A 72,089-nucleotide genomic window follows, 5' to 3' on the forward strand; every position below is an offset into this window, starting at 1 on the left:
TGGAGTGGTGTGTTTGGACAATGATTTCTGGAGAACAGCGTGCCTGTAGTTACTTGGCTCATTCCTGGGTAGGATATGTTATCAGGCTGTTTTAGATTAGCAAAGAGTAATTTCATTGTTTCTTACTGACACGAAGTCCTAACTTCATTTCACTTGGTGAGCTGTAGACTTTCTCTAAACACGTGTTCTAATCCACAAGGAGACTGGAAAAATGCACAAGGTTATGGGAGGCACTCAACTGGGCAGAGGATGGCCAAAAGATCTTGAGGGGAGGGGACTCAGAATCAAATAGAATCTAAGATACTAGCTCAGTGGCTTATCGCTCAAGGCTTTCTGCAGTCAAGAGTCCAACCTATTTCATCTGAAATAGCTTCAAGATGTTTCAGGGTCATTGGATTCCTTTGGGCAGCGTCTTCCAACTTGACCACACACACCACACACTCAGCAGCTTTAAAGCTGGACACTCACTTTCCTTCCTATTAAAAACCTACACAGTCCTCGTATAGAAATGGAAATCCTTTCTCTTCGTGCCAACGAAGCTCTCCCTCTCTCACAGGACCACAGACTCCCTTCCTTTGTCACATGTCTTGTATTGTCATCCAAAGGACTGTTCCCTCAAATAGTACACTTAGCATGCCACATGGTTGAGAATTTTCATAGTGTATCTTTTTCAGTCCATTTATTTTGTAAAACATAACAAAGCAATGTCCACTTGTGCTCACATTTGTCTGTAGTAAGCACATCTGTAGTAAGCACTCAGTAAACAATTTTGAAACTGCAAACATTATAACACTGACAATGAGATTATTTCAAAAGTGCTTTCCTTAGACAGGTGTAGTTAGACAGTACTACTACTTGGGGGAGGGGGGGACGGTGCAGCAGCGGAGCTCAATTCTTAAATTAATTCAAACCCTAACTACAGAATACAAGTAGTACTACTATTTCTACAACTTGTGGTTGAGGAACTACTTTTTTGGTGTAAATTACAACTCAAAAAAAACCACCTCATAAACCCAAATCAATAATTTTGTATGGCTTCCATTGTGTTTGTTTAAGCAAGTTGGAAAGCTGCCCACTAGAACAATGAGAATACTATGGAGCCTCAAGACTGTTAGCTCATCTAAGGCAGCACTGATCTGACTTCTCGCGAGTGTTCCCACACCTGCACCTGAAAAACGGGGACTGTCTCCTCTCTAGAGTTCCATATAGCCCAAGCAAAAGTCACTTCTAAGTGCAAAAGTATTCTTATGCTTTACATGAGTCATAAAACTGTGGCCCTTACGAGCCAAAGAAGACCCTCTGAATAATATTGAAATTGAAAAGAGAAAATGCATCCAATTTCTCATACTACTGACCCACACTTAACTCTGACTTTTACGACAGACAACTGAGTGAGATGGTATTGACTTTTTCATATCCTTAGAAGAAATCTTCATAATAAGTTATGGAAGAGAATACAGCATGATATAAGCAATATCATTTAGTATTTATATTTTCCAATTTCTGCACAGATCAAATATTATAAACCCAAGATTTATAATCAAGAACTAATATAAAAAATATATCCCTGCATATAGTGCTGAATAAGTATCTCCATTCTAAAATAAATATAAGTCATAGTGGAATACATCCATTTTAAAATATATTTGCTTAGTTTAGGGGCTTTCCATAGTTGAGATATTTTTTTAAAAAATAAGTTTACCGCCTTTCATTATTCTGATGATCTAAGTTTACCTCTTTATGAGTCTAGGAGCCCTTGCTGAATTGTGACTATACAAACTTAAATCACATAATCCTTTCTCAAGAACACAGAAATGTCGAGGGTAGGGAAAATATTATATTAATAACACAGCAGTCTGCTGTGCCTTGCCCACACCCATAGTAAGGAGTCTAGTGAACATGAGGCTACAGACTGCATTAAAGGAGAGTTAGACACTACTGGAAACTTCTAAAGGAAAGGAAACCAAGGATTAATACATGACCGGCTATTGCTCAATTATATCACAGGAGAAAGCAAATTTGCATGTTTCCAAAGTAAACTTCTGGAGTCACTGTTACCTGCCCCCTTCTGTCACACACACAGATGAGGAGAGAGGGCAGTACTCCTGCCAGCCGGAAGCTGGAAGAAAGCCAGATTATCTCATGCCGGAGGATACAAAGAGCCCAAGGCCAACAGAGTGATCAAGTCCAGGTGAGTTAGGAGGAACACAAGTAGCTGCGTGGCCATCTCTATAGAGTTTTCTTGCATCTACCTAAACTTTATTGAATCCTGCCTACAAAAGACATATTAATTTATATTATATTAGGTCATTTTTTTCAAGCCTGAAAAGGATAAGTAAAGACTGGGTCCTATGAAACAACAAAGTCACAATTAATCTTTAGCAAATCAAAATGTAAGTACAGACATTACCTGTTGGTGTAGGGACTGTGAAGAGACAGGAAAAAAGAATGACAAAACACATACCAGGTCCCAGGCATATCACACCAACCCTATTGACTAGGGAAATGCAACAGAGCCCACTTCATTATAGCTCCCTTGAAAATATTCTCTATCTTCTCCTAAAGACATTCAACTTTCAAAGCCCCATTTACAGTAGGATATGTTTGTTTCACAGGAGAAATTCTCTTAAACTTTTGCTAGTTTTGGTCCTTTTTAGCATCTAATGAATTCTTATGAGCACTTCTCAGCAGGGGAAATAATCTTAATTGTATCCATACACCAACCTTTCTTACTTATACAGTGATTGGGACACTAGCTCAAACGGCATGGCCCATGAAAGTCTTCACTTACCAGGAAAGTGGGACAGAGGGGAGGACATCCTATTGGGTCTCTAGGTGAGAGAAGCATGGGAGAATGGGGAAATAGAAGGATCCAGAGGGTCCTAGAAACCTACAAGAAGAACATTATGATGGGCAGATCTGGGCCCAGGGGTCCTGCTCAAATATGGCACCAGCCAAGGACAATATGCGCAGAAAACGTCGAACCCTTACCCAGATCTAGCCAATGGACAGGACATTCTCCACAGTTGAGTGAAGAGTGGGGTCTGACTTTCAAGTGAACTCTGGTGCCCCATATTTGACAATGTCCCCTGGATGGGGAGGCCTGGTGGCACTCAGAGGAAGGATAGCAGGCTACCAAGAAGAGACTTGATACCCTATGAGCATATACAGGGGGAGGAAATCCCCCTCAGTCATAGTCATAGGGAGGGGAGTAAGGGGGAAATGAGAGGGAGGGAGGAATGGGAGGATATAAGGGATGAGATAACAATTTAGATGTAATATAAATAAATTAATAAAATATATTAAAAAAAAAAAAGAAAGACCCGCAAAACTCCAGATAAGATGACCATGAAGCCAGGTCAAGAACTGCAGTCTTATTGGGTGATGGGGATAGAAGAGGAAGCCCATAACTAAACTACTCATTGTGAACAGAATTCCTCATTCTTCTTAAGGACTTTCTTCTTTAGAGTCCCTTAATTTCTCTGCCTTTTCCACTTTCCTTCTGTAACTGTCTCAGCTCTTCATGAAGGCTCAACGTTGGGAAGATTAAAAACTCAGAGACTACTTACAGCACACTTTCCAGAGAAGGTCATTATGCAGCTAAAAGTTCCCCCTAAAAAATAAGGTTCTTTCTATAAGTGGACCTAGAGAATTACTTTAAAATGCATTTTCCACACTATAAAGTGTGTCTTAACAAAACACAATAAACTCAACAGCAATCTGATTGCTGTACTTGTAAAACAGTTGGTGTTTCAGTGCTATGCTCCTAAAAAAATAAAAAATAAAAAGTGTGCTTGGAAGAACGGGTTCTGTTTCAACAGTAAAAGGACATAATTATTTTTCTGCCGCATAACAATTTTTAAATGTTAATGAGTTATGATGCAGGGCTGAACAGCTCCTGTTCAATAATACAGTATAACATTTGGTTGCTTGATTTGCCTTTTTGTTGTTGTTGCTTTGCTTTTTTTTATTACTGTAGACAACTAATGTACAAGGACCTGTGAAAACCACTGGTCTCAGGACACTACAGTAGGACAACTACCTGGGAAAATGTATTCTGTGAGTCATGTCTAAATATACAGAGAGAGTTTCCCCAACATCAGCCCCCAGCATTTTGGATGGTTGTTGTGGCGCTCTCCTGTGCAGTGCTAACACACAGCAGAGGCTTGATGCAGGCACCCTGCATTTACAGCAGAGACAGGACATCTCTATTCATTGGGGAAAAGCCCTTTGGGATGCAAACTTAGATCCAGCTGAGAACCACTGGTATAAAGCATGAGTCTAGTAAAGTAATCATTGGGAAGAGAAGTCTGCATGGTCTCTCTGTGTGATCGTCAGCTGGATGAGGCAGGGACGAGTTCTAAATCAAATGTGCTAATATGGTGAGCATTGCCCACAGCATGACTCTTGCCAAAAGAATGACTACCTTCATATAGAAAATTGTTTTAATCATCAATTATTTCCACTTACTTTTTCAAGGCGTCTCTATAAAGAGACTAGACTGTGCCAAGTACATAATAGAAGCTGTGTCCCCAAGTGAAGAGCTACATCCTTGGGTTCATAACGTCAGATAAGTAAGAGACCATTAAGGTACATAGCAATGCTACTATCTATGATGAAGGAAGCAGAGAAACATCAACTAGAAAAAAAATGCCTAGAAGACATTATATCTACTCTGAGAACTATGGTGAAAAAGAATGAGCACAAAGGAAAAAAGGTGAAGATGGCAAAAAAAAAAAAAAAAAAAGCTGGGACACCATGAGAGGTGCCAGGACAGGTTTGTGATCAAGCAGGGAGCTCCAGGCAGAGCAAGCGGTATAGACAAAATATAGCAAATGAGAGACATATACCCACAAAACTACAACTGGGGAGCAAAGAAGGGATCAAGTGATGAAAGGACAGTTATTTTTTAATAACACATTTTTATTGAAAAATAAAATAATTCATATTACATCTCCTTTTCTATCCCATCCCATGCATCCTCCCAATCCTCCCTCCCTCCCACTTTCACCCCAATCCCCCTTCCCTATGACTGTGGCTGTGGGGGACCTCCTCCCCCTGAATATGGTGCTAGGGTATCAAGTCTCTTCTTGGTAGTCCACTATCCTTCCTCCGAGTGCCATTGGGCCTCCCCAACAAAAGGACATGGCCAAATATGGGGCACCAGAGATCCTGTGAGAGTCAGTCCCCAGTCTCCACTTAACTGTGGAGAATGTTCTGTCCCTTGGCTAGATCTAGGTAGGGTTTGATGATGACTGCACGTTTTGTCCTTGGTTGGTGCCTTAGATCAAGCAGAACCCCTGGGCTCAGATCTACCTATCATAGTGTTCTTCTTGTAGGTTTCTAGGACCCTCTGGATCCACCTACTTCCCTATCCCCTATATTTTTCTCACCTGGAGTCCCAGTAGGATGTTCTCACCTCTATCCCACTTTCTTGGTAGGTGCAGACTTTCATGGGACCTGTCCCTTGGGCTAGTGTCCAGTTATAAGTGAGTATATACCATTTGAGTGAAAGGACAGTTATTAGGGAGGACTTTAAGGTCCAAGGCAAGAAATGATCTCTGAATAGGTTCATGTTGGAAAGTATAACTATTGGACTTGAGGACAATCAGGCAGCTTGTGTTGGGGAGTGAAGTCAGGGCTCATTAGCAACAAAAGAGTGTCAGAAGGATCTAGGAGTGTTGTAGAGATAGGCAAAGACAAAGTCCCAAATCTTCAGGGTAAAGCTAGGGCTGGAAGCTTAGCAAGGCCGCTGGTGTTGTTTACCTGACAGGTTGAAACTCCATCCGTAGCAGCAGACCTACCCACACTTTACTTATGCCACAGAGCTCCTCAGCCTAGTGATTTGGCCAGGAAGTGTTGAGTGTTCTCTACTTCACTTAGTGTATCAATTTAATATTCTTTCTTATGCCAAAAAATCCCTTCCCAAACATCCAGGCACCTGCTGACCCAGACAAATTAATATGTAAAGTTAATCATCTAAAGTGCTGAAAGTGAAGAAAACTTAATCCTGGGAGATAATACAAAGTAAACAAGGCAGAAGAATTCAGAATCGAACACCACAAAAATCCCACTACCAAATACTTTATCAGAGGCCATAGCCTGGCACATAGACAAAATTTACTAAATACCTAGTGAGTGTTTGCTAGTAGTTACATGAGGTGTATGTGTGGAATCAAAGGACTTTTCAAAGGGTGTCTTTGACTTAAAATTTCCAGAAGTAGTTTTGTATGGTCATGGTAACATATCTACCTACAAATAATTTAATCCTTCCTGTTCAATGTACAAAGTGCTTATCATTATTCCAAACTGCAAAGCTCCATTAACCGTCAATGCCAGTGAAAGATGAAACAACAAAGTCAGTCAAGGGGCTAAAGAAAAGGCTTGGCAGTTAAGAATGCTGACTGATCTCGCAGAGGACCCGTATTCTGTTTCCAGACACACATAAGAAGGCTCCTAACTATCAGCGACTTGAGTGCCAGGCAATCTGAAGGCTCCTATGCTCACCCCCGCACACATGCAGATGCACACATACACAAAAGTGAAAATAAAATTATATCTGCTGAGGGTCTGGGCATGTCGCTAAGTGGCTGAGCACTTCTCCAGGAAGCACAAGGCCTTCAAGTCAATCCTCAGCACCAAAAATAAACAAACAAACAAAGGCGTTCAAGGATGATAGACTTTCTGGATGTCAGTCACTGAGCTAATAATGTTTAAAGTGGTCCTACCTTTTGATTTAGTTCCTTTAAAGGTTCTATTGTAAAGTAAGGACTTGGCAATGAATTGTAATAAAAAACTGAAAAAAGCTTATGTTCTATCATTAAAAAAAAGTTCCACCTACCAACTAAAGTTTTTTTGGCAACGCTTTGATGAAATAAGCAATCTCTTAAAACTCTGTTCACCAATCAGAATATAAAATTCTGTTTGATATAATCCTAGCTCCTTAACAGATTATTTCTCGTCCTATCTACGGTAAATGAGACCAAGTTTTAAGCTGGATACCAAAAAAAAAAAAAAGAATGTATTAAAATACACATTTATGGGCATATTTACAAGTAACTTTGTGACTCTATCTCCCCCCACTGAAATCGGACAAACTCCTTACATACCCACTCAGTAAATATTTTAAAAGAAAATCACTAAATGAGTGAAGGCACCTGACTGCAAACAGCAGATGTCTGTCTGTACATGACTGGGACATGCTTGGCTCACAGTGAGTGAAAGTCAACCCCTCAAACACCCTTCCCAGCGAAGCTATGCTTATCCTTGTGATTTCAAAAGAACTCTTACAGCTTGAGTCTGCAAAAGTAGAATTGTTTATTAAGATTTCTTGCTCATGAGCTGCCGCAGCTCAGTTCAACCAGTTTTCAATTCTCCATAAAGCTGTGAAGGGCCTGAAATTCTGGCAGCCTGGTCTTCGGCCTCTCGGATGAGGAGCTGAATATGTATGGGTGCACGGGAAGACTAGGATAGGAGGCCCTTTCATGAGCACGACCCAGCTTAAGGACCCCCTTTGTCAATTCTTACTTTAACTTAACTCCGTTCCCTCTTGTCTGGCCTTCGTAAATAAAGCAGAGGCCATCTGGGCTCCAGTCTTCTTCCGCAACCCTATAACTGGTTTCAGGGAGTTATTTGTTTACTCGTTAGTTCCCAACCCCAATGCCCCGCGAAGATACTTTAACCTTGCGGTCCCTGCAGGGCTTTGCCCATGGACACCATACAGGCCGGGCTTTAGTCCTCTTCCGCTGGAGGCCTTTCCTGATTCAGCGCTGGAACAGAATGCACTGCTGTGTTACTCGTGGCTTTAAAAGACATTAGTTCTTGAGTACTGTCATTCAGACGGGGGGAAAAAAGGTAAATAAGTCTATCATATTTGTTTGAGGGTTCTCTGTTAAAGGAAATGACTAAAAGTCTTCCGGGTCCTTTGCCTAAGAGAGTGCTTTCAGAGAATCTCTGGTGTATTAAGACTGAACTATTTCATTAAATGATGGCTTCATGACCCTAAGCAAGGCTTGGTCACAAACTCAAAGCTGTGTCATTACTTACAGATGTTCTCAGTTGGAGTGAATCACCCATTAGAAGGAACAAGCTCTCTGAATGCTTCCATTCACTTAGTAAAGTTGCTGAGGGGGATCCCTTATCTCAGAGGAGAAAGGGTCTGATGGCAGCCTTCTATTTATATTTTCAAGTATGCCTAACACATATGGCTTATGCAGTTATGACAAGAAGAGGTGACGGTTTCAAGGTCAAAGGTGAGCCTCTGCTATGACTATAAAGCTACTCAGTCCTGTGATATAAATAAGAAACAATCTCTCCTAAGTACTCAATAGTTTTATGTTACTAAAACACTTATTCATAAGCAGGAAGTCTATGTCTTCCTCCTTTAACATGCTATGCTTTGTTTTGTATTTTTACTGTCAGTTCTAATTTCTAGAACCACGTGCTCTTCAAAAAGTAGCTAATAGTAATCGGTTACCCTCAATACAAACATGCCTTCACACTCTTTATTGCATACACACACACACACACACACACACACACACACACACACACACACTTCCCAAATGAAATTACTGTGGCTTTGTTCATTGAATCTAGAAGAGAACAATTTAAAAAACAAAAACAAAAACTTGCAGCCATGATTGCCAGCAAAAGCTTATTCTCAAAACTGCAACAAATAATTTTAAAGCCCTAAATGCTATATAAGTTTGATGATGATTAAAAGAAATATCCCTTAGCAATGCAGTAATCTGTGTGATTATCTTGTTAGTTAAATATGTATTTATAACCAATTGCCACAAATTCCTCCAGATAAATTGCTATTAGCCTGCGTGACTCTTACATCATTTAATATAATTTCTTAAATTAGAAAGAAATAGTTACCCACAAACAATTAAGTAAGGCCCTTGCTTTCCAAATGGATTCAAATATTGAATCCATCTTTTAAATTAGATATTTAAACTCTCTTTATTCTATGTCATAAAATATTAATTATAACCCATACAAAGTACATTTAATTATGGGTAATTGTGAAACTAAATGAGCAAATTGCCTACATAAAAATTTCACACGTTTTTCTAGCATGGACAATATAACATCAGCCTGCAAACTTAAAATTGTAAAATAAAGCATTTTGTCTGTGAGAGACGACATGCAAAGAAAGTCTAGCAAGCTGGAGGACTCTCCAGGGCTAACAGCGATCGACAGCCCTTGAGCAGGAGAGCCAGACTGCCCAGAGTCACTGCCCCAAAGCTCTTAGTCTACTGTCTTGCACTGAGTTCATTCTTGACTTAGCAACACAATCCATGCTGATCTCTGCAGTCACTTATTTGCTAAGCACAATTACCTGAAAACAATGAACAACTTCTATTTTTTAAACATTTTTTATTTTTTACATATCCATTTATATTATTACACGTATATACAATAAACTACCTATAGCAAGAAGAACCATGACACAAATAGGAAATATATAAATGTTACACTCTAGTGTTTCGGTTATTTGTATTTGACAGCCTTGAAGAAAACATTAGGTCTAGATAGATGTTTTAAGTTGATAATGACAAGATGTGAGGGAGATTGATTTACAACAGGCTATATTTTTAACTGAGGCTTGTAAAATCTTCTTTAAATTTGGTACTGAGTAGACATTCCTCTGATTCCTTGAGATAGATTCTCTTTTTTTTTTAACTTTCATTTTCTTTTTGTCTACTACAGTCTCGAGGATACGAGTGCACTTCGTAGGTTGGAAATCAGATCTCCTCTATTGATGGCTTGCCTCTCTCCACGTTACTTGCCATGGGATAAACATGGAGAAGGGACCGGCCTGCTTCACAGATGCCAGCTAAAGCTGGGCACCTATTGTCTTCTCTGTACTCCTAAAATGAGTAATTCTGCTGCCAGTGGGAAGCCAAAGATCCTGAGGAGGGTTCAGGAATACTCTTACCAAATGGCATTATGTTTCCATAACTATTGACCCAATGCTGCTCATAGGATGGACCTGCTTCATTTAGTCAAATGCTTTTAACTTACAAAAGAGAGGCATAATGCTTCATTGCCTTCATTCCTTGCCTTTTCCAGATCTGTCACCTTGTTTCATTCCAAATAAGACATGCACATCCACCTAGCTCCACTTTGTGTCTGTCACTGGGAAATTGACAGAATGTCAAACAAAACGTCGCTACACAAACCTTTTCTTTTCTTTTTTTTTTTTTTTTTTTTTTTTTTTTTTTTTTTGCTACTGACTAGTTAACACATCCCATTAGTATCAAAACATAAACAGTAGCGTTGCTTCAAGTGTTGCTACAACTTTACTATGCATTTACTGTGCATCGGTGTGATTAAAGAAACAGCATTTGGGAGGCAGAGGCAGGCAGATCACTGTAAGTTTGAGGCCAGCCTGGCAAGGCTACACAGAGAAAGCCTGTCTCAAAAACCTAAAAAGAAAAAAAAAACAGATGCATGTTGGAGCTTCATTTAGGTAGACCAAATGAAGACCAACCCCTGAGCAAGGAAGAGAAGAGCAGGCATATTGTACACTCCATCTGACATGCTGTTAGTCACATTTCTGCCTCCATTTCTAAGTCAAGTTGCTTTTCCCAAAGAAAAGAGGCAAGGGTCCCCAGCCTTTGGAAGCATAAAAAGAACTCCTAGGAGTTTCCCAAGAAAGTAAAGATGAGAAAGAGCAACTCCCTTTACTATCAGATGACACGGGTGAGCAAAGACGCATCCAAGCATCTGAGAATTCTGCAGGTTATATCAGGACAGCTGGCAGTGGCTAGGAGGACAGTGACGGCAAAACGATGGAAATTCTACACAAGTTGCTTCAACATTTGAAATTCAAGACTCTCTGAACAGAAACAGCACCATTAATAAATGAATTATTCTTCTCTGAGTCCCAAACTCATCTGTTATCCACTCCACCTGATGATGGAGCACTCAAACCATATTCATAAATCATAACCATAACAACATCTTATTAGGTGGAGTTTGGGTGAGGAGAAACTGTTATAAGTAGGTTGGCACAGGGAAAGAAAAATCCCTACCAGTGACCTTTTTGACTGTCACTCTGTATCAGCAAGCAAAGCCAAATCTATACTTCCACAGGCCCAATACACCTCACAGGGAACTTCCTACAAAGTACATGGACTGAGCCTTTTTGATCCATTCCTTCATTTAACAAGGTATACAATGCCACCATTTTCCTTTTAAAAAATCCTATCTCACCTACTCATTTTTCCACAAACATCTTCCTGATAGAAACACTGGTGTGGAACAACTTAACATGGTCACCAACTGTGACTCTTATAGTAGTCTTCTCTCATAGTAATATCCCTGAACTTTAAAAAAAAAAAAAAAAGTCAGTGTCATAGCTACCATATGGAATAGCCCCCAAAGACTTCATCTGTTCCCGATTTGGCATTACTGGGAGGCTGTAGAACTTCTAAGAGGTGTGACCAAGGGGGAAGTCTTGGGATTAGAAAGTGATTGTCCTTAAAGGGACTGCAGGCTCTCCTCTTCATTTTTCATGGGCAAGCCAAGAACTTCGCCACATTCTTTCTGCCATGACTCGCTGATGTGCCGAGTCCTGAAAAGATAAGCAGACAAGCATGGCCTGAAATCTACCATACTGTGAGCTAAAATACAACTTCTCTTTAGAAAACGTATTGCCTCAGGGTTTCGTTACAGGATTAAAAAGTTAACAAGGTTGGGCAATGGTGTTGAATCTTCATATATCCTTAATGATTTTTCTTATTGTGAATTCTGCCAACTTGTTCAAAACACGTGAAAACAACTACCTGTCTAAAATATACATATAAAATACATTTTTAAAAGATATGAGTGTCTTGTCAATCACGTTTTCAACATTATGGCCTTTGAGAGCCTGGGAACATTCCAAGACAATGAAAACAATATGCAGGGAAATAATATAGACAATTCATTTCTAAATAGCTCAGTTCCAAACAAAACCAAACCTCATGTGACAATGTCTGATTTCCTGCACAACACTGAAAAATCTGTTCACTTTCTTAATCTCAAACTTGACCCAACACCAAGAAGGCACTGATGTCCAAGGAGTTAATTAGGGTAAATTCCAAGGTACGTCCCAGAACTCCTTCTCCAGGCATGGGTTTATGTTGAAAGAATCCAAAATTGTGCAAATGCCCTTCTTCTATTCAATCTGAAAAGTTCTCATTTTGAAGCTACATGGATCTAGCTAATTACGTATCTGGGTTTCTTATATATTTAGGACAAAAAGATTGTTTATGATCTCTAGAGGAATTCAATAAGTACATTTTAGAGTAATCTTACACTCTAGAAGATGTGTTTTGGTAAATGACTCTAAGGCCACAGCAGCAATGATATTTTGTGTTCCACGATTTTCTTTCTTATTATTTTTCATTATATTACTGTAAAATTGAAGTAGATAAGAATCATGACAAAAAAACTATCACAAAATTTATTTTAAGTACTTAATTTCATTTATTTACTTATTTTGTGTATGGGTGATCGTATGCCAGAATGTGTGTGTAAGGCAGAAGACAAATTTGGGAATTCCTTCTCTCCTCCACCCATGTCCCAGGAATTGAACACACATCATGATGTCGGCAGTGAGTGCCTTTACCCGCTGAGCCATCCCCCGACCCTATTTTAGGCATTTTAGAAATATAATAAATAACAATAAATAAACAACAATAGAAATAATAAATAACAATAAGCAAAGCTTTTAAAATACATAATTCAATGAATTTCATTATAAATGGACATACTGTATCATGGGCTCTCAGTTCTATCTTAGCTGTGGAGCTACACACACATACCACACACACACATACACACACACACACACACACACACACACACACACACACACATATACACACACACACATACATACATACACATTCACTACACACACATACACACATACAACAAACACCACAAATATACACATACCACACAATATACACATATAGCACATGCACAAACACAACACATAAACACTACACACATAAAACACACACACACACAAAATCTGGTCCCAGAATGTAAGGAAACATTGGGAAAATGATGTCACTTCTTTTCTCTTGGAAGAAAAGAAGACAGGAAAGGGAGGGAACAGGAAAAGGCAAGAGACATGTAAAAGAGATAAAGAAAAAAAGATGGCTGCATATTTTATATAAAGTAAAGAATTCTTGAGCAATGTGGTATAATAAAATGACCTTATAGGCAAGTGGGTGTGTTTCTCTATGTTTTCTATACATTTGGCATATAAAAGGCTCCCTATTCCAAAATACTGGATCCCAAGATTCAGTTTTTCCATTTAACATATTATCTATCCATGTAGCTATTGAACCACTATATGCAAAGACTCATGACTTAAAAATTATCTTTTAATTCATTAAATAAAGCAGTTGGTCTCTGCTGATAAATTCCATGACAGGCAGATATCCCACCATTAATCTGGATCATCAACCTCGGCAGCATGTGTAAGCAAAGCAGCTCTGTTCTGCCAGGAAAGAATGAGACGGTATTATTTTCAGGAAAATGGATGGAACTGGAGGCCATGGTGCTAAGGGAAACAAGCCAGAGTCAGATAGTGCTGCATGTTTTGTCTCACATGCAGAATATGTGTGGCATGAAAGTGGAAAGGGAGCCCTTGCAGAAGACAAAGGGACAATGGGAGGGAGAGAAGAGTGGAGGGAAATGAAGAGTGAATATGATTAAAACAAATGGCATCATCTATAAAAATGTCCCAGTGTCACTCATTTCTTGTACAATGAATATATAGTAAAGAAAAAAAGAAAGAAAGAAAGAAAGAAAGAAAGAAAGAAAGAAAGAAAAAGAAATAGACTGAAAACTAGCCTGGATCCCTCCATAAAGAGCTACTAAACCCAGAGTGTAATTTAATGCATAAATACCTATTAATTTTACATCCAGAGAATAAATTATTCACATGGTAGTATGAGAAGAAATGGGGCAGTGGGCTATCTAACAAAGAAAGAGGCAATATAAATCCAAAATAAGCAGAACTCCATATTCTGGTGCTCCTCGTGTGCCTCCTGGCTTCCTTGACCAGATGCTCCCTTGGTTCTGGATTTACTAATCCACCATAAAGCCCTTAGCCCCACAATTCTCTATATCCAGTCCTCTGTCTCCAGTGTTGTCTCTGGCAACATTATCCACTCCATTCCCCATTTCAGGCTTAAAAAAAAAACTCTACTTACTCTCTGAAGTACATTTCAATTAACTGCACTTTAAGGAGGATGCAATGTATCTCACACCATCCTTAATGTTTAATAATTTTTTTACCCTCTTGCAAGTTCCCAGAATAACTTCCAGTTCTATTTTTCATGGCGTTTGTTTTTGATTGCATAAAATTATAAAATTTCATTCTGGTTTATCAGCAGTGCTCTTTTGTCTTAGTTTTTAAATTTATTTTTAATTTACGGGTTCACTTTACATCCCCATGGTAGTTCCCTCCCTCCTCTCCTCCTAGTCACTCCCTCTCACCTTCTTCCCCCATCGCCCCTCCCCTTGTCCTCAAAAAAGGACTCCCACCAGCCCATCCCAGCACATCAAGTCCCATTAGGACTGAGCTCCTAGTCATCCACTGAGGCCAATTAGGGCAGCCCTATTAGGCAGAAGTCATCTAAAGCAGGCAATAGACTCTGTCACAGACAACACTGGCTCAATTTACTAGGGGACCCATATGAAGATCAAACTGCCCTTCAGTTACATATGTGTAGGAGGCCAAGGTCCAGTCCATGCAGGCTCTTTGGTTGGTCCTTCTGAATCCGTAAGCCCCCATGCATCTAGGTTAAATGATTCTGTTGGGCTTCTTGCAGTGTTCTTGTCCTCTCTGGATCCTTTGATCTTTCCCTCCCACTCTTCCACAGGACTCAACCCACCCACCCAGCTCCTCCTAATGCTTGGCTGTGAGTCTCGGCATCTGATTCAATCAGCTACTGAGTGGGACCTTTCAAGGATGGTTAAGATAGACTCCTGTCTGTAACATACCAGAGTATTCTCAGTGGTGTCAGGGAGTAGCTCTCTCCTTTGGGGTGGGTCTCAGGCTAGACCAGGCATTGATTGCACAGTCCCTCAGTCTTTATCTTTATCTCTGCACATCTTGTAGGCAGGGTAAGTTTTGGATTGAAGGTTTTGTAGGTGGCTTGGTGTTCCTGTCCCACCACTATACCTCCTATCTGGCTAGAAGGTGGCCTCCTCAGTCTGCTGTTCCCCACTGCTAGGAGGCTCAGCTAGAGACATACCCATATCCTCCTTGTAGCCTACCCTGTCACAAGTCTCCAGCTTCTCTCAGTAATGACCTTGCCTTTGGTTTCTCTTTTCTCTCTTCAATCCTCCACTCCCCACTCTCCCCACAAATGATGCCCCCCCTCTTTTCCCTACCCATACTCTAGTTCCCTCACTATCTAGTCCTATCTAGTTCCCTCACTAATTTATCTTCCTTATCTATTCTATTTCTCCATCTGAGAGACATTCAAGTAAGGCCTCTCTTGGCTGTCCTTGTTACTTAGCTTCTTTGGGTCTGTGATTTGTAGTGTGGTTATCCTATCATATATGGCTTATCTCCTCTTATAAGTGAGAGCATAGTATGTGTGTCTTCTGGGTCTGGGTTTCCTGACTCAGGATGATCCTTTCTAGTTCCATTTATTTGCCTGCAAATTTCATGTTTTTCTTGCTTTTAATAGCTCAGTAGTATTCCATTGTGTAAATGTTACACAGTTTCTTTATCCATTCTTTAGTTGAGGAACATCTAGGTTCTTTCCAGTTTCTGGTTATTATGAATAAAGCTGCTATGAAAATAGTTGAGTAAATGTCCATATTGTATGGTGAAGCATCTTCTGGGTATATACCCAGGAATAGTATAGCTGGGTCTTGAGGTTGAGCTATTCCCAATTTTCAGAGAAAGTGCCAGATTGATTTCCAAAGTGGTTGTACAAGTTTGCACTCCCATTTGCATTGGAAGAATGTTCCTCTTTCTCCACATCCTCACCAGCATGCCCTATCACTTGAATTTTTTATTTTAACCATACTGAAGGGTGTAAAATGGAATCTCAGAGTCGTTTTGATTTGTACTTCCCTGATGAATAAAAACATAGAATATTTCCTTAAGTGCTCCTCAGCCATTGGAGGTTCCTTTGTTGAGAATTCTCTGTTTAGCTTTATACCCCATTTTTAATTAGGTTATTTGGTTTGTGGGTGTTTAATTTCTTGGGTTCTTTATATATTTTAGATATTAGCCCTTTGTCAGATGTAGGGTTGGTGAAGATCTTTTTTCAATCAGTAAGCTGCCATTTTGTTCCATTGGCAATGTCTTTTGCCTTATAGAGGCTTTTCAGTTTTATGAGGTTCCACTTATTGATTTTTGGTCTTAGAGCCTGAGCTATTGGTGTCACTTTCAGGAAGTTGTTTCCCAAGCCATTAAGTTCAAGGCTGATGTTTGCGTTCTCCCCTAATAGATTTAGTGTTTCTGGTTTTATGTTCAGGTCTTTGACCCACTTGGTCTTGAGTTTCATGCAGAATGAGAAATATGGATATATTTGCATTTTCCTAAAAGTAGATATCCAGTTGAACCATCACCATTTTTGAAGATACTTTCTTTTTTCCATTGCATGGTTTTAAAGTCTTTGTCAAAACTCATGCGTCCATAGGTGTGTGGATTATTTCTGGGTCTTCAATTGGATTCCATTGGTGATCCAGTCTGTTCCTATGCCAATACCTTGCAGTTTTTATTACTATTGCTCTGTAGTACAACTTGAAGTGAGAAGTGGAGATACCCCCAGAAATTATTTTATTGTACAGGATTTTTTTTAGCTATTCTGGGATTTTGTTTTTCCATATGACGTTGAGAATTGTTCTTTGAAGGTCTATGAAGAATTGCATTGGTATTTTGATAGGAATTGCATTGAATCTAGAGATTGCTTTTGGTTAGATGGCCATTTTTACTATGTTAATCCTACTGATGCATGAGAGATCTTTACATCTTCTGATATCTTCAATTTCTTTTTTTCAGAAACTTGACATTCTTGTCATACAGGTCTTTCATTTGCTTGCTTAAAGTTACACCAAGATACTTTACATTACTTGTGGCTATTGTGAAGGATGTTGTTTCCCTAATTTCTTTCTCAGCTCCTTTGTCATTTGTATACAGGAAGGCTACTTTTTTTTTTTTTTAGTTAATTTTGTATCTGTCCTCTTAACTGCAAGTGTTTATCAAATGTAAGAGTTCTATGGAAAAATTTTAGGGATCACTTATTTATACAATTGTATCATAGGCAAATAGCAATAATTTTACTTTTTCCAATTTGTATCCCCTTAATCTCCCTTAGTTGTCTAATGGCTCTAGCTAGAACTTATAGTACTATATTGAAGCAATATGGGGAGAGTGGGCAGCATTGTCTTGCCACTGACTTTAGTGGAATTGATTTGAGTTTCTCTGCATTTAATTTGATAGCTATTTGCTTGCTTTATTTAGCCTTTATTATGCTTAGCTATGTGCCTTGTATCCCTGATCTCTCCAAGTCTTTTATCATGAAGGAGTGTTGTATTTTGTCGAAGGCTTTTTCTGTATCTAATGAGATGATCATGTGGGGTTTTTTTCTTTCAGTTTGTTTATGTGGTGAATTACATTGATAGATTTTCATATGTTGAACCATCCCTGAATCTCTGGCATGAATCCTACTTGATCATGGTGAATGATGCATTTGATTTATTCTTGGATTAAGTTTATGAGTATTTTATTGAATATGTTTGCATCAATTTTCAAAAGGGAAGTTGGTCTGAAATTTTCTTTCTTTGCTGAGTCTTTGTGTGGTTTAGGTATCAGGGTGACTGCCACTTCATAAAATGAAATTGACAATGTTCCTTATGTTTCTATTTTGTAGAATAGTTTGAGGAAATTGGTATTAGCTCTTCTTTGAAAGTCTAGTAGAATTCTATGGTAAAAGCCATGTGGCTCTGGCCTTTTTTTTATTTGGAAGACTTTTGATGAGTGCTTATATTTCTTTAGGTGTTATAGGACTGTTTAAACTGTTTACCTGATCTGATTTAACTTTAGTAAGTGAAATTTATCAATAAAATTGTCCATATCTATTGATTTTCCAGTTTTGTGGAATAAAGGCTTTTGAAGTAATGATTCTTTGGGTTTCCTCCTTGTCTGTTATTATGTCCTCTTTTTCATTTCTGATTCTGTTAATTTGGATATTATCTCTCTGCCTTTTAGTTAGTATGGCTAAGGGTTTGCCTATCTTTTTTATTTTTTTTCCAAAGAACCAGCTCTTAATTCCAGTGATTCTTTGCATTGTTCTCTTTGTTTCTAAGTTATTGATTTCAGCTCTGAGTTTGATTATTTCCTGCAGTCTACTCCTCTTGGGTGTGTTTCTTTCCTTTTGTTCTAGAGGTTTTAGATGTGCTTTGAAATGGCTAGTATGAGAATTCTCCAATTTCTTTATAAAGGCACTTAGTGCTAAGAACGTTCCCCTTAGCACTGCTTTCATTGTGTCTCATAAGTCTGGGTATCTTGTTCCTTCATTTTCATTGAATTTTAGAAAGTCTTTAATTTCTTTATTTATTTATTCCCTGACCCAGTGGTCATTGAGTAGAGAGTTGTTCAGTTTTCATGACTTTCTAGGTTTTCTTTTGTTTCCATTGTTGTTGAAATCTAGTTTAAATTTATGGTGATCTGATATGAAACCAGGGGTTATTTCAATGTTCTTGCATCTCAGGATACTTGCTTTGTGACCAAGTATACAGCCAATTTTGAAGAAGGTTCTGTGAGGTGCTGAGAAAAATGTATATTCCTTTTGTTTGGGTGAAATGTTCTGTAGATATGTTAGGTCCATTTGACTCATTGCAATTCTTAGTTTAATTAGTTCTCCATTTATTTTCTGTCTCAATGACCTGTCCTTGGTAAGAGTAGGGTGTTGACATCACCCACTATTAATGTGTGGGGATCAGTGGGTGATTTAAGCTTTAGTAATGTTTTTTTTTTTTACAACTGTAAGTACCCTTGTATTTGGGGCATAGATGGTCTGAACTGAGATATCATCTTGGTGTATTTTTTTCTTTGATGATTATGTAGTATCATTCCTCATTTATCTCTTTTGATTAATTTTGGTTGAAAGTTTATTTTATTAGATATTGAAATGGCTACTCTAGCTTACTTTCTGTGTCTGTTTGCTTGGAAAACCCTTTTTTCAGTCCTTTACTCTGAGGTAATGTCTATCTTTGCTGTCAAGGTGTGTTACTTGTATGCAGCAGAATGCTTGGTCCTAGGTGCACATCCATTCTGTTACTGTGTGTCTCTTTATTGGAGAGTTAAGACTGTTAATAACCAAAGATTGCTAGCTGCTGTTATTTTGATGTTGGTTGTTGCAGTGTGTTTGTATGTTAACCTTCTTTTGGTTTTGCTGCAGAGGAGTTACTTATTTCCTGTGTTTTCTTGGGTGTAGTTTACTATCTTCTGTTGGAGTTTGCCTTCTTGTATCTTCTGTAGGGCTTGGTTTGTTTAAATTTGGTTTTGTCATGTAATATCTTGATGCTCAGTCTATGGTGATTGAAAGTTTTGCTAGGTATAGTACTCTGGACTGACATCTGCTGTTTCTTAGGGTTTGCAAGACATCTGCCCAGGCCCTTCTAGAGTCTCTGTTGAGAAGTCAGGGATAATTCTGATAAGTTTGCCTTTATATGTTACTTGGCCTTTTTTCTTTGCAAATTTTAATATTTTTTCTTTGCTCTGTATATTTATTGTTCTGATCATTATGTGTCCAGAGGATTTCCTATTCTGGTCTAATCTATTTGGTGTTCTATGTTCCTCTTGTGTGTTTATAGAGCATCTCTTTCTTTAGGTTGGAGAATTTTTCTTGTATAATTTTCTTCAAAATATGTTCTGGGACTTTGAGCTGGGAATCTTCTCCTTCTTCTATTCTATCATTCTTAGGTTTTGTCTTTTCAGAGCATCCTTGATTTCTTGGATTTTTTGTGTCAGGATTATTTATTTATTTATTTAATGTCTTCTTCGCTAGATGTATAGAACTCTTTGATTGTATCTTCTACACCTGAGATTCTTTCATCCATCTCTTGTATTCTGTTGGTGATGCTTACTTCTGTAGTTCTTGTTTTCTTCCCTAAGTTTTCATCTACAGGGTGTCCTCAGTTTGTGTTTTCTTTATTTTTCTATTCCTGTATTTGGAGTCTAAAATCATTTTATTCATTTTCTTCACCTATTTGTTTGTGTTTTCCTATATTTCTTTAAGTGATTTATTCATTCCTCTTTAAGGACCTCTATTTTCTTGATTGTATTTTCCTGCATTGCTTTAAAGGATTTATTTATTTCCTCTTTAAATGTCTCTAACATCTTCATAAGCATAGATTTAAAGCCATTTTCTTCTGTTTCAGTTGTGTTATGGTATCTAGGGCTCCCTACAGTGGAATAACTGGGTTCTGGAGGTGCCATATTGCCCTGGCTTTTGTTGATTGTGTTCTTATACTTGCCTTTCACCATCTAGTTGTCTCTGGCACTGGCTGGTTGTATCTAGTGTCTACTTGATTTCTGAAGAGTGTGGGAAGAGTCTGGACAGGAAGCTGAATGTCCCTGGAGCAGACTTTTTGGGGATAGAAGATATGGTTGTCGACTAGCTGCTGGATCTTAGGAAATAGCCTACCATTCTCCTCAGGTGACTATGTCCCAGTTAGACCCAGAAACTGAGGAGCCCTCCTCTCATTGGAGAAATTTCAAGGTCAGCAGCCCCATCACTTGCTCACTCTGTGGTCTCTGAGCTCAGGCTGCCCAGACAGCATGCACACTGAGCACCAACATATTTAAGTGAGGTTCTAGGGTCTGGCTCATCTCAGGAGAAATGGGTAGAGTCATGGACTAGAGGCTGGGACTGATTCCACTGGGTCCTGCACACAATTTTGGATCCTAACCCATCAACAGTACCTTTAAGTGTCTTGGGGCTCAACGTTCTAGTGACTGCTATAGGTGCATACTTATATTTTGTCTACTGGTATTGATTATTAAGTAACAGGGAAAACCTTAACCCTGTTTAGCTTCCTATGCTTGTCCTGTCATAATACAATCCTTTATTCAGTTTCCATCTTAGACATTGAGAACTCATCATGCTAACATAGAGAATTGAGGAGATGAAGAGTCCACATTAGCATGCTCTTTCTGATGTTTTTCTCCCTGATCTGCCAAAATTCTTTCTGTTATCATTTTTATTCTGTTTGGGGAACACCTAAGCAATGTTTTGGGGTACTTTTACTGCCACCAAAATCCTGATTTTCTGCCACCAAAGAATATATCAACTGTTTTTTATTACTAGAGAAAACTTTTGTAGAATAAAAATATGGAGTTTTGGTCACTTTCTCATTTTTTATTTCAGTTCTTGGGGGGAAAATTACACTTTTAACCTGACAAAAGTAGTTTCTGATAAGAAATATGTCAGTCAATTTTTCTTCCCTTAGATAAAGTGCCATTCCTCTCATTGTTTCTACAGTGCTTTCTTTTCATTACCTTGGAGAAATTTGATCAAGAAGAGTCATAGTGAAGATTTCTTTGGGTTATTCTGTTCAGAGTTCAATCACCCTCATGAGTCCTTAGGTTTATTGACTTTTTTTCTACGATAAGGAGATTCTGCCACTGTTTTTCCTAATTCTTTTTTTCCCATCCTTGCATTCAGAACCTTTAGGTACTAATTTTTGGTTTGGTGTGGTTTGGTTCGAGTGTTCGGAAGGAGAAATGGTTAGCTAGCTTGGATTGAGTTTGTCAGCTTACTTGTTTGTTGTTTGTTTGTTGGAGACAGAGTCTCACTATGTAGCTCTGACTGACCAGTAACTTGCTGCAGACACCATGCTGTTCTTAACCTCACAGAGACCATGCATCTGTATCCCAAGCTCTGGAATTCAAAGGTGTATACTACCCACCTATCCACCAGGTTTCCTAAAAACAACCTAATAATCAGATAGACAAAAAGCAGTACTTGGACTAAATTAGTGGCTTTGTTTGTATAAGATGAAAAATTTTAAGATATCAACTTCTCAAAAACGTAATATCTCTATAGAGCAGATAAGCAAATGTGTTCCCCTTATCCCAGACAAATTATGACTAGGAAATAAATAGAATTAAGATGATTTAGGGGATAGAGAGCACTTTCTGATCTTCCAGAGAACTCTAGTTAATTTCCCAGCACCCATTTGAGTTGACTCACAGTTGTCTGCAAATCCAGTTTCAAGAGATTAGCACCCTCTTCTGGCCTATACAGGCACTGCACACACATGCATATATGCCCACATATAGACACACATAATTTTTATTTTTTAATTATTTCTCTTACTTTTGAGATTATGCTGTAATAATATCCTTTCACTCTTCCTTTTCTCAAAATCTTTCCATATATCCCTCCATATTCGCCTTCAAAATAATAGCCAGTAATTACTGTTATCTGTTTATCTGCATGCAACATTTAAAAAATAATAAGTGGTTTTTAAAAAAATTTAAAAAACAAAACTAACAAAAAGTTAATGATGATAAAAAAAGAGAAAAACTTGAAAATTGAAATATTCTATTTGTTAGGATTTTTTTTTTCATCTTAAATGTGCTTCCTCCCTTAGTAGCTTGCATAGTGTTTTCTGGTACCATGGAAGCTAGACCACAAGAAGGAGGCTTTCATGTTAAATCTGGTTCAAATGATCCAAGTCCTGTGTCCTAAGTGTGCAGTGTCTTAAGCACTAGGGACTTACCATCAACCTTTGGGAGGCAACCAATGGCACAAGCACAGTCTATATTATTTTGAGAGTCCCTTGGACTACTTTAACCAACCATTTCAAAAGAGATTTCTTGTGCCTGGTACTAGAGTTGTGTTAGTTTACAGTTTCTGTGAGGAGCATTGATAACTCAATTGGCTTAACTCCATTTAAGACATAGATAGATGACAGATGATGATGATGTTGATGATACATACATATGTACATACATACATACATACATACATACATACATACATACATGATAGATAGATAGCAGATAGATGATAGTTAGATAATGATGGAGAAGATAGATGTATAAATTATATGTGTTCTGTGTTATTTAATGTAAATATAAGTTAGATTCCTTAAGGCTTTTTCAAACAACCTTGGTGTTATTGTTCCTTCTCTCTCTTCCTTCTGTACTGACTTCCCTCCCACCTTTTCAGTTAGAGATGCCTCCTTATTTTTCCACTTTCTGCTTTATATTACTTGTACCCTGGTAGGCCCCTCTCAGGCCCCCTCCTCTGTGGTTCCTTTATAGTTTCCTGATTTCTGCACTTATTCTGTGTTATATACTCATGTCAGAAGATTTGGAGCTAGGAATCTAAAGTCAAAGGGACCATATGACCTACATCATTCCAGATCTATGTTATCTCACTTGATATAATCTTATATAGGTACACGCATCTGCCTGTAATTTTCATGATTTCATTTTCTTTACAACTCAACAGTGTTCAACTGTACGCATGAGTCACATTTTCATTATCCATTCCTTTGCTGAAGGACATCTAAGATGTTTCCTTTTTTTGGCCATTGTAAATGAGCATGGCTGAGTAAGTATCTGAGCAGTAAGGATATCAACTGGTTTGAGCACATGCCAAGGAGTGGAATATCTAGGACCTGTGATAAATTAAACTTTAGTATTTTGAGGATCCTCCATACTGATTTCCAGAATGGCTTTATCCATTTTTATTCCCCAAGAGTGAATGAGAGTTTCCATTCCCACACAACCTCATCAGCATTTCTCCTCAGTTATTTCATTGATCTTAGCCATTCTGGCTGGGGTAGAAATGAAATCTCAAAGTTGTTTTAATTTTCATTCCCCTAGATGCTAAGCATGATTACTCTTTGAGGTATTTCTTTAAACACTTTTAATTCTTCTGGGGAAAAAATCTCTTTAAATCACTAGTCAAATTTTCATTAGGTCATTTGATTCCTTGACTCTTTTTTTCTCAGTTCTTCATATAATCAAGAGATTAATCCATTGTCGTATGTGTAACTGCAAAGGTTTTCATCCATTCAGAAAGTCCTTTCCTACTTCTATATCTTTTGGAGTACTGGCTATGTTTTCTTCTAGTAGTTTTAGCATTTCAAATTTCTAATTGAGTTCTTTGATTGAATGGAGCTAATTTTTGTGCAGGGTGATAAATGTGGACATCCAGTTTGCCTAGTACCACTTGTTGAAAAATATTGTCTTTTCTCCAATGTATGTTTTTACCTCTTTGTCAAATATCAGATGGCAATAGTTATGAGTATTCTTCCACAAACCCATCAAACACAATAAATAATAGTAATCATACTTTAAATATTTATTTTATGGTTAATAAAAACATACTCATTATATACATTAGTTGGGCCACCATTTGGTGTTTTAATTGATACCAGCGTTGTACAGTATTTAAATTAAGTAAAGGGTATGTATTAGGGAGCAGGAAATTCTTCACATCCAAATTTTCCAATAGAGCTGACATAAGTGCATCCTTAAATAACTTAACATTCCTGGAGTAAATAGATCCATCTGCTCATAGAAGCATTAAGCACCAATAAGTGAAGGAGAGAACAGTTATCTGGTGTAGATAAGATAACCACCTTTCTCTTTATTTATATGCTGGAAAGTTAACCTTGCATCAGTCTGGAGCAGCATAAACAGATAAAAGCAAACACTAGGAGGTGGGTAAGATGCAGGCTGTATTCACCAATAAGATTTCACTTCAGGCGCACCAACAACAAAAAGGGAAATTTCCCCTTGTACTCTCCATCTCTTTGACATCAGTTTAAAAACAATTTTTAAAGTTTTCATGAATATTTGAGTACTCTAGATGCACTAAAGCAAAGTCAGGCTTTGAAGACCCCATCTGCATAGCAGTTTGATTCTGGAGTTTTGTTTCACATGAATATGTAGATCACAAATGAGCATCTTTAATTACCACCTGTATCACTTTTTTAATCATTTCAAAAAACATCACCATGTTTAAAATGACACCAGGCTATTATTTGTATTTAGGTGCATAAACCTTCTATGTCCACATAACAGCTCTACCTAATATTCCAAATTAATTTTTTAAATGCACATTTATGCATCTCATCTTATTTTCATGAAACATTTCATCAAAAGGAAGACAAAACCAAGCGTACCCAGCTGAGTGGCAGTGATGGATAGTGGGTATTAGAGAGGCATAGAGAAAATTTCTTTCGTTGCAAACACTCTGAATGACATCCAAATCAAGATAAATATCAGATGGTTTGAATTTTTTAAAGAAGGTCTGAAATCCATTAAGTGAACAGAAATGTTTTCTTGAAGTAGATAAAACAAGAGAGCAAGAGAAAAAGACATATATAGAGAACAACGAGGGTGAAGAATAATCTAATAAGATGGGCTAGGAATTCTCGGGCTCAATATTTTGTTGTGAGCACAATTAGTCCTTCGGCCTACTTAATGCAAACACTAATTGAGAAATCTCTGCACCAGCAAGCCTGTGGTGAAACAATTCTCAATGACTTTTGTTCATGAGCTAGCATAAAGACTTGCTCACGATGAGTAGTGTAAAGGAGTGATGGGCTGGAAAAGTTCTCCGCACTTGGCTCATCATTAATTTGTGATTAAGATTTAATCTGGCCAACCTAAGCCTGATAATGTTCCTTGAACATCCTCATGTAGTGGATAAGAAACAATCAGGGATCTATTTTACATTGTATAACCTATGTAGTCACATATTTATAATGTTTTAATTACATGTATTTATTTTATATGAGTGTTTTCCCTGCATTTATGTAGTGTATCGCATGTATGAATGGTGCCTGAGGAAGTCAGAAGAGAGTATCAGAGCCCCTTTATCTTCAGTTACAGATGGTTGTAAACCATGACGTGGATGCCTGGAATTGAATGCTATCCCTCTGCAAGAACAATACATACTCTTAACCCCCATCATCATAAATTTTAATGTCCTTTAAAGTATGATCTACTGAATTATTACATTTTTTTAAACCACCAAAATCATGAGGTGTAGAAGCTCCTGAGTGCTCCCCAAGGGAAATACAACTATTACCATTAACCCAAATAAAGAGAGAGAATATTAACCAGCACCTATCCTATCCTAGCATCATCACGAATCCATTTTTAAGGGCTCATCATTCTGACGTCAAGCCCCGAACATTAGTTTTCTTCTTGGTTTTTGAACTTCGTATAACTGGAACTTACACCATCTTCTGTGTCTGACTTCTTTCATACATTGTTGTGTTTGTGATGCTTACTGACCATGTTGCCTGCAGTTGTAGGTCGTCCATAATATGTCATAATTCACACACCCATTCTATAGTTGATGAGCACTCTTGGTGATCTTATTCATTGTTTCATTGTGGGTACTGGTGTGGTAAACACTATCTTTGTCTTTGGTAAACAATTCTGCACATACATTTTGTTCATATGCCTAACACAGGAAGCTTTGTGTCAGACATCTGGTTTTCCTAAATACAAATTCTAACTTTTTCAAAATGACCAAGGCCTCTTCACATCTAGTATATCCGTTCTAAGTATTCTATACCATATTAATGCCTGCAGTGAGGTACTGGTTTGCTTTCAAATTTAAGCATTCTATTGGGTGTAATGTGGCTTTTCTTTGCACTTGAACCTTATTTTCTTGAAAGTTGAGTGGTAAGTCTGGAAAGCTGGACAGACTCCCTGTGACATACCTGACATTCAAGCTATCACCATTTTTCTATTGCATATTTGATCTTTTATTCATTGACTTATAGGACCTTGGTAAGTATCTTATATTTTGGTTCTTGGTTGAATAAATACATACTTTCTTTCTATTGCTTGCTTTTCTAATAGCTTCCAACCTGAGGTTTCTAAATTTACATCTGAACACTGTTTGTGTGTGTGTGTGTAAAAATAAATGTATGTATGTATGTATGCATGTATGTATTATGTATGTATGTATATTTTTCTCATATCTTAAATGATGGCGTCTATTTGCATTCTATAAATTTTTTAGTTGTCTTTAACAAGAATAACAAGTTAAAATTAATTGCAGTAGTTATTAACTTATAATGCTAAAACTCGTGAAAATAGATGAAGCCTGATCATTTAAGCTTATGCATTAATTTAGGCAGGGTCTCATTGTTTAGCCCTGGGGGCACTGGAACTCTCTCTATGGATGAGGCTGGCTTCAAACTCTCAGAGATATGACTAATTCTGCCTCCTAAGTGCAGAGATTGAAAGCATGCATCATCATGCCTGGCTTATCCATCTTTTAATATGTCATTTAATACAAGTCTACTTATAAAATCTACACTAGTATAAATTTTGTTTAAAACAATTGCTAATTGCTCCGTCATTGAATGATGGCACACAAGTAAATAGGAATGAGTCTAGTAAAAAAAATCTGAACAAATTACCCAACAGTCACATTCTTTCAGAACAATTTGTTAATTATGAGTATTGATTAATCACATCACCGGCTACTTCAAAACCAAAATACTGAAGAAAATATAGTGCTTGGTTATTTACATGGTATGATGAGAAGAAAATAAGACTTACATTTGGATGAAGCCAACTGAGCTCCCACTTCATGAGTTTACTTCATAAATAGGTGTTTACTTAAGGTTTTGTTGCAATAAAACACATGACCAAGATTAACTTGGAGAGAAAAAGATATCTTTTATATACAACCTAACACCACCTGCTTAGGGATAGCACCATCCGCAATGGGCTGGACCATCCTATACCTATCAGCAATCAAGAAAAATGTGCCCATAGAGCAATCTGGTGGTGACAATTCTTCAGTTGAAATTACTTCTTTCTACAAATTTTGTAACCATCTTTCCAACTCCAGATTAATTATTTTGAGCCACAAAATTTGTATAGTCCTGCCAGTTCTAGGAGGCACAGTCTTCAAGAGGTAATCAGTTCACAAAGGAAGAATTCTCAGGAATAGAGTCATGCCCTAGGACTCAGAGAACCTCCTTACCCCTTCTACCCAATGAGAAAGAACACACCCAGAAGATGGCTCTCTATTAACCAGGAGACAGGCAGGCACAAGACAAAGAATCTACCAATTTCAGAAATAACAAATTTCTATAAAAACCACTCAGTCAATGTCATGGCATTATAGAAACCTAAATGAATGATATGAATAAGAAATATATAGCATAAAAGTATGCCTTATAAGATATTAGTTGATAATGGAGGAGCAAGATGAGGAGAAGAAAGAAAGGCAGGCAGGAAGGAAGGAAGGAAGGAAGGAGAGAAGAAAGGGAGAAAGAGACAGAGAGAGAATGAAAGAGAGAGAGAGGAAGAAAGAAGAAAGAAAAGAAAGAAAGAAAGAAAGAAAGAAAGAAAGAAAGAAAGAAAGAAAAAGAAGGAGTCACCTAGAGCTGGCAAGATGCATAAGCAGGTAAAAGTACCAACTGGGTTCGGTCTCTGGAACCAACATGGTAGTAGGAAAAAACAAATGTCTTTAAGTTGTCCTCAGACCTCCAGACATGTGCTGCAGGATGGTGTGGGGGGGTGGGGGGGTGGGGGGGTGAGGGTGTGTGGGTGTGTGGGTGGGTGTATGTTCACACATAAATATTAATGAAACATTTTTAATTGAACACTACAAAGTTCAATAAGCTATAGAAGAGATGTCATATGTAACTGAAAAAGATCTCTATTCTAGGAATGATTACCTTCTTAATAATAAATATTTCATTTACTACTTTGAAAAAAGTTGGAGTGAATTTAATTAAAAGCATGACCCGGTGAGATGGCTCCACAGAAAATTCGTTTGCTGTCAGGCCTGATGGCTTGAGTTCACTTCCTGCAATGGTAGAAGGCAAGAATCAACTGCTGTAAGTGTCCTCTCTCCTTCAGAAACATGCAGTGGTGCATACATGTGTATGGGCACAAACAAATAAATAAAAAGTTTAAAATTCAGATGAAAGACTTTTAGAAATATCTATCACTTTACCATTAAAAGTATTTAAAGAAATTAACAACTGATAGCCATCAGGTGTGATGGCTTATACTTTTAACCCCAACACCTGAATCAGGAGGCAAAGGCAGGCTGAGATCTGTGAGTATGAGGCCAGCCTGGTCTATATACCAAGTTCCAGGACAACCAGGTCTACATAGTGAGACACTGTCTCAAAAACAAAACAAACAAACAAAAAAATGATAACAAAGGAATTTTTTAAACTTTGAAAATAATTTTCTTAGGAGTAATGATGAAATAATAATGATGAAAAATGAAAGTAATGCTTAGTAATATTTAATGTATAAGGTAAATATTAAGGATTTCCCATGACCAAAACAAATAACTGATCTTACTATGAACAGCAGGTATTTGTAGAAACTGTGTAAGAATATCACTTTAGTTCAATCTGCAGTGTGTGCATCTAAACAAACTACAGGATAGATATATAATTTGTATTAGAGAATTATAAATAACACATTAAACATTCTCTTGAAATTCAAGTCCTTTTTACTTTAAAATTAGCAGGATCAACAGTGACTCAGCACATACAAATGACTCAGGAGGACAATAAGATTCATGTGCATAGTTGACACAGCTCAGAGTAGATGGAGATTATTCTTGGGGTTAATTCTAGTCACTTTCTGCAGAAAACTGAAATGCTTTTCTTCTCTCCTGAAGTGTTAATGACCACTCTGCCTTAAATGAAAGTATAAAGTCAGAAGCAGAATAATACCATAATCAAAAATCAAGATGGTACATAGAGGTATGTAAGAAATGAGAGACAGCCCTGGTTTGTTAAGGCTTTGAGTACTTCAAGAGTAGAAGGGAAGCCGGGCATGATAGAGCACACGCCTTTAATCCCAGCACTCAGGAGTCAGAGGCAGGTGGATCTCTGTGAGTTCGAGGCCAGCCTGGTCTACAAAGTGAGTCTAGGACAGCCAAGGCTACACAGGGAAACCCTGTCTTGAACAACCAAAAAACAAAAACAAAAACAAAAACAAAAACAAAAACAAAAAACAAAAAACAAAAAAGGAAAGAAAGAAAAGAGTAGAAGGGAAATCATGGAAGCACTTGTACTGAAACTGCCTGTCTGCCTGTACCCTATGCCCTATGACAAGTACTAAAACAACTTTCTCAGTAAGAGAATCTCTGCTTCCAATAATGATGTAGCCAGACTCCTCTATAGTTAGGGAACCATGTTTGTAGCAATGGCTCACTGCTGAAAGTGGTATGAGAAGCTTCCTGGAGTGGCTTTTGACAAATGGAACTGGAGACTGTTCAGCCATTAAAGATCGAGTACTGCCCTTGCCGAGTACCCATCTACAGTTCCAGCGCCCACATCTGGTGACTCATAAAACTCTATAGCTCCAGCTCTAGAGATTCCAATGCCTCTGGCTTCCATGGGCCCCTGCACATAGATGTGCATACACAAACAGGACACACACATGTTTAAAAGGTAATATAAAGCTTCGTCTCATCACTTGAAGCTGGCTGTACTATCTGGAGACATTGTCAGCTAGCACCTCTGTGTTGGAAATAGAGATGGCAGAGGGGAGCTTGACACTGGGGAGAATAGGATTATCCTGTAAGTTCATACATTCATGAGACAGACAGACATTTCTGCATTAAGCTATTCTTGTGTTTTTCTATCATGGTCCATTGAGCCTAATCCTTAGAAGAACTTCTTTCATATTGCATGTTAAAATGTAAATCTCCACAGTGATCATGTTTAGAAATAGGAACTTTCAAATGGAAGTAAAGCTAGGAGAGGATGTAAAAGTAGATCCTAACACCATAGGGCTCTTGTCCCTATCAAAAAGAAGATGAGAAAATGGTTCATTCTGTCTGACTGTCTGTCTGTCTATCTCCTTTGAGTACACAGAAGAAAGGCCATGTGGAATGCCTTGAAATGTGACCATTTAGAAACCAAAGAAGCCTTACCAAACCAGCCCTGCCAATTTGGTAAAATTGAAATTTTCAGCCTCCAGAACAATCACAAAATAAAATTTTATATCTGAGACAGCAAATCCATGGTTTGTTCATATCGTGGCCATACCCAACAAATGATATAGATAGCATAAAATATGATATCAGGGCTTTGCATGTCATATTATAGAACTTAGATGCCATTAAATAGATATAGCATAGGAAATACTGACAATTTTCCAGAAGGGTGAATAAGTAATATGAATACTAGCACTTATAATATTTAATGTGTATTAACGAGATCTAATTTTAAGTATTTATAGAGTCTATCTTATTTATTCCTCACATTGACCCTGGGAGATATTTTACAGCCATTTTGGAGACTAGAATCTGACGTTGAAAACAGTTACACAAACTTCCTAGAATGTGTAGTTAACTATTCAATCCAGATTCTGTCTTAGAAGAGACTCCAAAATCTTCTAATTCCCCATATGAGAACTCATGTAAAACAATACAAATATGCAAGGATATATATATATATGAAAATAGACATATGAATATATGAAAATATATATGAAAAAGTCACATTTATTTCTTTTAGAATATGAAATGAAATTGTCTATAATTTATCCAAATAAAAGAAATTGCAGCCAGGTGGTGGTGGTATACCCCTTTAATCGCAGCACTTTGGAGGCAGAGGCAGGCAGATCTCTGTGACCAGGCTAACCTCTAACTCACAGCTAAGGCTACACACAGAGAAATCCTGTCTTGAAAAAAACCACAAGAACTATATATATATAATATGTGTGAAAAATAATCTTAAATTTGAATTCGATACCAGTGTATCAAATATTAAACTTATTTTGTATCGATTTACGAAATTATTTCCAGTAAATAAAAAATAACCTTGTGAGTAACAAGTAAGGCATTAAGTTGAGTAGATTCACTGCTCTACTTTTTGTCCTGTCATCCCTATATATTCCTATATGCCCCCTTCCTTCTTTACAACCCCTGCCTCCAAATCTAAGAATGAAAGATAAAGGAAAAGAGGAGAGAGAGACAGAGACAGAGACAGAGACAGAGACAGAGACAGAGACAGAGACAGAGACAGAGACAGAGACACAGAAAGATCCCTGATTCTAACCTTGTTTTCTCTCTAAATAAGACCAATAATCACTTAAAACTAACTCCTAATGAAAATAAACCTCTATAGCCCAAGAAATCATCCACAAACCTACCCAACTCCCCTTAAGAGAAGTGGGGTGTCATTGTCTTAAGGTTTCATCCAGCTGATTTGGCATGAATAATATCTTTGTAGGGGCCCAAATAAAATTGGGGAAGTGGTTAAACAAGCTAGGAATAGCATTTGTGGTCCAGTTTTTAAATGTTAAGGTATTCCAGGCTTATTTAGAGTCCTGTGTGAGACAGTCTGAAATGTTGGACCAATTGGGATTGGAGGCTTTCTTCGGAGCTGTCCTAGGAGCTGTCCTGTTTTGATGAGGAACAGCAACTGAAGCACTTAGTACTTGGACATGAAGGATGCAGGATGTCAGTCTTCAGCATACTGAGAGGAATGAATCCTGTCAGGTCTAATCCAGCAACAGTGTCTGGTTCTAAATAAAATATGTCTAAATAAACATATACGTAAATACCAAGAACAACAAAAAGGAAGTTGCTATTCCAAATTTTAAAACTGGTCATCAAATTTAGCTAGTATTTTGTTTAATTCTGTCTCATTTTTCTTACATGGGTTAAACCAAAATTCATAAGCTAAACCTCCCTTCTCTGTTGTAATTACAGCAAATTGGATTTAGATTCCCACTTTGACCAGGTATGGAGGTACAGAGCTTTAATCTCAGCAATCAGTGGGTAAAGGTAGAGTGATCTTTGAGTTTCAAACCAGCCAGATCTATACAGAGAAACCCCATCTCAAAAAAAAAAAAAAAAGGAAAAAGGAAAAACGAGAGAAGGGTAAGGGAGGAATGGAAGGATGGTAGGAACTGAGGGACAGAAGGAGAAAAGGAGGGAGTGAAGGAGGGAGAGAGAGAGGGTGTGTGAGAAGGCCACTGTGCTTTTTGGTTTTCCAGGGAAGCACAGTCAATAGAGTGAATGCATAGAGATTATTTAGAATAGAGTATAGAGATAGAGAGGTTCACACAGTTGTGATGGCTGACACACTACACTTCTGCATGGTGGGTAAACACTAGAGGAAGAAATGATGTCACAGCCTTCACTGCAATCTGTAGGAAAATTTGTGTATTTAAGTGAATCTCAGTCTTCCCAACAGACACACACACACACTGTCACCACCACCACCACCACCACCACCATAGTCTTCAACTTTGGCTGGGGCCATCCTATTAGGAAGGACACGGGCTTTGCTCATGGTCTGGTCATCTAAGCAATAACCACATCTGAGAGCAAAGTGTCAGGTGACACCTGCACAGTTTATCAAGTATGTGGATGTAGGAGCATAGCAAAGAATAACCATCTACAGCTGTGGTCCTTCACTTTTGTTGACTAGGAGAGTGTGAGTGAAGCCACACTTAGAGCACAGTTGTCCGGCCCCTAATACACAAGGCTGTAAGTCAGAACAGAGGATTAATTGTCCTAAGGCCTCCAAGAAAATCTCTGACAAATCATTACCTAACCACAAATTTAATCAGCACATAGTTCAGCAGCCACATGCCACAAGAAGTAAAGACTTGACAAACATAACCCAGGAAAGAAAAGAAAACCAGTGCTAAAAATAAATTAAAAATCAGTGCAAGTCCCCAGGAGCAAGGGGACTGACTTCAAAGATTCTCATGCTATGTTATCCTGAGTCATTAGTTTTAAATTTTAAAAATAAGGGAAAACACAAGAAACCAAAAGAATGACACTAAAGTAGGACTTCACTTTCCAGTAGGAGTAAAACTTCCAACTGAGTAGCAGTTGGATTTCTCTCTCTGTTCCTATGATGCAAGTATGTGGTGTCTAGCAATATGGTCTTAACTGTCAAGTTATGGAAGGTAATCACTTTTTAGTATAAACCATACTTGTGCAGATTCTGAGTTTACTAGAAAATAATCTGTAAGTCAGCTATTAAAAGGTCTGTGCCCAGAACTATAGGAAATTTGTCCAAAGAATTAAAGGCATTCACCACAAAGTTCCTTCACAAGGAAGAAAAGTTGGCAAAGAAATATACACAATATTTTTAACTACATAGTAAAAGGGCAAATATAAATGTTTTAGAGGTAGCTTAGTTTTACAATGAAGCTTAGTTGTTTAGGGATTAAGATGTTTTTAGGTCTAGATAGATGTTTTAAGTTGATAATGACAAGATGTGATGGAGATTGAATTACATTCAGAATTTTAGATGCACCAAGGTAGGAAACATATTTTCTTCAAGGCTGTCAAATACAAATAGCCAAAGCACTAAGAACATAATATTTATATAATTCCTGATTGTGTCATGGTTCTTCTTGCTATAGGTAGTTTATTGTATATGTGTGTAATAATATAAACATATATGTAAAAAATAAAAATGTTTAATTAATTTAAAAAATAAAACTATTTTGTTAATATCAAAAAATGTTTTGGCAATGACATCCGATGAAAATAAATCTCTCTCTCTCTCTCTCTCTCTCTCTCTCTCTCTCTCTCTCTCTCTCTCTCTCTGTGTGTGTGTGTGTGTGTGTGTGTGTGTGTGTGTGTGTGTGTCCGTCCATCTGTTCGTCTGTCTGTCTGGGTGAGTATATGCAAATATATGCATACACTGGTGCAAATACCTATGAACATGCCCAAAGGCAAAGAGAGCATCCTCTATCACTCTGTCTACACTGATACAGGAGCGTTCTCTCTCTCTCTCTCTCTCTCTCTCTCTCTCTCTCTCTCTCTCTCTCTCTCTCTCTCTGAACCTATGAACCTAGGACTTACATTTTCTTCGCAAGGATGAAGAACAGCAAACACTAACAACGATCTTACCTCCACCCCCATGGAAGATGACAGTAGTGAAGTGGGCAGGATTCTCAGCCCCTTATGTGAACTCAGGGATATGAACTTTGGTCCTTGTCAGTGCACAAGAGAATTACTTAGCTTGTAGGTAAGTGGATTGAGCTAGAAGACAATCATGCTGAGTGAGGTAACCCAGATACAAGGAGATAAACAGTGCATGTTTCCTTTCATGTGTGGATATTAGCTTTCAAGTTTTAGATATGTGCTTCATTCAGAACATCCACTGATTATGTAACCAATAAAGGACCAGAGCAGGGGAAAGGATAGTTCAGAGAAGAGGGAAATACAGTATAATGTTATAAAGGGATAAAAGCAAAATTAGAAACAGAGGATGACATGAGCTAGGACAAGTTAGAGAAGGAAATATGAGGAGGGATACTTAACACTAAATTGCTTTTTAAGAGCAATGAGGAAAACTACCACTGTAGAAGCTTTCCATAATATATGCATATATATAAAAGGAGTTTAAAGGGGGGAGACAATATAATGGGAAGACAATGCCCCAACTAGACACCATGTGCTACTAAGGAATACCCCTGCTTCCAGGAATAGATTGCATACTTTTGAATTGTTGGTCCAAGAGATCCCATAGACCACCGCCACCAAAGACTTCAGGCTATTGCCAGTGCTAGTGATTACCCTCCACAACTCGACAGTTAAGACCATATTGCTAGACACCACATACTTACATCATAGAAACACAGAGAAATCCAGCTGCTACTCAGTTGGGAGTTTTACTCCCACAGGTTAGTATTCATAGTGCTGAAAGGTGGGCGTGCCCTTGAGAAAAGTAATCATCAGTCTCCCTCAGCTACCACTCCTGCAGGCTATATCAGTGGCCAGTCTGCAAGACAGGCCAACATACAACAGTGGCATAAATATCCACACATTATCCGCTCTTACTGCCCTCTCTCTCCTGCCATGCCCCTTCTTTTCCCATCAACTACCTTGCCTACATTCATGTCTTAGAGAGAGAGCATAGCATGTAGTTTGCATTGCTTGAATGATCATGGGTGAGTGCTACTTGCCTGAACAAGAGCAAGTGATGCTGACTAGCGCCTCTAAAGAATATAACATATCCTTCCTCGATAAACATTAATTATCTATCAATTCTGCCTTTAGTGACTGTGCAACTTGGTCATACTAATTGTCTCGGTGGCTTCATGTGTAAGACAAGGATAACTAAAAGCCGATTTTCAGGATTGTCTTAGGTAGTGAATAAATGGGGCTGGATGAAATAATCGCTTTGTGGTGCGCTGGGTTCTTTTCAGTCTTCTTCCCATAGTTATCCGTTTCTCTACTTGAATTTTGCCCCCATTTACTTCCACCTGTCACTTTGGCTTTCTCCAGTTTTCAGTCTAAGCTGTCAAAATCTGTTTCACAAGTCTGCACCTTAGACACCCGCATCTGATGTGGAAAGCTGTTAAATGCTGTCTGAAATGATTTGTAAGATGTGGCTTGATTGTCCAATACAGCAGTACACAGTGACAGTGCTTGGGTAAAGATATCCCTGAGAACTGCAGTGAAACACCAGAGAAAGATGTGTAATGTAATGAGTGTGTAGGAGTAGCCGTATCAACTGCATCTTTCATACTTGCCTAGTTTGAGATGCTTCAAATACACTATTTCATATAAGTCCTGCAACAAGATCTGTTTGGAGTATGGTATTAGAATGCCAGTTTTGAATTTGAGGAATTTTAAGATGCTCTATGGGATATCTTTTTTTAATAATATATTTTATTAATTTATTCATATTACATCTCAATGGTTATCCCATCCCTTGTATCCTCCCATTCCTCCCTCCCTCCTATTTTCCCCTTACTCTGCTCTCCTATGACTGTGACTGAGGGGGACCTCCTCCCCCTGTATATGCTCATAGGATATCAAGTCTCTTCTTGATAGCCTGCTATCCTTCCTCTGAATGCCACCAGGCCTCCTCATCCAGAGGACATGGTCAAATATGGGGCACCAGTGTCCATGTGAAAGTCAGTCCCCACACTCCACTCAACTGTGGAGAATGCCCTGTCCATTGGCTAGATCTGGGTAGGAGTTCAAAGTTTACTGCATGTATTGTCCTTCTCTGGTGCCATAGTTTGAGCAGGACCCCTGGGCCTCTGTAGGATATCTTATTGCTGCTGCAACAGATTCCCTGTAACTTGGGGACATAACCCAAATGTATCATCTTATGATGCCAAAGGTCAGAAGACCAAAATCACTGGGCTACGGTAAACATTATGGGAGAGATCTGATTCTCACTCAGTCTCTTAGAAGAAAGAGTCCATTCCTTGACCCTTTAAACTGTTGCTGTGGACAACCCATATTATCTGACTTGTGACCTTCTTCTTGGCCATCTTCACAACCAGAAATAGGAAGCTCCATTTTCCTCACAGTGCCAATCCTCTGGCCATGACACTGTTTCCCTGAACAACTTATAAAGAATCCCAAGGGTTACATTAAACCCACTGGAGACCTCAAATGGTCTCCATATTTTAAAACCAGACAATTACTTATCCTTATCCTATCTTTACTCCTTTATCATGGAAAGCAACATATTCAGATATAACTACTGGCACACGGACATCTTTGGGAAACCATGATTCTGCCTAGGATAGTTTCTTAAAACTTTGTTTTAAAGGTATACTAGGGAGCTAGTGAGATGACTCAGCAACTCAGAGCACTGGCTGCTCTTCCAGATGACACTAGTTCAGCTCCCAACATGGTGGCTCGTGGTTTTGGATATTTCTGTCCCTAGTCACTTAGCTTCATTGTCTAGGGGTTTGAGATGACAAAGATTATCATGGAAGAAGTGTGTAGTGGAGGACGCAGAGTGAAGAGGCTGGCGAGGACACATCCCCTCCCAGGGCAGGCCCAAAGGACTTACGTCTTTCAACTAGTAAGCGAAGCCTAGGTTTCACAACCTCCCGATAATGTCATCAAATGATGAATCTATTGAATTCGCAGATGAGGTTAGAAGACCTCATGGTTCAGCCATGTCTCCACAACCTATCAGTGGGCAATGAAACCATCAGCATGTAAGAAGCCTTTCAGGGGGCATTTCAATTAGATAAATCATTCTCTCTCTCTCTCTCTCTCTCTCTCTCTCTCTCTCTCTCTCTCTCTCTCTCTCCTCTCTCCCTCTCTCTCTCTCTCTCTCTCTCTCTCTCTCTCTCTCTCTCTCTCTCTCTCTCTCCTCTTCCCTTCCTCCATCCTTCCCTCCTTTTTTCCCTCCTTTCTCTTCTCCACATTATCTAGGTATGGTACTACACAGTAAATATCACACACTGGACCTCTTCAAATCAAATAACTATGTCTGGTTCTACCAAGATATGATACATAAATATGCTCAAACTTCTCTAGGTCAGCAGTTCTCACCATTCCTGAAGCTGTGACCCTTTAATACAGTTTTTCATGTTGTGATGACCCCCAATCATAAAATTATTTTCACTGCTACTTCATAACTGTTATGTTGCTACCATTATAAATCCATGACATAATTGTCCATGTTTTCCAGTGGTTTTAGGTAACCCCTGTGAAAGGGTTGTTTGGCCCCCAAGGTGTTGTGACCCACAGATTGAGAACAGCTGGTCAGGATGATAATCTAATTGATTGCCCGGTACTCCCACTTAAAGTCTGACAACTCAGGGTCCCAGAGACTTGAACCTGCCTCACACCTGAACACTTGCCCAGAACCTCAGAAAGCAAATCCACACGGTCTGAGTCTCCTGTAACTAAGCTTGCTCAGCTGATACACTGGCTTAAAGATTATTCTTCTCAGGACAACTGCCCTGCAGGAAGTACAGTTTGTGCAAAATATCATTTTACCTATACATGTTCTCCTTTAGCAACTTCTGTAGAGTACTTCATGAGACTGGGCACCTAAGAGTTCACTAAATGAAGAAAAAGCTCTTCTCAAAACAAATTATATTTTACACTTCTTTAGCTCCTTTGTTTGTAAAAAATGTAAATACTATTTATTTTATATTCAGGTTTTATATTAACTTCACAGTGTATTTAATGTGTCAACGAGGAAAATCTTATCAGCAAGTTTATTCAGACATTGTGAGCATAGTTTTATTTTGAGAGAGGTTCTGCCTATACAGTCCATGGTGACCTCGAACTTGGAACCCTACCGTCTCAGGTGCCATGTCCTAGGATTGTGGCCATGCATGACCATGCCTGGTTTTCAAATGCATCTTAAAATAGGCTTTCAAGCGCCCCAATGTATAACACAGTTGAAAGCTCACAAAACATAGACTGTGAACTTCATGATTTCCAGTTCTTGTATCTAATCCAGAGCAAACAAAATCTTAAAATTTACCAGCACAGATCAAGGATAAAAACTGTACACATAATAGGATTTGTATTATATTATTCCTACTGAGGCTTTGTGATCCCTTTTCAGGGCACTGTCTCCAGTCCTTTGCTCAAGGCTTCTTGCCTGCAATTACCCAGACATATTTGCTTCTCAAAGCTTCTTGAATTTATATTCTTCACTAATCTGTTGATTCACTCTTTCTTGTGCCTCTTACCTGAGAGGTTCACTGACCTGAAAACTTAGGACCAGCGTGATAATAACGATTATGATTAAATACAGTTGGTTTCATATGCAATACAATTATACTATTCAAACATTCACTGTCATAACATCAATATATTTATTAGTATAAATGTTTCATATCTTTGATCAGGTCAATACCGGTTATTGAAAAATAGAGATTTTTGTCACACCATCATGCAATGCACCAACTTGCCCATGGCCAATCATACCTAAAACTGTTTTTCATCCTATTCTTGTAAGCACAACTGAAGAGAGCTCTTGGAAATATACCAAAGGATTGCATTTTCTCCTACTTTAAGGATCCTTAGAACAATGTAAGGGACCCAGATCAACCATCCTCTCACTAACCAACAGCACAGGGTTCCACTCCCTACTGCTTCGATCACTCATCCAACATTGGAAACCTATATTATTGTCATATAAGTCTTCTAATTCCATTTTTTTCTTAACTATCCTATGGGTGGAAGTTTAAATAATATTCTCAGCTTGTTACTTGGTTAAATTCTTATTTTTTTCTTATGCAACAAAATACATGATAGTTCATAACAGATTCCGTCAAGACACCACTGTTGAACATGAGCTATAGACAAGACAGCAGCAAAGAACTAGCGCACAAAGGTGAGGAATCTTTTAACAAAGCTCAGAATTTCTAATTTCCTACATTACCATAAATTTGCCTATGATCTTACAAAACTCATTTTTTAAAAAAAAAACAATTTCAGCTGGGGGTAGTGGCAAACAACTTTAATCCCAGCACTTGGGAAGCAGAGGCAGGTGGATTGCTATGAGTTTAAGGTGAGCCTGGTCTACATAGTAAATTCTGGGTAGCAGGGACTACATAGAGAGACTCTGTTTCAAAAAACAAAATGAGCTAATTTCACACAATGCCGTGTAAATCACAAGTAAATTGCAAGTGCCATTTAAAAGACAATATAAAGTTTTTTAAAGAAAATTCAAACTCAAAATTTTGGAAATTATCATAGGAAAGGAGCTGCAATATCACTAGAGTGATGAAAGTAATTTAAATTTCATATGATTGACCACTATTTTCATTGACTTCTAGGAACAAGATGAAGAAAAAGAAACACCGATAATTATTGAAAGTCAGATTTATAATTTAATAAACCCCTATTTTTATATATTTCACAATTTTCATAATCAGTTGTTTAAAAAATGGAATAGACTACAAAACTATTGTTGAAACAATAGGCTCAAAAGAGAGATGCCTACCAAGTATGAAGTATGGTTCATTGATTCTAACCTAAAGGAGAAGATAACTTTTTATCTTCTTAGATTTCAGGACACTAGCATTGGCAAAAGAAGTGATGAATGGCATGAGGAAATACCAGTCAATCTGGAAGAGTAAATCAATGAAGTATTTGAGGTAGAAAATTTCAACCAAAAAAAAAAAAAAGGCAAAATGAAAAGCCAGTGTATTATCAGAATCCTGATAAAATATTATCAAAATTCATTATGGGCAAACTTCAATTATCGTAAGGCTAAATTACATACATATACTTTGTTGTGAAAGTAAAAGGAAGGAAGATCTGAGCTAAAAAAACACATATAAGTACGAAATGTGATGCCAGCAAAGAAGCCATGTTCTGCATGGGCACAAGAACTCACAACAGTGAATGAAGCATAAACAGGATAGTGCTGACTACTGAGTACGTATTTGGATCTCGATGCCTGTTTTAGCATCTCTAGCATCACTTCAACACCACCAGCATCTTTCTCATCTTCTCCCTTTGGAAGCAAGCAGAAATCCATCATTAAGCCAGGAGTATCAGGGCACTCTGAGAGAGGAGTCTATGGCAGCGCACAGATTTGAGAACCAGATATAGCTGCTACCTTATGGCTTCTCCTCATCTGAGAGGCAGAGATAAGAGCAATATTAACTTATTGTTACAGTTTAATAAAATTATAACTTGAAATTTAAATTTTGTTTATGATCACCTTCTTCTTTCCAGGAGAGAGAGAGAGAGAGAGAGAGAGAGAGAGAGAGAGAGAGAGAGAGAGAATTTGGTTTTGGTAGTCCTGGCTATGTAGCCTACTTTGGTCTCAAAAGCTTGGGTTACAGAACTCTCTCGTCTCAGCCTACTGAGTAGTTATGTCTCTAGGCTCCCATCGCCATGCCTAACTTTAAGGCACGTCATAAATCCAAAGCAATAGTTTCATGCCAAACAAGAGCTGGGGCATGGTAGCTGTTTACTGTCACCATTCCGAATATTTCTAATAGGAATGGTATTTTAAGGTTTGTGAAAATGAAACTTGACATAGCACCTAGCTCCAGAATGAATATCATTAAGCAAACAAGCAGCAAATGCTGGTGAGGGTGTGGGGGAAATCAAATTTCTACATCCTTCTGATGGAACTGTAAATTAGTCCCACCAGTAAATAAATCAGTATAGAAGTTCCTCAAAAAAAAAGAAAGAAAAAAAAAAACAAAAACAAAAACAGAATTACCATAGTGCTACAACTTCTGAGTATATGCCCAAAGATCGATAAGTTAGCAGGACACAGATACACATTTCACAGTAAGATTAACAATAGCCTGGAATCAGCCCAGGTGTCCATACACAGAAGAAAGCATAAAGAAAATATGATGCATTTTCACAATGGGGTTTTATTCAGTCATACAGCAAAATGACATATCATTTTCTAAAATATAGGTATAACTGGAGATCATCATCTTGAACAAAATAAGCCAAACTCAAATAAATGTATAATTCCCCTATTTGTAAATCCTAGATTTTATATATATATATATATATATATATATATATATATATATATATATATATATATATATATATATATATGAGAGAGAGAGAGAGATGATAGCAAAAGAGAAATGAGACAGGGAGTAAGGGGAAAAGATAGGAGTGGACAATGCAAAATGATCGATAGACTTAAAAGAGCTTTATGAAACATGTCAATATGTACATTGAATATTTTCAAGAAAAAAAAAGAAGAAAAGAAAATTAAGGAATGATTGTCATACAGAACATATGTCTTTTTACAGGGCTATGTCATAGTTTTAAATTCTAAATGATACACTTGGTTAATTTCTTCCTATCAGTCACCCATTGATTGATTCTTCGAATTACAGATAAGACCCTTTGTCCAATTACAAACATAAGCATGGGTCAAGATGGCTTTGAGACTCCAGAAAACCAAAAGAGTTGCTCAATAAAATAGGGTTGTTACCTTGTATTTGTGTTATTTTTTTTTCTCCTGTTCTTTTTGTTTGCTGTGGATAGAAAAGCATAGTCAAGGAAACTGTGGCTTTGCTACACATGACTGTATAAAGAAATAAACATTTCTACCTATACTCTAAGCAACTTAGATGTTGTAAGATATACAGTTGAACATGACCATGACCTGAGACAAAGCATTAATGGCTAAATTTAACTCCTATTGCACTAGAGAATATTAACAGAGATTTCATCACTTAAAACAGACATTTGTTATCTTATAGTTGTCCAGCTTAGAAATTCACCATGGAGCTCACTGAGCCTAACTTGTTACCAACAGGACGGCATCCCTCTTGCAGCTATAGACTCTGATCCCTTGTCTTTTGAAGGAGCTAACCGCATTCCTTGTTTTGGACCCTACCTCCCTCAGTGTTCTAAGATCTCCATCAGTATTTTTCTCTTTGGTGGCCCAGCCACCGTCATTTTTCCTTCTAACCACAGGCAACTATTGTGTTGTTAAAGCATTTTGCAAATTTTGTAAACAATCTAAATTGCATTACCATCAACTGGCTAATTCTGAGTAGCATCCCAGTTCTTAATCTTTATCTCACTAACATCTAAACAGTCCCCCTTCTTACGTGACTATGACATGAAAGATGACATAGTCACAGTTTCCAGAAATTTAAAAATAGGGTTTTTTAGGGTGCCATAACTCTACTTATTGCAATGCCCAACCAGGGGACATCCAAGTACACATCCTAAATCTACACTGCATGGTTTGTGCCTCATCTTTCCAGAAGAAACAAACATTCGAACAGGTGTAAAGTACACATAAACTTTGCTAAATGAATCTTATATTGTCTAGAATGCTGCTCAATGTCTTTTTTTCATTTACTTTATATTTTGAACCCATGTTACTAAGAGGCTGATTCGACAGATAAGAGAAATGTTGGTAAGACACTGCTATGCCTTCAAGCAGCTGAGCAAATCAACCTTCAGGGTATGGATACCTGCAGTTGTGTAGGCATTTCAAGTGGAAGCCACACCATTATAAGTGCATATAGGTCATATTTTAGAGACATGAAAATTCTTTTCTGTTTTCCCAAAATTAAGCTGGAGAAATTGATCAGTTAGCATTCATTTATTTTGGTATATGTACTTGCCTTCTAATTTTCTTTATCAATGTAACCTGTATCAAGCTGGTTCTATCTAAGTCCCACTTTACTTTCTGATCACACCTCTGAATTCTATGGTGCCATATGATACTGATTGCAAATTCATGTTATAAATTAAAATAATTTCTTAATGTAAAAATTTATCAGCATCATGCCAATACCACTCTTCTGTCTCCTTGCTTTTTTTTCTGTTTTTTAAAAAAATTATTTTAAATCAAAATGTCTTTATTAAAAAAGTACATCTGGTCTATGAAACAGCTGCCAATTTCTACTTTGCTGTAAATCACAAGAACTAAATTTGAAATCATCTTAAAATTCAAAGTATAGAATGTGATATTGCCAAGTGATTCCCTAAATAATAACCCTGGATATTTTCCCAAGCTCATTAATTGCCATAGGCTTTTCTTTCTGGTTTATCCGAGTTCGTTCAAACGTACTTTGTATACCTCCAAGATTTCACTCTAATATTAGTCTGACATTATGAAAAGTCAGGCAGCTTCTTTTTAAAAGCCAGGTTGAAAAAAATAGACAATGGTGATATTACCTCATAAGTTCAAATAGCCCTGGGAAGAAAGTCTGTCCAGTTGATCTGCTTAGCTATGGCATTGGTTTCAACTCGTCCAGCACTAAGAAAGCCTCCTTGTCATGGGGAATCCCTGCTGTCCTTGCTACTTTCCACTTCTGTGTGTCTGTCCTCTGTGTGTCTGTCCTGTCTTCTGCCTTATTGCTTCACACATCTTTCTTCCTCCGCAATGACTCTCTGTTCATTACCCATTCTCTTCTCCTCTCTTACTTGCGTGATCTTTTTTCTGCTGATCTCCTACTACTCTGCTCAATAATTGGTGAAAGAACAAGAAAATTAAGTATCTTCAAAAAAAATAAAAAAAAGAAAAAAAGAAAATTAAGTATCTTCATTTGCCACAGATGAAACTAAGGTCTAAACACAAGTCTGTTTGAACCCTCACCTAGTGAATAAATCAGAGCTTCGTTCCAAGTCTCGTTCTAAAACCTAACATCTATTACTGCACTTTTTAAAATAATTTATTTATTTTTTATCTTATGTGCATTGATGTTCTGCCTCCACGTCTGTATGAGGGTGTCAGATTCCCAGGAACTGTTGCAGACAGTTTCAAGCTTTCATGTCGGTGCTGGGAATTGAATCCGGGTTCTCTGGAAGAACAGCCTGTGCACTTAACCACTGAGCCATCCCTCCTGCCCCCATTGCTACATTTTTATGTAGCATTTACAGAGGTGCTTTCTGTATGGATATGTCTAAATAAATATGAAAAACTCACAAAATTGAGTTTTAAAAAAGGATGAAAGCTTGGCAAACCACTGCATAAGCCAATACTCACATATGCCTCTTAACATCCATGGCTTACATAGTATTCATGCATGTAATAATTTAGAAACATACTGACCCACTTTTGACACTGAACATGATAACAGGTCTAGATTTTCCAAGAAGGTCCATTTTATGAAAGACCAAATATGGTGAGATGATTCCTCTAAATCGGAGGTTATAGTCCAAATTACAGCCACTGCATCCATTTATATATACCACAGCTCAGTATGTAAAACTGTTGGGGGGGAATAAAAAAAGAATAATATTTTATGAACCATGCATTTTATATGAAATTCAAATTTCAGAGTCCATAAATAACGTTTTATTGGCACACAGTCGTGCTCGTTTATTTAACATATTTTCTGTGGTCCTTTTCACTCCACAATGGCAGAGCTGAGTATTTACAACAGGCACCATATGTGGCCCACAAAGACTAAAATATTTACTTACTTATCTGAGCTTTACAGAAAAGTTTGCCAACCCTTTCTCATTTTAAAGGTTTATGGAAACTACAGAAACATGACTTGAACCTTGATTGAGTCAAGGATGGTAGGAGAAAGCTGAGAAACATTCAACATGAGTTGTATAGTAGATCAACACCATTATGGCAATGTTAAATTTCTTTGATCTTCTGCATACGTAAATACTGTCTTGCTCCCCCCCCCAAAAAAATATATGTTGAAATATTAGAGATACGGATGGTGTAGAAGACACGTGTTTTCAAATGGTTTAGAACAAAGTTATGTCCTTTTTTGAGTATGCATGGAAGAAAGTAAATATGGCAAAATACTAACCTCTAGGACCTGTAAAGGTATTTAATTCCCCATGATGCTTTTAAAAAACTTCTTACTAAAGTTAACATTTTTTTCTCAGAATAAAAAGCCTCAATGTAGCCAAGCACAGGACACCTTGGGCTACATAGAGAAACCTTGTCTGAATAAAAAAAAAAAAAAATTCAGTCCATGTCCTTTATCTAAAATTCTTGAGAAAATAGATTTCTTCCACACATCCAAGGAACCCAGGGGCTCTTTTTAACTCATTGTTTTCTGTTATTACTCAGATTTACTCAAAATGTTTCTAGAACCTGATTGCTCTCAGCTGCCACCCCTGGATCAACCCAAATGTCATTCTGCATGGATGCTAACGCAGACCCATGAGTTGTTTTCTCTCGTCACTGACTAGTTTTTGTCAATGATCACTTAATCCTGTATATGAAATCATCTAACCTCTCTCACACCTCAATAAAATACAGAAGCCTATATAGAGTATAGACGTATATAGATATATAGATAGATATTATATAGATAGATAATAACCTATACTCTTCTCTAACGCTCTGTATCAAACACAATGTTTTCCCATTTGTGGACCTCTATACATTGTTATTCCTGCCTATTGACAATTTTTATAAATGCTTACTTATATTTATGTATATGATGTGTAGGCCATATGTGTGTGTGACCATGTAGCCCAGAAGAGGCTGTTGGATCCCCTGGAACTGGGTAAACAAGCAGTTTTGAACCACCTTATGTGGAAGATGTGACTCAAACACAGGTTCTCAGGAAGAGCAGCAGATGCTCTTAACCACTGAGTCTTCTATGTTCATATGTAGCCGATTGCCTACCTAAAAGACCTAAGGAATGGAAATCTATACAATAAAGCACTAGCCCCATGTAACCATCCACTTCTGATGTGCGTTGAGCTCTACTCTCCCGTCTGTATTGGGGGAGGGGGACGGACAGGGTTTCTTTCACTCAGTAGACCAGGATGGCCTCGAACTCAGAGATCCTCCTGCTTCTGCCTCCCAAGTGCTAGGATTTAAGGTGTGAGCCACCACTGATTGATTTCATATCTACCTTTAATCTGCTACAAATCTCAGGAGATTTGATAATCAATTTTAGAGAAGTGATTTAATAGAATATACACTTTGAGGAAAAGTTGCATCGCCCACACAATCAGAAGTATACAATAGACTTTCTGATTTACATCAGTAGAATGGTATATACTGAATAAAATGGCCAAAATAAACATCTGTAAACTAATGCTATAAATTGGTTATAAAATTAAATTGGCTACAAAATGCTGTCAGGTGTTGTGGCACACGCCTGTAATCCCAGCACTTGGGAGGCAGAGGCAAGTGGATCTCAGTGAGTATGAGGCCAGGCTGGCCTACAAAGCGAGTCCAGGATAACCAGGGCTACATACAGAAACCCTGTTTTGAAAAAAGAAAAACCAAATGCTTTTTTAACAGTAAAATGTATTTTGGATGAAGCCAAGTAATAAATAAAACATGATTTTTCTTAATTTTGCTTGTCGTTTTTTAGTAGCCTGACTTGTGTAATGATCACTCCTAAAGAAAAATTCACCAGTTTTATAAGTGTTGTACTTTCTGATTTTCAGAACAGTTTACATATTATTGCTGTGTGCATGATGTTGTATGTGTGAGTATAGGTAGAAAATGTGCATATGGAGGTCAGAAGACAATTTTGCATAAAGTTCTCTGCTTCCACCATGGGTTCCAGGAATCAAAATCAGATTGTCAATTTTGTGCAGCAAATACCTTTACTCCCTGAGCCATCATCAGCCCAGTAATATTTTTATTACTATTTTATTTACAAAACATGCACTACAGACCTGATGTTATTAAAAAGTGCTTTACATTATATTGTCTTTGTTAACCTGAACCCAACAATATCAGTAAGAATTTCACTTAGTCCTCAAACTAAGGCACCAGCCAAGGAAAATATAGGCAGTAAACTTCGAACCCCTACCCAGTCTAGCTGATGGACAGGACATTCTCCACTGTTAAGTGGAGAAGGAGATCTGACTTTCACACAAACTCTGGTGCCCCATATTGGGCCATGTCCCTTGAATGGGGAGGTCTGGTGGCACTCAGAGGAAGGATAATAGGTCACCAAGAAGAGACTCGAAATCCCTATGAGCATATACAGGGGGAGGAGGTCCCCCTCAGCCACAGACATAGGGGAAGGGAGTAGGGGGGGAAGCAGGAGGGAGGGAGGAATGGGAGGATACGAGGGATGGGCTAACAATTGAGATGTAATATGAATAAGTTAATAAAAATTAAAAAAATTAAGTAATTGCCAGTTGCATTATAAATAAAAAAAAAAAAAAAGAATTTCACTTAGCCTTTATGAGACCACATCTTTTAAGTCAACTCTTGAAGTAGGTCTTAATTTGATTTCTATCCTGCAACAAACACCTCGACTAAAAGCAACTTGAAGAAGAAAAGGGTTTACTTCATGTTAACCATTTCATGTCACAGTCCATCAGTGAGGAAAGCCGAGGCAGAAGAAACCTAGAGGCGGGAACAGAGGCAGAGGCTATGGGGTAATGCTAGTAAATAACTTGCTCTCCATGGCTCACTTTTTTATATAACTCAGCCCACTTGTACAGGGTGGCACCACCCACCTTTGTCTGAGCCTTCCCACATGAATTCAATCATGAATTAAGAAAATGCCCCCACAGACTTGCTTATGTGCCAGTCTGATGAAGATATTTGCTCAACTGATGCTTTTATTCCCAGATGACTCCAGCTTGGGTCAAATTGACAACTAACCTACACAAGAAAGAACAATAAGTTTTAAGTTTTGAGCAAAATGGTACAGTAGTTACAATGTTTTATTTTATCACTTAAGGCGCCAAGATTTTAATTTTCTATTAGAAAAATGATGCCAATGTACATACACTCACAAACATATACATTTCTTAATTTTATATATGTGGATGACTGCATGTGCATATATGTTAGAAAATCTAAATGGACTGGCTTTATATCCTATAAATATTGTCAATATTTCTTCCACAGCATTACCACCTGATTGGTTTGCAGTTCTAATAAACAATCCTTTCTTTGATTTTTTTCGACATTAAAAAAATCAAATATTCTTGAAAATGTTTTTAAATGAAAGAACTTACATGACATTCATTTAATGAACAAACATATTCATTCTTCAACTCTATCAATATGAACCAATATGTCTTCTGTATTGAGAAGTCTGAGCCTTTTCATAAATATTAAAATTGTCTATAGTTTTTTGGCATAATTCATTTCTCATTTCTCATCTCAACAAATCTAATTTTTATTTGTCAAACGTCCATTTTCTTGACCTTTATGGTTTTATATTGGATACAGGAATACCTTAGTCCCAAGCTTGCCATTCTGCTTATTTTTGTAGTTTGGATCCCCTTAACTTTTGTTTTCCCTTGAAAATATGCCTAACTTTGAACAGCTTTAATAATCTTAGAAGATGTTGGTGCTGTGAGTGAATCTGTCCCACCCACAGCCAAACATGGAACCTGATTTTTCTAATTATATCATCCATCAAAAGTATATCAAGCTAAAATCAATCAGGCCATTCACTACTTTCCTCTTTTTAAAAATGAGTTCTAGAATTTTCCTTGCTTGGTAACATGCCTATGCTGTTTAATTGTCCCAGGTCCTCAGGGGCAGGACGCCCTGCTGAGTAACAATAGCTGTGCACTGATGCTCCACTACGGCTGCATTAGAATCAATTGTGTATTACAATATGTTTAATTTTTTTCTTCACTAGCTACCTGGTCATTTTAAGCTTTTCTAATTTACCTAGTTCTTTAATTTTCCATATTCTCTCCTTTTTACGATCTTCAGGGACAGGCTTAATATATTTTTAAATTATTATATCCAATTAAATAAAAGAAGGAATACATTCATTTATTTTTTAATGGTGCACAAAGCTTGCTTTCCTCTCGGGCTAACCAGCGAATATTCCATCCTGCTCCTTTCTGATGTGAGGGAGAGGGGGAGAAGGGGAGATGGGGAGGAGCTGGGAGGAGAGGGGGGAGAGGGACTGTGGTTGGAATGTATTGAATGAGAGAAAAACCTAGTTTTAATTTTTAAAAATCCAAAAATTATTATATCCAATTAAATAAAAGAAGGAACCATTCATTTATTTTTTTTTAATGGTGTACAAAGCTTGCCTTCCCCTTGGGCTAACCAGCGAACATTCTGTCCTGCACACCTCCAGAGACTAATGGCAGAAGTAAGAGAAGCTGACCTATGTGTGGTCCAATAGGAGCTTGAGAAACCAAAGGTCAAAAGTCAGCAAAGGGAAAGATGCAAACTGGGCATATTTTCTCGTCAGTAATATGTGACCTGAAATGCTAACAATGTTTTCCATGAGACAATGAGCACAGGTTCTTTGTAACCGAAATGAAAGTCTGACTATTGTACATAATACTCTCTCCCAGTTTGGGGGGAGCAATTTTTTCATAAGTTGATTATAACCAAGCTTCTTTAATTTATTCTACCATCTTCAAAGTCAGCCGCAGTCCAATCCTTTCAAGCCACTACCTTTCAAAGGTCTCCTCGGGTGATTTCTAATCTGAAAGTGTGGTGAGCAGCATCCGGTCCCCAGCCTCCAGGATTCCTCGTACTTGGTTCATTTCCGAGGACTGAAGGCCTGAGTCATTAAAAATTATATGCCCCATTTAAGCAGGTTTTCTGCATACTTTACTCAGGGAAAAATGTAGACTGCATCTTTGTCCATATGAAACTATGCCTTTTGTGATTTATCAGCATTTAAACCTGGTATGGAACCAGACGCCTCTCAGCCTCGCAAATTAATGGCACCTAAATCTTGAAAACAGCAAGCCTATGTGATAAAGACATCCCTGAAAATTGCCTCTCTGACATCCCCAGGCACTTATTCTGGGGCTGGGGAGTATCTGAGAACTTCAAACTCCTTTCTTTCAACCTACGTATTTTAATTTGCTTCTCTTTTTTTTTTTCTTTTTTTTTTTCAAAATAATTTTTTTTTAAAATGTGTAAATTTTTTTTAATTAATTTATTCATATTACATCTTGATTGTTAGCCCTTCCCCTGTTTCCTCCCATTCCTCCCTCCCTCCCACTTCCCCCCTTCTCCCCTCCCCTATGTCTGTGATTGAGGGAGACTTCTTCCCCCTATGTATGCTCTAAGATTATTGAGTCTCTTCTTGGTAACTTGCTATCCTTCTTCTGAGTGCCACCAGGCCTCCCCATCCAGGGGACATGGTCAGAAAAGGGGCACCAGAGTTCACGTGAGAATCAGATCTCACTCTCCACTCAACAGTGGAGAATATCGTGTTCGTCGGCTAGGTCTTGGTAGGGGTTCGAAGTTTACTGCCTATTTCTCCTTGGCTGGTGCTTTAGTTTGAGGAGGACCCCAGGACCCAGATCTGCCTGTCATAAAGTTCTTCTTGTAGGTTTCCAGGACCCTGTGGGTCCTGTTATTTCCCCATTCTTCCATGCTACTCTCGCCTAAAGTCTCAATAGGATGTCCTCTCCTCTGACCCACTTTCTTGGTAAGTAAGGTTTTTCATGGGACGTATCCCTTGGACTAGTGTTTTGATATAAGTGAGTATATACCGTTTGTCTCTTTTTGCTTCTGGGTGAACTCACTCATTATGATAATTTCTAGGTCAATCCATTTGTCCACAAATTTCGGGAATTCCTCGTTTTTAATAGCTGAGTAATACTCCATAGTGTAAATGTACCATAGTTTCTTAGTCCATTCTTCTACTGAGGGACACTTAGGCTGTTTCCATGTTCTGGCTATTGTGTATAAAGCAGCTATGAACATGGTTGAGCATATGTCCCTGTTGTGTGTTCGAGCATTTTCTGGGTATATTCCAAGGAGTGGGATAGCTGGGTCTTGAGGAAGCCCTATTCCCATTTTTCTGAGAAAACGCCAGATAGCTTTCCAAAGTGGTTGTACTAGTTTGCATTCCCACCAGCAGTGAAGGAGTGTTCCTCTCTCTCCACATCCTCGCCAACATGTGGTGTCATTTGAGTTTTTGATCTTAGCCATTCTGATGGGTGTAAGATGGAATCTCAGTTTCGTTTTGATTTGCATTTCTCTGATGCCTAACGAGGATGAGCATTTCTTTAAGTGTTTCTCAGCCATTTGATATTCCTCTGTTGAGAATTCTCTGTTTAGTTCTAAGCCCCATTTTGCAATTGGGTTGTTTGGTTTTGTGGTGTTTAATTTCTTGAGTTCTTTATATATTTTGGTCAAAATAATTTTTTAATTAATTTATTCTTGTTACATCTCAATTGTTATCCCATCCCAATCTTCCCTCCCTCCCATTTCCCCCTTACTCCCCTCCCCTATGAATTTGTTTTTCTTAAATATAGAAACCAAAATAACTCTCCCTAAGGGTAAATCAAAAGGTTGATCCAAAATAACAATTTATACTCATCTACTGCTCTTTAAAAGTGTGTGTGTGTGTGTGTGTGTGTGTGTGTGTGTGTGTGTGTATGTGTGTGTTTTAATAAAAAGATATGGTTTCTAATATGGTTTTGGTGAATTTTTATTTGAAAACAAAAGTATGTTAGTCAAGATTATCTATTGAAGCCAAACCCATACCAATAACACCCCAGAAAGTAAAATGGCCCCAAGAAATGCAGCAACATTTGAAGGCTGCTCTGGCTTTAGTTGCTATAGACACCACCTCAAGCATCAGAGCCAAGGCTCCATCACCAACCACATTGCCTCCCATCCGTTCCATGTCACTCTGTTTTGGAAGCTCCTATTTTTATTCCCGTATCACTATATTCACAGTGTCATGTTTCCTTTTATATGAGTTTCAAACTAATCTCTTTTAAACTGTTTTTAACTTATGCTCTGCAATTACATCACACATCTCCTTTCAGGGAAGGCATTTTTATTTCACCTAATCAGGTACTCAGTGCTACCTAATTCCTAACTTGGGGCATGAACAAAGTGGGAATGTGGAAGGTTACAAGTCCCTGCTCAGCATCCCCTCTCTGCCCTCCCACCCCCTCGCTCCCCTCAGCTCAAAGCAGCTGCTAATGCTGCTTATCTGCTTGCTTAGATAGTGAAGACTATGAGTGCATATGGACATATATATTTCGAACAGTTATCACACCTCTAATCTCGGCACTAGGGAGGCTGAGAAAGGGGGATCCAGAGTCTGAGGCCAATCTAAGCTTCAAAACAAGAAATTTATAATTTACCACAAGAGAATATGAGTTCTAATGGTTATGCCTCACAGAAAGCTCAAGGTAAAAGAAAAAAAAAATGACAAGGGAGATGTTTCTTAAAAATGGGAGTAGGGAGTAGCACATGCCTTGAACACTTGGAGGCAGAGGCAGGTGGATCTCTGAGTTCAAGGCCAGCATGGACTACAGAGCTCCAGGGAGGGCAGCCAGGGCTGTTCCACAGAAGCACCTTGCAGGGAAATCTATCTCCAGAAAAAATTCCTGAAGAAAAGCATACATACTGTTCAAATAAATAAAGACAAAAAGTTCATACAACACCTAGGTAATACTACAGGTGCGCTGGCGGTGTTAGGTTGTTGCCTATGAGCACTGCAGCAAGATAGGAAAGATTGCCAAATACAATTAGCCAAAACACTATGAATGTAACATTTATATAATTACTCATTGTTTTGTGGTTCTTCTTGCTATATGTAGTTTATTTATGTGTAATAATATAAATGTATGTGTAAAATTATAATAAAAAAGATAGATATTACTTCTGAATAAAGGGTTAAAAAAGATATCCCATGCAAATAGACCTAAGAAGCAAGCTGGTATACAAGGGAGGGGATAACCATTGAGATGTAACAAGAATAAATTAATAATAAAAAAAATTAAAAAATAAAAACACTAAAAAAAAAAAAAAAGAAGCAAGCTGGTGTAGCCATTTTTAATACCTAGCAAAATAGATTTTTATAACAAAACTAATCAAAAGAGATGGGAAAGGACTCTACACAATCATCAAAGGAAAAAAGTCCACCAAGATGATATTTCAACTCTTAACAACTGTGCCTCAAACACAAGGCCATCCACGTTTGTAAAAGACACTACTACAGCTTAAATCACATATTGACACTCAGAGAGTAATAGTGGGAGACATCGATACCTGACTCTCACCAATGATCCAGTAATCCAGACAAAAAGTAAACAGAGAAATACCGGAGCTAAAAGACAAATATAAACCAAATGGACCTAACTGATATTTACAGAACATTTCACCTGAACACAGAAGAATATGCCTTCTAATCTGTACCTCCTGAAACTTCCCCCCAAATTGACCACATACTCAGACACAAAGCAAATCTCAACAGATACAAGAAAGTAGGCATAATTCCCTGTGTCCCATCAGACCACTATGAATTAAAGGTGACTATCAACAAAAACAGAAATGAAAGAAAACTTACAAACTCATGAAAACTGGACATCTCTCTAATGAATTAAAAAAATGAGTCGAGACAGAATTTTTTAAATTTTATTTTATTTATTTATTCATATTACATCTCAATGGTTATCCCATCCCCTGCATCCTCCCATTCCTCCCTCCCCCCCCCCCGCCCTCCTCCTACTCCCCTCCCCTATGACTGCGACCGAGGGGGACCTCCTCCCCCTTTATATGCTCATAGGGTATCAAGTCTCCTCTTGGCAGCCTGCCATCCCTCCTCTGAGTGCCACCAGGTCTCCCCAGCTAGGGGACGTGGTCAAACATGAGGCACCAGAGTACGTGTGAAAGTCAGACCCCACTCTCCACTCAACTGTGGAGAATGTCCTGTCCATTGGCTAGATCTGTGTAGGGGTTTGAAGTTTACGGCCTGTATTGTTTTTGAAATTAAAGACTTTCTAGAATTCAATGAAAAAATTAGTGCACAATATACCCAAACTTATGAGACACAGTCAAAGTGCTGCTAAGAGGAAGGTTCATAGCACTAAGCAGCTACATATCAAAATTGGAGAAATCTCATACTAACAACTTAAGAGCACACCTGAAAGTTCTAGAATAAAAAATAATAATAATAGTAAGCACCAACAGAAAAATTAGACAGCACGAAATGATCAACCAAAGACTGATGAATAGAATAAAAATGAAGAAGCAATACAAATAATCAATGAAACAAACGGTTGGTTCTGAGAGAATATCAACAAGATAAACAAACCCTTATCTAAACTAACTAAAAAAATGGAGATATATAATATCCAAATTTTTAAAAATCAGAAACAACAAAAAAATGAGACTTGACAACAGACACTAAGGAAATCCAGAGAATCATAAGCATATACTTTAAAAACCTGTACTTCACCAAACTGGAAAATCTAAAATAAATGGATGTTTTCCCCAATATATACCACTTACCAAAGTTAAATCAAGACCAGATAAGCTAGTTAAATCGACCTATAGCCTTAAGGAAATAAAGGCAATCATTAAAAGTGTTTCCACAAAACAAAACCCAGGGCCGGACAGTTTCAGCTCAAAATTTTACCAGGCCTTCTAAGAAGAGTTAGCATCAATACTCCTCAAATTATTTCAGCTCTTTTTTCATTGGCGATGAAGGGGGAGTGGACTGGGGAGAGAGGAGAGAGGGTTTTGAGAGGAGTGGAGAAAGGGGAAACCCATGGGGTGTACTGTATAAAAGAAGAAAAGATTTTCAATTAAAAAACAAAGAAATGTTCTGTAGTCAAATTTCACTATATACTACAATATTTCCTTTACCCAATATATTTCAAACAATGTATTTTTAAATAACCTATTTGTCTAAAAGAATTTACTTCATGCTATTGAATAAAGGAAACAGATCATCAAAGTAGTGACTTGGGGGCTTGGGAGATAGCTCAGCAGTTAAAAGCATGCACCAGCCTTGTAGAGGACCAGAATTCAGCTCCTAGCACACTCACTTGAGCTCACACAGAGACATACATACACACATGGTTAAAAATAAGATAAATATAAAAGAAGAAAAAAGCAACACAAAATAAAATCTAGTGACTTGTCTGAAGTTTGGTTACCTTTCTTCAATTTACAAGGAAAGTGTGGTATGGAACTTCAAAGAGTCTACCAAAGGAGAAAGTCATATTGAACTGAAATGAGGTATGAATATATTTAAAAAGGTGAGGAGATAGGCCAGTTAGAAAAGGAAAAGTACCCCGCCATGCAAACTTGGTGACCTCAGCTTGAATCCTCAGATCCATGCTTTAAGAAATAATAATAATAAAATAGCACCTCTGTGAAAGAGGTATGGGAGGGGTTGGAGGAAGCAAAAGGATGGAGGGACATGGTGTAATCACAGTCTAAACTTTTTAAGTTCGTTTTCAAAAATAGCCAGGCACGGTGGCATGCATCTGTAATAAAAATGGCAAGCTCCCTAAAGCTCACTGATCCAGTTCAGTGAGAGATTCTGTCTCAAAAAATAAAGTGGAGTGCAGTAAAAGAAAATACCCAGTACATATCTTTGGCTTACACACTAGGAGTACAGGTACAAGCAGAGAGACAGATACAGATATATGCACTACACATAACATGCATACACACAAGAAGAGTATAATATATGCATACATATGTAAAATGTAACTTGTTTCTAGCATTTCCCATAATATGAACCTGCTATTCCATTACTTGTAGCATATTCTATCAATTACTGGTAGATACAAAAATGGAGAGAACAGAGTTAGTTACTATGTACTGAATGCCTTCTAAATGACACACACTCAACTTCATCGGGAGCATTTCGATTCAATTTGATTATGCACTTAGATGTTATGCCTTCTTTTCATGCTCAGGACAGAGTTGACCACAACAGTTAATGACCAAATAAAGGAAAGAGACTGTCATTGTTTAATTTTTAGTACATAACACTTGACCTACTTTTCATGTCACCTATTCATACCCAAGGTTTGCTAAGTGCTCAGCTTAAGTAATAGAATCTTTCCAACAGCTCATAAGTTAGATACTACTATTATTTCTGTATATTATTGTTATTTCTACTCCCATTGAATAAATGGAGCATCCATTTATGGCCTCTGATAGAAACCTGGCCAAAACTCAAGTGACAATTCTCAAATATAAAAATACAAATATTATCAACTACCTGCAACATTCAGAAATTTTATAAGTTAATAAGAAGCAGTTATACTCCGGGTGTGATGGCACTCTCCTTGAATCCCAGCACTCAGGGCAGAGTCATCTGGACCTACATGAGTTCAAAGCCAACCTGTTCTACATAGTAAGACCATATTAAAAAAAAAACAGTTAAATAAATCAAATCATGACTGAATATAGTAGATAAAGTGTCATATATCTTCCTCTTAAAGATAAGCATGTGGAAATATTTAGTATTCTCCAGGGATGAATGCAAGTTAAAACTTCAACATTTTAAATTTAAATTTGGCAAACTGATTATTTGTGTGTTCATCTTTGGAGGTTTGGGGAATGAATAATTTGGGTGGCTGTGATGATAGTACGTATCACTATTACAGTATTTCTTGATGGTATTTGGTTGTATCAGTTGAAACCTTACATCTTTATACTCTTTGATCAAGAAGTTTCACTTCTAAGAATTCAACCTAATAAAACATTTTTAAGGCAGGAATGGTAGCACATTACAATAATCCCAATATACTAGAAGCTGAAGCAGAAGCATGAGTTTGAGGGCGTCCTGAGCTACACTGCAAAACCCAGTCCAAAAACTGAATTACACAGACAGGCGTAGAGATGTCTAATAACAAAATCTTCAGAAAATTATGAAGGTCCAACTATAAGTAATAGGTTACATAGATCACTGGCTAGTCTCCATGTCGTGGGATTCCTAAGCAAATAAAATTCTCATAAACAAGGTTTTCTGACATGAAAATATGTTCACATTACTAGATGGAATCAGCTGTCAAATTAGGAAAGCTGTGTGTAATTGGGTCATGTGCTGTTAATAAAAGAAATACCGTTATTTACACAGAAAAAAATACTGTTAACTGCATACAAAATAAAGGATGGTAAGACTAAATCACACTATTGCAATGGTTTCATGTTATTCCTCCATTTTTCTTCTTCTTCTCTTCTTCTTCTTCCTCCTTCTCCTCCTCCTCCTCATCATCATCTCTTCCCTCTCTTCCTCCCCCTCCTTTTTCTTCTTCTTCTACTTCTCCTCCACCTTCATTTTCTTCTCCTCATCCTCCTCTTTCTTTTGTCTGAGATGGAGTCTCACTCCTGAAACCCACTACATAGACCAGACTGACCTTAAACTCACAAAGATCTACCTGCCTCTGCCTCCCAAGTGCTGGGATTTTATATGTTAGACCACGTTTCTAAGAGGATAACTCAACAGATAAGGGAATTTTGTAAAACTATTTATAAGACACCGCTATGCCTTCTGGCAGCTGACCAAATCAGCCTTTGGGGTATCTATTTCTCTAGAAACTACTTAACAAATGTCTTCAGCTGAGAATCACAACAAACATGATTTGAATGTAGAAACTGTCCCGCCAGCTAAAGATGCCTTTCCCTTAGCTCATTTCCCACGATCATAGCACACCAACTCTGGGAACTCATCATCTAAGTCCATTTTGACACTAGCTCCACAGTTTCCATCAAAATCTTTGAAGATCGACGTCCATACTTATTACCTGCAGAAAAAATACACTTCACTTTATTTGTGTTTAAATGTCCTCTTTAAACTTTAAAAAAAAAAAAAAAGCATGCACAGAAGAGAATTAGCATTTGTTGAGCACCTACTATGTGCCAGGAACTATTTAAATCCCATTCACATATGTTGGTTGATTTGCATTTAAGCCTGCTTCCAATTACACACAGCTTTCCTAATTTGACAGGCATCAATCATTCTGCATTTTGGCCTGCATATTGGCAGACAGATGAGAGGGCGTATTTTTAGACTGTCCTCAGATGGCAGTACTTGAGTTCTCTTCATTCAGACCAGGTGCCCTTCCCTGGACAGTCTCTAGCTATTCCTCTGGAGCCAAAATTCCACACATTGTTCTCCTCACTGCACTCCCTCATGATATTGCCAAGAAACGGCTGGCATTTTGTAAAGCAGGTTGCTTCCCTGTGGTAGAAGCTACTTTTGGAAATCTCTCAAGTAACTCCTCAGTTTGTGGAAGTGAAACGATTAGTACTGCATTTGCTCAGTCCACCTCAAGTGTTAATTAAACCTCTTGTTATACATCCTAATGACATAATAACAAATGCTTCCAGAGCCATGCATCCCTCGACTTCCTTTCTTAATGAAGTGTCCACCTTCTGAGAGAGTCATTCTCTGTGCATCTCCTGAACAACACAATAAATGCAGTTTTATCCCAAAAAGATCTGGAAGCCCCAGACAGGGTAATTATCATTAAGCAAAACTTTTGCTTAATGAAGCTAGGAGAACTCCCACAGATTGAAAATTGGCCATTGTCTATTCCTTTAGTGTAGCGATGTAGTAAATCTGGATTAAAGGGTTCTGGCTAAAATCTTTTGAGCAAGAGATGTAGCTCTCAGTAGGAGGAATGTTTCCTAGCATGAGAGAAGCCCTGAATGCAGACTTTACCACCACCGAGGCCAGGGGCTGATGCACATGCCTACCATCCTAGTGCTTGGGAGATGGAAACAGTAGCATTATTGTTAACTCCTTGTCAAATAAAGAGATGACCTGAGCTCCAGAATGTCCTGCCTCATAAAAGATCTAAGAATCACAGCTTCCAAATCTCTCACTCTCGTGTGTTTCCACCCAGTGTAATATACGGTAATTACCACAATTGCCTTTAAAAGTCCTTGAATATATGATTTTTGACAAACTGTGGAAAAAATTCAGAGCATGACTTTAGCAACCTTATGAAGAAGACTCCTCCATAAGACTATCCTAAAACACCCCATTTTCTATTCTTTAGGAGCTAACGGGCTAGAGAAATTTGATAACTAATATATGACTTTATACTCCTGTTTCAAAGCTTTATTGCTGCAATGAAAATAGTACTGGTCCATAGAGCCAAACCAAAAAGAACTCGAAATGAAGCTAATGAAAATTATAAGACAGGCAAAGGAGAAATCAAGCAGAAATCCTAAAAATATATCAAATACTCTAAAAATTATTCATGAATGCCAATGTCTGTGAAAAAGATCACCGTAGGCCTTATAGACCAATTGTGTTATATGAGGCTTTCACTATAAAATTCCGAATCAAATAATTCTTGAGGCTTTAAAAGAATTAGAGTTGATCTAGCCAAAACACCACCGCATTTATAAGATGCAAGCCATCAATGCACCTCCAGACTTCTGCATGAAGTTGTCAAGTGATAGGAATCCTACTAACTACTAAAGGAACCTATGTCAGAGGGCCAGGAACGGTGGCAGCATGCAGAAGGCAGAGGCGGGCAGATCTCTGGGAGGGAAAGGCCAGCTTGGTCTACCTAGAAAGCTCCAGGCAAGACAAGGCTACATAGTGAGACTCTGTCTGGAAAAAAAGAAAATAAACCTAAGTCGTCCCCAGAAAGTACAAACCATTAGAAATAAAATTTTTTCAATTCTCCAAACTGAGGCCCATTACTCTGGTGTTTCTATGTACAGCCTCTGGGAGGATGACGTAACTATCAACAGTTTTCTAAAAGTATATGCATATCATCCCTGAACATTTTAACAGGTGTCTGTCATATGGGTCAAAAGCATTGATCAAATTCACAGCTGTCTAGGATTCATAAATATCAACATCTGTTCTTGGGGATCATAAAGGAAAAAAAGACATTTTTATTCTACCTAAGAAATACAAGAATCACTTAGCTGAGTCCTGTTCTTTCAGGCTAAACCAAATAAGGTTCTTCATCTGTTTCCCTTCCTTTCTTCCCCTCCCCCTCTCCCCGTCCCTCGGTTACTCTCCCTCTCCCTCAGAATTGAACCTAGATCCTTCATGCATGCAATTACCTGGGGAGCTGCACCGTCCTCCTCTTTTTTCTTCTCTGAGAATTTCACACATGCAAGCACTGTGTTATAATCCTAGTCCTCTCATGATCCTCCCGGACCGCTCCCTCATGCCCTCCACTCCATCTTCACGGCGATTTTGTTGTTGTTTTAATAACCCACTGAGTCCAAGTACTGCTAACTATATGTGTCTGAATGTAGGCCAGCCAGCCACTGGAGCAAGGGCAATCTATTAGGGGCTTCACCCCAAGAATGGCTCTCTCTCTTTCCCCAACAGCCCTCAGCCACCGATCGTCAGTTGGGGCTGAGCCGTCAAGAGCTCCTCCTCCAGTCATACTTGACTATTAGTTGGCCCGATTGTATGTAGGCATCACACAGCTGCATGAGCACAGCACTGTGGTGTCCAGATGACACTGTTTCACAGCACTTTTCCTGGACCTTTAGCTCCTACAATTTTTTTCATTCCATTTTCTAAGAAGTTCCCTAATCCTCTTTTTTTTTTTATTTCTTTTTTATCATGATTACATTTATTTATGTATTTATCTATTTTGCACATGTGCGGCATGCACATTCCATAGCAGTTGTGAGGAGGTCAGATGATCACTTGTGGGAATTGGTTCTTGCCTTCCACTGCGTAGGTTCCAGGGGTTAAATTCAGGTCATCACGCTGGGCAGCAAGCACCTTTCCCTTCTGAGCCATCTTGCTGGCTCCACGCCAGGTTTCTACAACACAAACCCAGCCAGTTTATCATTCATACACGTTCTGCTGTGGAAGTTCTGCTGCTATCAGTGAAAGCTTAGGAATGCAAGCCTTTCTGTTAACTAGACATTACTGGTTCTATGACCAGGTATTAATTTTCCTTTTTTTTTTCTTTTCTTTTAATTAATTTATTCAGATTACAACTCAATTGCTCTCCCACCACTCGTATCCTTCCGTTCCTCCTACCCTCCCACCTCCACCCTGGTACCCTCCCTTAGGTCCATATCCGAGGGGGATCTCCTCCCCGGCTTTATAGCCGCAGGCTAACAAGTCTTATCTTGGTGGTCTACCTATTCTTTCTTTGAGTGCCACCAGGGCTCCCCTCCAAGGGGAGGTCATCAAATATGGGGCACCAGAGTTCATGTCAGAGTTAGTCCCTGCTCTCCACATAACTCTGGAGGATGTCCTGTCCATTGGCTAGATCAGAGTAGGGGTTCAGTGTTTACTACTTGTATTGTCCTTGGTTAGTGCAATAGTTTGAGCCGAGCCCCCCTGGACCCTGATCCACCTGTTATGATGTTCTTCTTGTAGGTTTCTAAGATCCTCTGGATCCTTCTATTTCCCCATCTCCTATATTTCTCTTACTAGAGTCCCAATAGAATGTCCTCACATCTGTCCCAATCTCCTTGTAAGTGAAGACATTCAAGGGACATGCCTTTTGGGCTAGTGTCCAATTATAAGTGAGTATATACCATGTGAGTCTTTCTGTTTCTGGGTTAACTCACTCAGTATGATTGTTTCTAATTTCCTCTATTTGTCCACAAATTTCTGGATTTCCTTGTTTTTTATAGCTGAATTGTATTCCAGAGTGTAATCGTACCACAATTTTTTTTATCCATTCTTCAACTGAGGGACATTTAGGCTGTTTCCAGATTCTGGCTATTATTAATAAGGCTGCTATGGACATGGTTGAGCATATGCCCCTGCTGTGTGGTGGAGCATTTTCTGGGTATATTCCAAGGAATGGAATAGCTGGGTCCTGAGGAAGCCCTATTCCCATTTTTCTGAGAAAGCACCAGATAGATTTCCAAAGTGGTTATACCAGTTTGCATTTCTACTAGCAATGAAGGAGTGTTCCTCTTTCTCCACATCCTCGCCAGCGTGTGGTATCACTTGAATTTTTGATCTTAACCATTCTGATGGGTATAAGATGGAATCTCAGAGTCATTTTGATTTACATTTCTCTGATGACTAGAGATGGTTAGCATTTCTTTAAGTGTTTCTCAGCCATTTGATATTCCTCTTTTGAGAATTCTCTGTTTAGTTATGATCCCCATTTCTTAATTGGGTTATTTAGTTTGATGCTGTTTAATTTCTTGAGTTCTTTATATATTTTGGAAATTAAACCTTTGTCAGATGTGGGGTTGGTAAAGATCTTTTCCCCAGTCTGTAGGCTGTTGCTTTATTCTGTTAACAGTGTCTCCTGTCTTAGAGAAGCTTCTCAGCCTCATGAGGTACCATTTGTTAATTGTTGATCTTAAGGCCTGGGCTGTTGGTGTTCTGTTCAGGAAGTTGTCTCCTGTGCCAATGTGTTCCAAGCTCTTCCCCGCTTTTTTCTTCTAAGTGATTTAATGTCTCTGGTTTTATGTTGAGGTCTTTAATCCACTTGGACTTGAGTTTTGTGCATGGTGACAAATATGGGTATAACTGCATTTTTCTACATGTAGGCATCCAGTTAGACCAGCACCATTTGTTGAAGATACTATCCTTTTTCCATTGAATAGATTTGGCTTCTTTGTCAAAAATCAAATGACCATATGTGTGAGGATTAATTTCTGGGTCTTTGATTTGATTCCATTGATCAACCAGCCTATTGCTGTGCCAGTACCATGCTTGAGATCAGGTACGGAGATTCCTCTGGAGGATCTTTTATTGTATAGGATTATTTTAGCTATTCTGGGTTTTTTGTTTTTCCCGATGAAGTTGAGGATTGGCCTTTCAATTTCTTTTAAAATTTGTGTAGGTATTTTGATAGGGATTACATTGAATCTGTAAACTGCTTTTGGTAAGATGGCCATTTTTACTATGTTAATTCTCCCAATCCACAAACAAGGGAGATCATTCCATCTTCTCATGTCATCTTCAATCTCTTTCTTTGGGGATTTAAAGTTTTTTTTTCAAACAAGTCCTTCAATTGCTTGGTTAGAGTAACTCCTAGATATTTTATATTGCTTGTGGCTAACGTAAAGGGTTTTCCTAAATTCTTCCTCTGCATGATTGTCATTTGTATATAGGAAGGCTACTGACTTTTTTGAGTTAATTTTGTGTCCAGCCAATTTGCTGAAGGTATTTATCAGCTGTAGGAGTTCTCTGGTGAAATTTTGGGGATCACTGATATACACTATCAAATCATCTGCAAATAGGGATAATTTGACTTCCTCCTTTCCCATTTGGATCCCCTTGACCTCCTTTTGTTGTCTTATTGCTTTGGCTAGAACTGCAAGAACTATATTGAAGAGATATGGAGATAGTGGGCAGCCTTGTCTGGTCCCTGATTACTTTTTACACTAAGTTCCCTAGAAAGGGGATAAGAACAAGACAGGAGTCGTCCTCAGGGAGGCACTAGCTGAATCACAGCAGGATTTATCAACACCACACACCTTGAGCTGGCCAAACACCTGGAAAACAAAGTCTCACCTTTAACCTGGGAGAATTTGACTGGTTCTTATAGGGCCATTTGTGCACTTGCCATGTGCTGCAGCAACCCCACTCCCTTAAATTATATTATAAGAAAACCAATATTATGTATAACACATGCACAAATATTTTGAGATCTTTTTTTATTCATAATCACCAAAACTGTAAACAGCCCCATGTGTTTTACCATGTGATGAATTAAACAGTGATATACATAAACTGAATACTATTGAGCTACCAAAAAAGGACACTACATTGGTCTCTCTGTCTCTGGAGTTCCAGGACCACTTCCAGTTTTAAAGCTGTGGATGCCCAAGTCCTTTCCTATAATGATATAGTAGTCAGACACATCTACACCTCTTCCATATGCTTTAAATCACCTCTAGATTTCTTAGAACATATAATATATAAATGTTATATAATCTGTGGCCACAATGCTTTGTTTAAGGAACAATGAAAAGACAATTCTGTATACGTTGAGTACAGAGGCATACATAGTACACAATAACCAGCAAGTCCTTTTATTTTTCAGAGTATGGAGTTTAAACAACAGCCTTTTATGTGCTAGACATGTGTTCTGCCAGCTCTTTTTTAAACTAAGGTTGTTTTGTGGTTTTGTTTGTTTGTTGTTTGTTTTGGACAGTCTCACTAACTTGCCTTGGCTGGCCTTGAACTTGTGATTCTCTTACTCCAGCCTCCTGAGTAGCTGGGATTATAAAGCAAGCACAATCATTGACCTGTGGCTAGTAGATGCAGAACCTGCAGATACTGAGAGCCCCGTTGAAAAATTCATAGCTTGGACAAACTACAAAGACATTACTCCTGGTGAAAGAAACAAGTTCTCAAAGGTAACAGATTGTGTTAGATCCTGTGTATATGACTTTCCAGAAAGCAGAAATAAAGTGTCACAACACCAACGACTAGTTGCTAGGAGTTATAGATAGGAACACAGAGTGCCTGTTTCCAGCCGAGGGAGTCTTTCTGGTGTCCTGAATATACTGGTTAATCTTAAGTTACCTGTTTAATCTTAAGGGGGGAGGTTGGAGGTGGCTTATTTGTTGTGTGTTCCAGAGTACATACATGCACCCACATGTTAGCATGTTCCTGCCACTACACCATGTGTAGCCAGAGGACAATTTATAAGAGGAAGGTCTCACCATTTACCATGTGGATCCCTGGGAACAAATCCAGGTCATTATGTTTGATGGCAAATGTCCTTACCCACTGAGTCAATTTGCTGGCCCCTTCTTTTTAACTTCATGTTGATTCAAGTTTTTCTCAGAGTAAAAAAAGAAACAACAATGTACCTAATCCTGAATATCTAAAATTTCCCTCCCCCACCAAAAAAAAAGAACCCACAAAACCTTTACTCTTAAATCCTGTATGACTACAATAAAACCTGTTCCTTCTTATCCCTGGCTTTTACAGATCTTTCCTTCCTTAAACATGGGAATTGTGTTTTAGGTCCTGGGTAATTTATTTGACAATTTTCATTTTTAGTTTGTTTGGGGCTTTTGTTTGATTTGCACAGGGTCTCAATTATGTAGTCCTGGTTGGCCTGGAACTCATTCTGGACTCACAGAAATAGCCCTGCCTCCTCTGTATGTACCTCCTAAATGCAGGGATAAACGCCATGTACCACCATGTGCCACCAACACAAGAGCTTCGGTGGAGCTACTTTTAGCCAACATAAACACACTGCTACCTTTTTTATAGATATTGGACTCAAATGTAATATAATATAGCATGATATATTTTCAGAATGGGAAGTAGCTTAGAGCACGGGTCTCTCTCTGTGGCCTACAATCAGCTTATAGTGACATGGCTTCTGATGATTAGAGATTGACTACTAGGGTGTGATGGTGTTGTCTCGCTGACATTGCAGACTCAGGTGCCCAGACTATAGTCACAGTATGTGGCCTCAGTGCTGAACCACCACAAGAGGGTCTGGGCTGTTGCCCAAGAGATGGCACTGTCTTCCTTTACTTTCTACTTTCTGGGTGATATCACACAAGCCTGAAAAAAAAAAAAGGCAAGCTGATTCCTAAATCCAGCAAGGGAAAATGTGAAACCAATGAGTCAGGAGAGATCACAAACCCCAGTGCAAAAAGCATTTTTATCAATACATAATAAATGTCCAGTTCTACTGAGCAAAAGTTACAGTTAACAGAAAGGAAAAGAAGAAGGCAAAGTCAACATGGATGTTTGTGCAAGCAACTGTTCAGTCGAGGGAGGCTCTGCCAGCTGCCTTGTTCTGTGAGAAATCCAGAGCCATGGCTGGCTGGTTGCAGAGCTGGGAAGCTAGTCAGAACCCAAGCACATTGCCATAGGAACACGGACTTCTGCGTTTTCCTCTTCCTCATAAAACTGTACATGAGAACTGCTAATAACTTTCACATTTCTTGGCTTGATACGAGAAAAATCTTAAGATGTGCATAGCTTGGCAATATTCCCTAGACTTGGAGCATGATAGAGTTTTCAGAATGTTCCTGCAGGATAGATCATCCTATTCATTAAAAAGAAGAAAGAAAAAGGCTGATATCGGAAAGGAAAAAATGTAACATAGATTTTCATCTTCAGTGGAAAAAACCTACGTGAATGATTTTAGGATGAAATAAAGACAGGAGGGAAGGAAGGAAGGAAGGAAACTCTACAGTCTCGTCTATTATTTGCCCTCAAAATGTCTAATCATGTCATCACTAGCGGTCTATCTTCCTTTCCTTATCACATCTATATGAAATTGGACAAGCACATTGTTTTTATGCACCAAATATATATTAACACATGCCTTGTATCATGTCAAAATTTACAGTGGGCATTGCAGATGAAAGTAGAGTTCTCATCAAGTGATTGTATCTGGCAGAGGAGCCAGTCTGATCAGGATGATAACATTGGACCTCACATTACTGTGAGAGGAGCACAGCCAGGAAAGCACCAGTCACAGACAGACACAGGGTCAGTTAGCCCCCAGGGAAGCGGAGGCTGAAAGGGAAGAAGAAGACTTCCCTGAGTTCTCTAACTGACCAAGCAAGGCAAGACCAGTCAGTGAATCAGATAGGACCCTTTACACAGGTATGAACGTACAATGATCGGTTTAGGCTGAATGACTCACAAACTTACCAAAGAAGCTGGTGAATACTCATACTAAGAAGAGTAAGGTAGACTCTAGTGAAATGACACTGCACAAGCTAGCACAATCATCAAACTGTCTTGTATGCTAATGTAGGTAAAACAACAAAATAAAACCTATTTCTTACAGGCTGTCAGCAACTGCTATGGATCTTTCTTCGCAGTGGTATTTAAAAATGAAGGTGATAGTAAGTAGAAAAACAGATATTTCTAAATTTGTTGAGGCATTTCATAAGTAAATGATAGCAATTATGCTAATTATTACTTATCAAACATTTTAAGTCTATTCAGCTCTTTGTTGTTGTTGCTGCTGCTACTGCTGTTGAGACAGACTGTTTATGGAAACTCAGCTATCTGGGAGTTCACTATGTAATCCAGGCTGGCCTCAAACTTACAGAGGTCCACCTGTCTCTGTCTCTGTCTCTGTCTCTGTCTCTGTCTCTGGCTCTGGCTCTGGCTCTGGCTCTGGCTCTGTGCTAGGATTCAAGGTGTACACCCTCATGTCTGGCCCCAGTTACAGCTCTTCAACTTTTGTGGGTTCCTCATTTCTCTACTGAATGTGATCAGTTTTTACAAAGTGAGAAAGAGTTGTTTAAGATGATTTCTGTGTTGTTTTTCTTTTTCTTTTTTCAATTATGTAAGTATTTTATTTATCACTGAAGAAAAAAACAAACACAGCAACAAGTTCTGTGTTGGCTTCAATATGACCAGTGGCTACTTTTAAACACAGCTACTACACAGCAAACTCGAAGTCAACACAGTCATCACTACAATTACTTGATGAAGAAAGACAATTAGGAAAAAAGAATTTAAACAATTCCTCCAAACCACACATTTATAAATATTGTCACATTTAAAATGCTTAAAAGGCATGAATTAGTGGAAAATCAGTTTTCCTTTGGCAACAGAAAAATAAACAAACCCACAACAGGTTACCAAATGGAATCCAAAGCTGTACTATTCTGGGTCTGTACTTGAGCAGCATTGTCATGGTGATGACTACAAAATGCTTCATGCTCACCTCTCTCAAGTAAAATCTAGAGGAAAAACCCCATTACAACCAGTGTCTGTAATGTCTACTACACTCATCGGAAGCTATACACTGCCTACATGTAGTTAACAATAAATACCTAAGAAGGCATGTTCCCGTTGCTACGCATGTCCCCATGTCAGATCCACTGGCCTAAAAGGTTTTCAAATGTCTTAAGAGAACCTTACCTTATTCCAAATTAATATCTGATATTTCAAAATCAAAACAATAAGATCAACTATATACCAAGATAAGATGTTAACATCTTAAGGGTTCACATTTTTATTTTTTAAGGTTTTTTTTTAACTGCGTTATTATTCTAAGTTCAGGATTTTCTTTTCAGTTAAAATCTTTGTCAGCCTGCCACTTTAAAGGAATTGACATCAAATTCTTCTTTCTCTGGTAGCTAATAAATTAGCAATTTAGGAAAATACAAAAAGACTTCTGATAAAGCCACCTACCAACCACGAACATGGATGTGTCCAAACTACAGAGATGGTTAGATGGCTGTCATTTTAGGGCAGTAGATAAAATAAATACCTTGGAAGTAATAAATGCCTCATAAAATAAAAAGTAGCAAAACCAGTGCCTGAATCACTCACCTAAATTATAAGTTAATAAATGAGAAATAGACTTGTCTCATATTACTAAGAAGCATATAGGAAGCAGGAGCGCCAATGCGACAATTCTCACTAGCTAATTACAGCAGGCATATAATAAAGGGCTTAGCTGTGGTCAGGCTCCGTCCTACAAAAAATGCCCATCCTGGAGCTTCAGCAAAGCTTTGAATATCTGATTGCAAAGAAGTGGGGGAATGCTTTGAGTCAGCGATTCAACCTAATTATTATTAAACTTGCTAGAGAGAATTAGTACCACTCTCCCTTATAATGATGAAGCTAAAACAGAAGACAATAGAAGTAATTCCAGGATTTTTATTATGGTCTTGTGCTCAACAACAGCTGGCATGTCTCTGCTCATGAATTAATATATTGCTTATGAATGCCCTTCTCCTGCAGGGATGAAGGCTACCTTAAGCAAATGCGCTGTCGAAGTGAGAGGAATTTGCCAAGTTAGACTTAGAAAGGAATGTTTATTAGCTTACTCGTATTATGTAGCCTGGAACAGTATGCAGTTAGTTGTAATATTTAAGATATCTCGAAAAAATTGCACACACCTACGCACTACAATGTCTGAAAGTATTATTTTTATATTGTTTTGTTCCTTGATTCTTAAGTAACTCCAGAGCAGTAGCTAATGTATTCGTGTCAGGGCTACTTTGAAGATTTGTCTAAAGTAATGTTGAAACTGAAGGATGATTTTCTATTTGGCTGTCATTTAATACATTCTGCTTTTGTGCGGGGCTCACACAGGGGATACAGCTGTTCACGCAGGGCCTCAGCCCACCAAGGAGAAGTAGCAGAGTACACTGACCGCCCTTTCCTCTCTATGTTCATGCTGGAAAAATGTTCAGGCTTCAGCTTTGCCACAGTGTTACAACCACACAATGGTAGGTCTCTTTGTAGACTGATTGTTTTCTAAGAACTGCCAATTCCACCATTAGGAACACACACCACTTTAGTAGAAAAATATTCATGACAGCACTAATAAATAGGCCTTCTAAACTACTTATCAGTTTGTTCAATTTGGTGAAAATAATAAGTAAAGTGAATATTAACTGTTTGCTACTAGTGAAACAACAGGGGACTTGTCAAACAAGCCAAACAATATTTCCATTTTTAGATTAGCTACATGGCGCAGTGGCCATGGTATAGGGCGTGCATTTTAAATTAGTTGCTATCTATGAGGGTTAAATGTAACATCGATGGTAAATCTAGTCTCTGAATTTTAAACTAGCAATCGATATGCAGGCTGAAAAAGTATAACCAAGTAACTCTGTTTCCCTCATTCAAATTCTGTCTAGACCAGTTGGACAAATAACAATGTTCTGTTTGCTTTGCTTTGTTTCACTTCTGGATTTCTTGTAGGAAATTCAGCACAAGTTTTCTTCATCTGATGCGGATGCATTCTTTTGGGGTTCTCAAAATTCTTCATGCATGACTCTATCAGCTCCCTTTACGAGGTTGGTTTATTCATTTCTATTTTCCCCCACACTCTGTTCCTTCCTTGAGGACAGGAACAAGCAAGTCTTTCTTGACTTTGCATCCCCAGGGCCTAGGACTGTGCCTGGAACATAGTATTTGCTCAATAAATATTTGGTAAGTGAATAAAATAACCAACTCAATGGGAGATAAAGTTCAACATAATGTGAATTAATATTAACAACTTGTCCTTTGCTTTTGTCTTAATCCTTTTTCTCCATCTCTCTCATCGTCCTCTACTGCTTTCTTTTCTCTCTTCTCCCTCCCAAAATACGGTCTTTGATGAACTGTCACGTAGAAAAGCATAACCAGGCTCTAGTACATAGCCTACAATATAATGTATCCTCAATAAAGAATTTTTAAATTTTTATTATAGTCTGTTTATTTATTTGTTTGCATATATAAGCACATGCCAGGGAATGTAGATAGAGGTCAAAGGGCAACTTCCAGGAGTTAGGTCTCCCCTTACTACTATGTGAGTCTTGGAGATGGAACTTGGGTCATCAGGCTTGGCAGCGGGCACCTTTACCTGACAATGCGTCTCATTGGCCCAACAAGTGGTTTTTTGAATAAGAAAATGAGGAAGTCACAGGAATAGAAAGGAAATGGCATGCTTTTTTTTTTTTAAATTAAAGGTTGGGTGTCATGCTGCCAAGTTTACCTTTTCCCCTTTGCCCTTGGCTCTCTATATTCACAAAGCTTTTGTGATTGCTCATCTGGAGATGGATATAACATAATGAGTATTCAAGTCTTCCTAGTACCATAAACAAAGATGCTTGTGAAAGCCACGGGATGCTAAAGCAACAGCAGTAATCCTCATGCTCAGCAGGCTGAGACTGGAAGGTCACAACAAGTCCAAGGCCAGCGTGGTCGGCCAACCCAGACTCTACCTAAAAAGTAATTTTAAAAGTATACTTGAATATTATGTGTTTTTCTATGACTCATCAGTTCTTATAATTTTCTAAAGATAAATAATAGTTTAAATGACGAATTCACATTTAAGAAGACTCAACCTTGGTGTTTCAGCAGATTGCAGCCCATTTCTCTGATGAATTAAATAAATAAATGTATCTTCTCTCCCTGACTCTTGGTTTGTAAAGGAATCATCTATTCCCAACAATTCTCAGAGTCCCAGAGTATAGGAAGAGTCAAACCCACACCTTCCCACCCACAGGAGACAGACTAAACAGCAGAATCTGCAGTATGGGTTCAGTTGAATTCAATCACTGTCTGATTATTTGTTTCCTAGATGTTTGTAAAATATTTGCATGCAATAATCAAGTTAGTCAGTACATAAAATTAGTCTGATTTCAGAACCATTCCGTGTTATTAGGAAAGTGAAAATCCTATAATGTTGGCTCTTTATGGATGTCAAGTTCTCTCCTGCCAAACCAAATAATTAGAAAAAGGCAAAATTCTTGCTGGCGAACATGTATAAAACTTTCTATGTCTTATTACAATTCTCTAGGCCAAGCTGGGTATTAATGTATCCTTTGCTTGCTTTATAGGCACTTTC

This window comes from Acomys minous (assembly GCF_964271855.1).
Source record: "Acomys minous genome assembly, chromosome: 10".
Taxonomy (NCBI): Eukaryota; Metazoa; Chordata; class Mammalia; order Rodentia; family Muridae; genus Acomys; species Acomys minous.